The sequence below is a fragment of the Nothoprocta perdicaria genome, unplaced genomic scaffold (genome assembly GCF_003342845.1).
Source record: "Nothoprocta perdicaria isolate Ctin4 unplaced genomic scaffold, notPer1 scaffold_4, whole genome shotgun sequence".
Taxonomy (NCBI): Eukaryota; Metazoa; Chordata; class Aves; order Tinamiformes; family Tinamidae; genus Nothoprocta; species Nothoprocta perdicaria.
The window spans coordinates 10,248,549-10,320,637 of record NW_020455643.1 but is presented as its reverse complement, the minus strand read 5'-3'; the positions used below and the strand labels follow the sequence as shown (position 1 = coordinate 10,320,637).

The window sequence follows — 72,089 nt, the reverse complement described above, 5'->3', positions numbered from 1 at the left end:
CCTAAGAAAAACCATCACAACCATCGTTTGCTGTGGCCAGCAAATATCTAGAGTTACCCTCTCTCAAGCCTACCCTTTCTTACAAACCTCCTCCCATAGCTGTACCACCTGTAGCTCTTCCTCACCTGCCTAGTGCAAAAGTCATCCTTCAGTTACCTTCTCAAAGGGATCTTTCTCTAGGAACAGCTCTTTATATAGTCAGCCCACCATCTGCTTCCCAAGACACACGACCTGGGAGGAACTGATGTTTTAGTAAGTTACTCCTGTGGAAGGCTTTCTCAGAAGCTTCTCTCAAAATGTCCATTGCAAAAGCAGGCTAATCACTCTTCCTCCTAGAGCAGCTGGGACAAGGGCTGGGTCAGTGCCTGGAAGCCCTTTCAGAAATGAGTTGTGGCTAACACAACTACAAATATGAGAAGTCTTTTGTTGTGTCCCACTCAGCTCTCCTGCTTCTACTGCCGGGGCACCTGTTTTAGCGAGCTGGAAGGTTTTAAGCTCCAGGAGTGTCCGTTCAGTACCCTCATTAAGCCCAGATTTCCTTCTGGAATTCTATTAAAAAGGAAAGAGAGAGGAACTTTTCCCACTAATACTTGAAACAAGTAAGGAAAGACCTAAAGGAGAATCATTTGTAACATGACTTCTGTAGTGTGAACTGAATTCCAGGAGAATTGTTCACAACACAGAGGCATTAAATCTATTATGGCTGAGCACAGAAGACAGCTTCTTGACTTCAGATTCTCTACAATGTGCCCTGAGTACTCGTCCAGCTCTCCACAGTTGCCCGGCAGGAAAGATACTGCAAAGACCAATTTTATATGGACTCAAAATTGCTAGGACTGTCTTAAAGTTAAAGAGAAAATCCTCCATCTCTCCACTCAGCCCCTTGCTCTGTTTTCACTGAGTCAATTCAAAGGAAGACTATTCAATGTCTTTCCTCATAAAAACCACACAGACTCTCCAACAATGACAAGTGGCTCTCYATACTAACCACATGCATCCCCACAGCCCCTTCTTTCTAACATATTCTTGGCAAAGCTAAAGGGACACATTGGTTTGTGGTCCTGTAGGGAGTAAATCTCCAATGGATGCTTGAAGCCCACACCAGTCTAGAATTAGAGTGTGGAGTAAATATTGGCTGATTTTCAAATGATTAACCTCAGAGGAGGGCAGAGGTGCAGACATGCAAGAGAAAGATTTTAAGATATCAGTAATACTTTTCAAAGTGTCTTTAAAGGTTCTGCTCCAAGGACATGTACGTGTTGGGTTTACATTTGTGAGGCCGAAGAAGGTACAATTTAGGTTGGACCCTAATGGAAAATGGTTCAGTCTGAACTGAGATCTCTTCTACCTGAACCAGTTTGCCCAACCCTGGAGATGCTACACAAGATATTACCTTTGCTGAGGTTCCCACCTGACATCTTTCAAGGAGGGCAGAAGGGCTCAAAGAACTCCAGCTCCACCTTGGCTTATAAACTTGCCAAACATGTTTCTTGGCAAGGTAGCAGAGTCATTTCCCCAAAGGCATGGCGGTTTTGCTTTGTCTTTTACCAGGTTCTAGCCCTGTGGTGCTAGCAGTTGTCACTGGGAGACAATCCTAAACCAAGAAAGCAAGGCAGAAAAAAAAAGTAAATAAATAAAAAATAACAAAAWTATTGAGACCACAACTGCACACAAAAAGCACAGTTTGTTGAGACAAAAGCCAAGATGGATGAAAAAATGACTCACTTCTTTTCAAAAGTTTTTTTTTTTTGCTTGTTCCAAAGCAAAAACAAATGGTGGAATAAGTCATTTCCATTGTGTTTAGCCACTCTCTGTGGTTTCTACCAGAAGCCACAATTGTCTGTGTTGACTTAGGTATTATTTATAAGGTACAAGATTGAGTTGTGGAAAAGTCAACCAGGGATTTGACAACCTGCAAGAAGGAGCCTGGAATTCTTCTTGGTCTTCATTGTGACTGACACCCATCACCAATGACCTTTTTCTGTCTCTCCCCCTTTCTGTCCTTGGTAGGAGAGTGCTGCTGTTTTCCTCTCTCCCTTCTTACAGGCTGGGAGTATCGCTGCAGGACTATGGTGAACACCAGCAGTGACAGGCACTTTCAACAGTGAAAAGAAAAATCAGGCATTTAGTCTTCTTTCCTCCTTTTCCCTTTCCTTTCCTTCTGGTGTTTTCATTAACCGATTGCTTTGTGCAGAAGTGTGCAAAGGATATGCATAGTAGTGAAGTTCTCCCATCCTGCAGAAGGAGCCACCACAGAAAGGGTGTACAAAACAGCTACTGAATGCCACTGTTGTGCTCATATTATCACATTTTGCCCCGACGTGAGCCTGCTGCCCAAGGATGAAAGGACAGGTATTAGAAGAGGATTCATCACTGCTATTTGACAGAGATGGCCAAAAGTTTCCTCACAGACAGTAACTCCTCAGCTCCACACCACACTTCTYTTTACGAAGCCTACCTACCATGGTGACCTACCACCATTTTTTTCCCCCGAGACACTTAAAAATATCATTTCCATTACGTTCTTTTCAGAGAGAGACACACAACCATCTGGGCTGGAATGAGATGATGATGTCCCCAAAACACAGAACAGATGAAGCAATACGCCAATGCAGTAGGTGCAGAGATGCTCAAACAGGCTGTGAGCACAGCAGCCTTGGACTACAAGGATTGTTGAGGGCAGCACAGATACTTCTGGGCTGATGGCATGCAAATCAGCTCAGGTCTGTAAGCAGTCTGGCCACATTTTCAGGCACTGTTGTGCAGACTCAGTCACTTTGCTTCTGGACCAGAACAACGTGTTGAAATGGCACTGTCCTACCCTGCATTTACCTGCTGGCTCATATCTCCCATTGACAGATCCCTCTATCCTGGCAAAACCACCTGGTTCCCATCTCTCTCTCTCTCTCTCTCTCTCTCCTTTCTTGGCTCAAACATATTTTGAGTAAAACTTTCTAAGCAAAGAAAAATGTTCATTTTAAATCAACTTTTCAAAATACTCAAACTACTTAAAACTTAGTGTTTCATTTCAATCATGAATATCACAGAAGTTTTTTGTATGTTTCCACGTTTATGTAACATGCCATAAACCTCTTTGTTCCATAAATATCTTGCTACTATTTTTTTTTCTCTTAAGATAAAAACAGACATTTGCAACACTTACATCTTAAACCTTTCCAATGGACGGAAATATTCTCTCTTATCCCATTTTGTCTGCTAGCCACTTGAATGTGTTTGTTGCATATTGGGAGCTTATTTTTTACTGAGWATCTGGGCACCTTTCTTTTCATTAGATAGGACAATAAGGTAATCTAGGGAGAGAACAGAGGAATCCTAGTGAATTGCCCATATAAACAAATGTTCTGAAGCTGAATACTTGAACATCACAAACTTGTAAAATTTGTGGGACCTTCTCTGGTTTTCATTTGCATGAAACACTTTATTTCCCCTGTCTCCCCTCCTAACACACTGATTCGTTTAAAATTAGGGCAGAAGTCATACAGAAGCAGCATGATTCACGTACCTCCCTTGGAAAATAAATGGTCATTTGTTCCGAAGTTACATTTCACTCAAGTCAGCTCTTCTAGAACCACAGTCTGATTTGTTCTGGCATATTTTGGTCCATTTCTGATARCATCTTGCTACAGAATGCAGCAGAGTGGTGATGGGAAGATATTTACTGCAGTAGGACCCTGTTATCCATATAAATTCAACCCACTTAGGCTAGTTTAACACACACCACAGCAACTCACATGCAGTTCACCAAGTGTATTACAGCACTGGGACACGCATGGAATCAGACTAGAGCCCCAGACTGTGGCAAATCTTGAAGATCAGCTTATGATCTATACAGTCTCGTCTCCTGTAGAATGGTTCATTCTGGATGACTTAAGCCAAAAATAAGGGCAGAGCAAGCTTGCGTAACCTCACAGTGATCCTTACCCTATATAAGAACTTTGGATAATTTCATTGTCTGACAAATAAAGCAAAGTTAAAAAAAAAAAAAAAGCCTAGATCCGAAGCCAGGGAAATCTGGACCAGGTACACATGGCAACTTCATCTTCCTTGCATCTTGCCATATCCATGCTCATCTTCCCCTAAGAATCCTTGGTAAGACCAAATTTTAAATATGTCCTTCACTATTCTGTTTTTCTAAAGCAAGATGAACTGCCCCAGGCTACCAATCTCTTTGGTTCTTTGGTCATTCATCAGAACACAGCAAACTGCCCATGAATTCCCTGGCTCCCTCATGCCAGCCCTTGATGTTATAAATCTTGGACTCTTCAAAATTGCATATGAAATCTTCATTGGCTCCACCATTGTTAAGCCATGATTAATAATCAAAATAATAAAATGAAAAAGAAAAGTTAATTACACCCATGCTGGTAACTAAAGTGAATAGATCTCTTGCACACAAAACAAATCCCTGTACATTGACTTCCTCTGAGTCACGCCCCAATACACCCAAGCCTCGCCTCACAAAGGTATTTCTCATGTCATCATAGCCTAAAGCAAACACCTACACTCTCCTGGAGACTGCAGAAGAAGAGAGAACCCAACCTCGCAGCTTTGGGATCAAAGGTGCAAACTCCACCATCTTCCCCAGGATGTCCTGCAATTAGTGGATGATAACGTGAAGATGCTGGTTTGGCCTAAGGTTGTTTTCCTCTAGGCAGAAGGTGTGTGATGACTTCTGCTGTAGAAGTAGTCTTCAGACGTTGGGCCAGGTATAACAAAGAGTGAGCCAGCTTCTCTGGCCTGATTCGCTGTGGCTCCTCTGAAGACCACAGTTCAGATGGAATGAAATAAGGCTCTGACACAGTATGTCTAATTTCCAGCTGGGGCTTGCAGGGGTGCTTGGAAAAAAAATTCATGGCTCTGATTCAAAAGAGTATTAAAGAAAGACAGAGAGAAATGGAAAAGAAGACAGATGGAGTGATAAGATAAGAATGAGGATAGGAAGAAAAAGAAGAAAAAAAGACAAAAATGAGAAGCCAAGTGTTGAAAATGCTTTCTAGAAAATATGATCTCTTATTCCTCTGTGGTTTGTTTTTTCAAGTTTGTGTTTGCAAGCTCATCCCTATTTGAGAGCTCCAACCGTGGTGCTACCAAGTGCTCTTGGACTAATACTTTCCCACAGAGTCTATCTGCAGGGGCAAAGCGTTTTACAGCTGAATGTTTTCGTGCAATGACCATCCACAAAGCAACAACACATTCCTTGCATCAGCTCCAGCCCTGGACAGACAATTYAATAAATATTCATTCTCTTGGGTTAAGAAGATGAGGAGGTCACACTATGGTCACACACTGCACTTAGCTTGCTGCAAACCAGTCTAGTTTGAAAGCCTCAGCACATCTCATCCCCCATCGAGTGATCTCAAGTGCCTCCGGGCTGCAGCTACTTCACTGCTCTGTCATGCTGCCTCAGCTCCTGGCTAGCCACCTACCCGCCTGCCTGCTGTGGTTGTCCTCCTGCTTGTGCTGTAGCATTGGTTGGACATCAGTTCCCAAAGCCAACAGCAGAAGCCATGTCCTGGCCCACCACAATTACTCTGTGGTCACCAAATGCAGTCTGCACTTTCTCCATGATGTCTACAGCCAGACTTACCAAGGAGGTCCACATGTGCAAATACTAAGCCTCCACACTTCATATCTTCTACCACTCTGTGACTCTGCTCTTCTTGAGGTCACCAGTCAAGCTGAGAAGAGTCTGGGTGGATCAACACCACCTGCTTTACATAGCTACGCACCCCTCAGCTGGTGCTGGRCTATTTTGGGCAGCTCAAGTATTATTTATGTAGGATAGGTTCTTACCTGAAGCTTTTAAGCCTGAAGCAACAGTTCTATGCTAGCAGGGTTATTAGAATAATCAAGGCCAGAACCAAGAGCTTTAGATATAGAAAGGACATTGAATAGTCAGTCTTCATGGCCATCTGTGAGACTTCCCAGCTTCAGAAATYAGAAACAAAAATTAAAATTGAAGTGAAAAAGTGAATGTAGCAGAAGATTTCTTGCATATGTCCTCTCACAGTTGTATTCAGCAGAGCAAAGGCTGTTGCTGAACTCAATTTTCAGCAATGGTGACGGAGAGACAGATGTGTTCTAGGGATGGCCCTCACCTCCTTCATATCTCAGCACAGAAAGCTTCTGCATCGCTCCATAATAAACTCTGAATTTCCAATGGCTGAAAATCCCAAGAGACAGGGAAAAGATGATTGTGGGAGCAACTACACCCATGCCAGTAACTCGCTGGTGAAGGATTTGCCTATCTATCCATGCCAGCAATGTCTCTACCTTTGCAAATTATATAAAAAAAGAACATAATTAGCAGCATGCTGCACACTGATGTATTTCAAAATCTTTACTGGAATACCAACACCCAGCCAAACAAACAGAGCAGAGCATGCTGTAACGGCTATCTGCCCMATCTACAAATAAGAGTTCTCCTGATTTCAGTATTAGTAACCTGCAGTGAAGCATTCTGCCTACAGTCCTGCTAGGGATACGCCAAGCACACGCACACATCACGACTCCTCTGCAGCAACCAAGCACACAGACACCCATGAAAAGGTGATAGCGATGGCATAGTTGGATAGTCCCGAAATACCAGTTTCCCCATAAATACGCAAATCAATTAAAGGTTACGAAATGCAGTAATTTTCTATGGGTGTAGCTACATGCTTCTGAATTTAATGAGCAACTAAAAGAAGTTAGAAGAGAAAAGGCAGAAACATACTTTGGGTTTCTATTGCTTTGTTCATCCTTAAATCCTACACAACTTCACAAGTCTTTGTTTACAGCTGGTGATCCTTATGGGATGTTCCTGTCAGCAGTCACTGCTGCCGACCATCCCACTGAACCTGATTACTCTTGGGAAGAGGGAGAAGTAGAAGTGCCTAGAAAGTTAGGCACAGATACAATATAGTCCAACCTGTTTTGCAGACAGTAAGACTGAAACATAGTGAAAAGACGACAACTAGGAAAAACGTCAGAAAGAAAAGACCTGCATGTAACTTTAGGTGTGGAAACGGGACTCAGTAACTCCAATTTTACTCTATTTTCTTTCCTTTTATAACTGTTTTGGCACCTTTCCTTTGGCAGAGACAGACAGAGCAACTAAAGCATCCCAAAGGATTTTATCCAGAAGGTTGTCTGCAGTGTGACGAAAAGTAGAAATCTCCRGATACCCTTCTCACAAGGAGCCAGGCCAATTTCCCAGATGAACTGCAGGTTAACTGCAGGTTCATAATGKCCCAGCTTTGTGTCTTAGCTTATGACCTGTTCTCCGTAGTAGTCTGCCTTTAAAACTAAACATTTCTTTGGTGCTTTAGGTGGAGGTATCCACATATATCTATGAACTCCTCAGCTTGCTTGCCCTGTTTATTCTGCTCACTGAAAATTTCTGCTTTTTTTTTTTCTTTGAGATGCAGAACTTTGCCCTCATTTCATTCTCTTTACTTTCTTTGTGGTCATCCTTTGCAGGTTTGCAGGAACCCATTTTTCATGAAGAGGTGATATGGTGAAAGTTCCTCCACCCTGAGTCACTCTGTTGGCTTTGCAAGGTTGGGGGAACAATGGGGACTAGCCCATGCCGAGACAACGACAGGTCTTCTGAATCATTCTGCAATAATTTCTTGGCATTGAACTTGGGAGATGAGATACACCTCCAGACTGATCCACTCCCCAATATAGACGATATTGCCACTTGGGCACATTTACTAATAAGAAAAATAGGAACGTATCTGCCGTTCCTTTAGAGCTGTTTATAGAATTTCTACTTCATCTTCTTAGTTTTCGATGTATAGTCCCATTTTAGCTAGCAATTTGCAGCTTGCAAACCTGCTACGGAGCCTAGGTTTGTCCTGCCTCAATCCTAAATATTCTTACCAGGCTTGAAAACTTGGTCCCAAGTTCAAAAATTGATGTCCATTGGCCTGGCCAGCGATCTGGCATTCCTTCCAGGAGAGGGCAGCAACCCTCCCTCAGTTCAGGGCATGACCCAGAACTGCCAGAAATCATTGCTTTTTAGTCACCAGCAATTTTGATTCTTGAAAGAAGATATTTCCACTTTGCTAAGTTGAAAACAGAAGCATGCTGATATCATTGAACAGCAGATGTGGAGAGCAAGCCCTTCTTTTCTGAAGGAAATATTTTGGTTAATTTGGTCCAAACCTAAGCTGTAAACTAAAGTAAGAAGMAAAAATACGAGATGTTCTTTAAGCAATAAATATATAAGTGGAATTGAACATTGAAAATATTTAGGAACCAAGAAACGTGTGTTTTTCATTAAAGAATAGTGACAGATTTATTGCCTGGTTCCTCAAACACTCAAACAAAAAAAAAAAAAAAAAAAAAAAAAAAAAAAAAATTGCAGCAATAATATGCCCGAATCAAGTGTCTAGCTAATGTAAGCACCAGTAAGATCAGTATGAACAGGATTCCTGTCCCGGAATATTAATTGCTTCTCTTCACAAGACCAGTCCTCACTAACACTGTGCTCCTTCAAACCAGGGCTCAGTCTTGTACCTCAAACTTCTCCCGAGGTCAATTTACTGCTGCTCAGCTGTCCCATTCCTCATTTAATGGGGCAAGGGGAATTCATTTTGCTTCTAATAAGGAGTCATTCCATAACCCTTTCTTAAAATTTGCATTACATAGAAACCTTTAAAAAGAAGGTGTCGTTAGGCCAGAGGAGCTGGCTCTGCAACATGCTTCTTAGGTAATAATATCTTCTGCATTCTGTAACTTCTAAAATATAGGTATGACATAAACCCCACGGAGGCTCGTATCGCAGAGATTCTGCTAACTCCAGCGCATCTCATTGGGTCCAGAGGAAAAAACTTGCAACCAATCACTCCCCCATAGTAAGCAAAGATGCTTCGATGCTATGCTCTGAAGTCATGTCCTGCCTTCAGTGGTAACCCTAGAAAGACTATGTTTTCAGTTTGGCCATGAGATAATTTATAAAAATATCCCGTGCTGTGATCCTAGCACAAAGGGCACACGAGCGCACAGGTGGAACTGTGCCTCTCTTCGGGAGGATGCTACATTAGAAGTTAGTGCGGCTAAGTGTGATATGCCAGCATTTGAATTACTGCAGAGGGGGATCAGCAGTTGGAGAACATTTATCTTCACTTTGGGAGGCATGAGCTCGACCTTCTACTTTGAAACAGCTTCCCTTCTAACAAGGGACAAGTAAGACAGGACTTACAGTTTTTGCACCAGAGTCCTGTATTTTGAGGAAAAAACTTCAAGACTGTGAGATTTTCAGCTATGGTGGTATCACAACCATACAAGGTTGCCTTGAAGTTGGATGGTCTACCTCCCTTCACTGGGTTGCAAGTAGGACTCCTGCACACATGCCAAAGTTACTGCTGCTTAACGAGTTATCCTGCGTTGCCTGGTGTGCAGCAAGTGCCCATGTCCCTTTCTTAGCCTTCAGCAAATGCATCTTAGCTCGTTTTCCTTACCATTTACATGCTGTTTGCTGCAAAGCAGGTGTCCGTGGCTGTGCAATTACCATAGCACAAAGGATAAGTGATAAATCTATTACACTGCTGTAGGCTGAAGAGCACAYGCACCCTTAGCAGCACAAGGAGAGGCAAGCTGGATCTCACAGAGCACATAGGCACAGGCTGCCTAACACGCAAACTGGCCAGCTGACGTCAATCAAATGCCTTCCTGACTGTATGCACTGCTTGAACTGGATCCTTATGTCATGGGCATGGCTGCGAAAGCTGAAAACACCCTRATTTTCAGTGGGCCAGGTAAGTTTTATGAGAAATACGACCCGCAATCCTTTCACTGTGAAGTACAAACCTTGCCTGCTATATAACTTGTAAAGAGCTCCTGGATCTAAAAGTAACTTTTTTTTTTTTGAAATGTTTCTCTTTTCTTCTAGCTTATTTTAGATAAAGGGTTGAACTGTCCAAAAAATTACCCTTGTTTTTCTAGGGAGCTGTGCTTGACACAGCAAGCCAGAATATGGTGTTTTAAATGAAAGCTCTATAAAAGCACGTAGCTTGTAAAACTGCATGGTTTGGGGTAAAAAGGAGTCATTCCTATGGGAAAAACAAAGCTTGAAATGAGCAATGATGACTTTTTACGACTTGGAAAAGGAGAGATCCTGAAAATCCTACAGGCAGTTTGCTAAAGAGCTTCTGAAAATTGTTTGTATGTGGAGAATCTTTTTAAATGAGACGCCTCTGTGTCTCTCTGCAGCTCTCACTAGGTTTTGTGCTTAGTGTCTGAAATTCAGCACTGCAATTCAGACTCATGGGTTATTGTAAACCTCAGCTAAGCCATCCATGCTCTTGGYCAAAGAAATGGATTCCTGCAAAGCATAGACAAGACTATGGAAAAATGGGTGCACAAAGCAGGACAGAAGATTGAGCTGCAATTCCACAGAGGCATTAAAGATAGAAACTCTCTTAGCTCTTAGTTTGTAAAATAATCTAGGAACAAAGAACAATGTGGACTAAATAGTGTCTCCAAATTAGGCTGCCCCTCTCACTTCTCTTTAAAGTCTGACAGACAAACTCCTACTATCAGAGAATAAGAAATATATGAGGACTGGATACCTCTGGGTACTTCTCTGTAGCCTTAGGTACCTAAATAACTGCATTTGTGGCCTTGGATAAAAACGTCAGAGAACAATTTTGCTTCAAGCTCATTCACTTCATGTTTAAGGGGAAATACTTTTGTCAAAAAGAAGAGTGGGGATTTTTTCATTTGTGAAAGTATTTAGAGGAAGATAAGAAAGGTCATAAGCAATCTTCAGAGAGGCACAGATGCCCTGAGAGCGTCTGTGTGGATATAGTGAAAACGCTGTGGGCTTCAGCTAGCTGGGGCTACCAGCGGCCGACCGATGGGACACTCCTAGAGGCAGCTGAAGACCAGAGAATAGTCTCAATAACCCTGGTGAAGAATATCTGACTAACCAGCAGGGTGGGTAGGTGGCCAACAAACCCTAGATGAATAATTTCATGCAAACAAATTCTAAAACTGCCCGTTTGCAACTGGCCCGAGCATACCAAGTGTCACAAGGGATCAGCTGAACCTTACAGAGGGACAAAACACATTTTAGATAGTCTTAGCAATGCATGGAGAGTTCCTCCCAACTAGATCCAGACAGCTGTGAGCTTCACCAAAATTCTGAACCCACATCAAAATATTATAGCTCTTTCTTCTCTTAAGATCAAATCAAAATCACATATACAATGCAGCCCAAGTAGCCAGATTTAGGTGATTAGCCAGATTTAGGTGATTAGCAACTTTTGAAACGTGGACAGATAGGTAGTATATATTTGGAGAAAAAAAATTGCTTATGAAGGTGCAAAGGCAGGGATGAAAATGCAAGAGAAGCAACATCAGGTGCACTCAAAGGACAAGCAGGAGACCAGGCAGACAGTGTGAGGACCCTGCTTGGCAGGAGAATAAAGCTCAGGGACAGTGTGTGATGAAGTGAATGTGTCCGTGTGAGATATAGTGCTTTCTAAAGACACAGTGTGTAAGCAGGAAGGAGGAACTCTTCCCCCAACTCTCTTGTCTTCTGTATCAGATTAAGGGAGGTCTGCGAGACYTCCTTAATCTGCCCTCCAGAACAGTAGTCAGGTAGAAGCAGCTGTGAAGTGCCCAAGGCAATTACTGCTATGACCTCCAATGATTTTTCTTCTCCATCTGTCTTTGAGACTGCATCTCATCATACCATTTTTCCCTCCTTGTCATGTACGTTTTGAACCCYTAAGAGGCAGATTCCTTAAAAACCTACTGCCACGCAGTTAGTAACCTGATTTCTTCTCCAGAATGAAAAGAATTCCCTTAATGCATGTCCAAAAATAAGTCTTCCCAGCCTTGAGGGGAAAATCGTCATTTAGAAAAAAAAAATAGATGTGGAGAAACAGAAGAGAGCTCATTAAAAAATGTGATATGTGTCAGTGGAGCTACAGACAGAGAAGTTACTGCTTGTCCAACAGGACAAAAAGCAAGACAAGGGAATATACAGTGTCCCTAGTGAGAATGTGTGAACACACTTCCATTTGTTGGCAACAGCAGCAGGTTGCCTTCCAGAAGAGAGAGGAAAGGAAATGCATGGACTTACAAGCAAAAACATCTCAACTTGTGGAGCCAGGGTAGCGATGTGCATTAGGAGCATCATGCCTGGCTCTCCACCATGCTGCAGTCTCCCAACATTTTTGAGTGGAAGCTTGGAAGCCTTGGAGACTAGCTGTCCTTGCACCTTCATACAAACACAGAGGCTGACTTCATTCGAACACTGAGGATGACGAGATCCAAATCTACATATGGTAAAAACTTGCTAATCCTTGCAACCACCCACCTGCAGGAAGGCACATTGCCACAGAGGGACAGCCAGAAGAGCACAGTAGCAGCAGACACAAACACCAGGCTTTTCACACAGTTGTGTGCCAAGAATATTGGTGCATTTCCCTGCTGATCAGTCTCCCAGCCCTTTTAATGAGCTTGTACAAAAAACCCACACGGATAAAAAGCAGAGCCAACAAGCATGAATTCTGAGGGTGGCAGGTCTCCTAGGGCCAGCAGGCCTTTTAACACCTCCGAGGGACTGCAAGTGTCTCCATTTGTCTTGTTTTTTTTTTTTTTTTTGACAAGGCTGTTTCTGCAAAGGGTCATCCAGGGAACACAGGGCATGACAGCACAGTGTGAAAGATGAGAGCAAAGCAGAAAGGGGTACACGAAGGTGCCTGGGCAACACGGCCATCCATCAGTCAAGGCAAGCAGCTGCTGGACCCTTGAGCGTTAAGGGAAAGGGACGTGGGGAGCCCGTTTTTTTGCTTCCAGCACATTCCGTGTGCAGACTGTCACGGGCCTGTATTGCCATGTCCCCTCACCAACGCCGAGCTCATCCTGCAGCCTGTTCCTGCAGGATGCAACTTTCACCTCCACGCTGCATCAGGGCACCTGATTTAGGGGACTTAATGCAGATACAAAGGAGAGCCGCTGAGCCTGACTGGCAGGGCCCAAGGATATCAAACCTAGTATGTCCAGGAGGAGAAAATCCTTTCACCCTGCAGAGGCCCTGACCYGTGCTAAAGGCTGGCCAGTTCCCAGAGAGCACAGAGAATCCCACTCTGTCCTGAAGAAATGAGTCCCATCTTGAAACTCATAATATGTAGGCCCATTCAGTACATAAAATGGTGCATATATGTCCCCTGCACTCACATCTTCCATGAGAAGGTTCATAGTCAGTCTGTGCAGACTAAGAGTTCACAAAAACCTCCCTTATCTTTGTGGTAAATCCATTTAGACTTGCGTGACAATTCCTCATGTATACGAGGGCCTGTTTTTTTCACACAAGCATGTAATTCCTCATCTATATTCAGATGCCCACTCATTTTCCCCGTCTCATTCACATAAAAGTACTTGGTTCCCCATTTTTACTCTCAGAGTGGTACTGGGCCCTCAACTCTGCTGTGGCTTCTGCTATGGAAAAGTGTGACCAGAAACTTAGTGAAAAACTGGGGAACCTTATGGAGACCAGATAATGGTGGGATTTTCCCACTTTTATGTTTTTCAAAATGCCAGCTTTTTTTTTCCGGCAAATCTAACAAAGATTTAAATTTCAAATTTCATAAGCCTTTCATTGAGTTAGGCAAGTTTCTAACATCCATGATGGGACTTTTGATTAACTAAAAGAGGGAGAAGAAAAACACAAGCAGACTTTAATGGTGCCGTGATCACATGCAAAGCTGGAAACCCAAGGCCAGGGTCAGCTCAAGGAAAAATCATTCTAGTAGCCAAAAGTTGGTGCAAGTTGAAGAAGTGGCCAAACGCATTCAGAGATGCAACTTTTGCAGTTACTAAGGATAAAGAAAGCATTAGGATGATCCCTGAGCCGTTCTGTGGTAAATATCCCCACGCGTCCTATTTTAAAACTTATTCCAAGCCATGAATGAGTTGGGCACAGTCTGAGGCAGGACCTGGGATACATAAATCCTTAGTCAGAGTCACTGTATACTTTACTGTGGCTTGTACTAGAACCTGTGGCTTCTACTAGAGCCTGTAGCCTCCTTCTTCAGTCCACCTGTTGGAAATGCTTCACTTTTGTCTAAATGCTTAAATGTTCATTAATTAAAAAATTCCCTTAGCTAAACTAAGAGAAATGGATGTTACAGATCAGTGTTTAGAACTGGTAGCTGGAATAGAAAGCTTATGTTCCCTGATTCTCTCTTGGGCTTCAGTATGTAGAATTATGCTTTCTTTGTAGTATGAAATCCTGCAGCACAATTCCAAAATGGATTTTTTCCTCCCAATAGCCCAAATTCTGCAAAAAAACGCATTCTAAAAAGGTGCCACAATACTGACAAGTTGATGGTATCAAAGACACTGGCAAAGCGCTCAAAGGCTCCAAGCCACTCTTACTGGTAACCATGGCACTGCAAATTCTGTTTGCTAAATACTGGTCCTGAAAGGAAAGACAAATACGAGAAGCTCACAGAAAKCTGGATATGGCACTCGTTGCTAGGCCACTGAGCAATAACATGTTATGTGTCTCGTGGGCGTGATAGCATCAGTCAGAATGAGCATGTGACTCAGACCTTTACCATGAAGAGAACACCACATGCCCTACGTACACACAATCCTTGAAGGCAGGTAGAAAAGCATGACCAAAACATGACCAAAGTTCAACCAAGCCTTGTAAACCACAAGGGTAGATATAATTTAGACGTCTCTTTTCATCTGTAGGTGATACTAGAAGAAAAAAAAAAAAAAAAACTTTTAATTTAATTCTGTTCATAAAGACATCAAAAGACTAAACTGCCAAGCAGGTTAATTTTGCAAGTGCTGGCTACTTCCTTGACGAAAGCCAGCCAGACCTTTCTGAGTTCACCCATCGCTACCCAGTCAGCAGCACAATTAAGTTCCTTGTCTCTAAGAACCACCACTCTCAATCCTCCCACGCTGCAGAAAACAGGGTGGTTTTGGACAGAAGTACCAGAAGTGAGCTGAGAATTCAGTCCTAGGGGCATTAGGAGACAACCTTCCACTGATTTTCCACTGAGATTTAAAGAGCTTTYATGCTACTTAATAAAACTCAACAGAGAGGTCAGTGCTCATGAACAATCACTGCAAGTGATGTAGCTAAGCTAACTATCTCAGCTTGCAGAAGATACAACTCTGACCTAGCAAAGCTGTGCTGGTACTGCACCTCCAGCAACTCCAGAGCTGGTTCAGCCTGTACTGCTCCATAAAGACTACTMTTAAGCTGAAACTATTGAACTCTCCCTGGGGACCATGTGCCTTTTGAAAATGTTGACCTTCTGACCTCAAGAGTTTACAGAGACAGGAGAAAGAGAGGGATGGAAACGAAACAGCTAGTCAGGGCTAGAGAGAGGGTGCAGTTGGCAGCCAGTTTTCTGAGTCACCCATATTCTCTCCAGCTCATGGGGTTTGCAGAGCAGGGTAAGGTTCTCTCTGTCCACCTTTCCTGGCTGCCCTATGCAGGTGTTTCTTGCAAGGTTGAATGTTGAAGAGCCTCAAGTGCTTCTGCAAACACTAAGCTGAATGTAGTTAGTCCAAGTCATAATTGACCGATGCCAGTTGGCTCCTGGGATGAGCAGAAACATGCTGGGGTCTGTGTAAAGTAACCCTATGTGTAAAGTAACCCTATGAAATTATATTTCACTGGCTGCCTGTGCTCATGAGTGCAGACTGAGCGCAGCCCATGAAAGGAGCTGCAGCAGGAGCAGGTGAAGTGAAAATGAGGTTCAGACTCCCTGTGATCGTGGCAGGGCCGGTCCAGCAAGGACTTTCCTTAGGAGCAGCTCCTGCAGTGCTGCTCAGAGCAGAGGAGAAAACGCAGGTCAGGAAGCCCATTTCTGCTGGGAGATTCACTTACCTTACAGCTGGCAATCCTTCAAAAGAGGCAAAATCAAGGATCAGCATGTAGATYGGGACAGAAAAAAAAATAACACTCTCTGCTCCCTTCCCTCAGCTCCTTGCAGTGCCTTGTCCAATGAAACTCTGTGCTTTGGAGAAGAGGAAATTTCTTCTCTCAGGTCCCCCTGATTCCCACACACACCAGCCAGTCCTTCTCCCAACACTGCAAATAAGTTCCAAGAGYTAAGTTTTTGGAAAGTCTGGTCTCACAGCATTTTCGACTCAAATTAAGGCACCAACACAACCTGCGCCTCTTTTTGCACCCAAAACTATTAAGCAACAAGCTTTCTACCCCACATCTGTGACAGTTTCAGGGATAGGTCAGCCTAAACCTCTGTTTTGGAAACTTCAGCCTTTTTTTTTTTTTTTTTTTTCCTTCATAACGTATAGTTTAGACTTAAAGGCTTGCATATAGGATCAAAGTGAAATTTGCCCACATTATGTCAGCAGGCGCATTCTCACATTCTATAAAGGCTCCCCAAGCCCTGAGCCTTCAAATGCAGCTGTATCAGGATACAGTCTTCACCCTTTGCATAAAACCGCTATCCAGAGAGACTCAATACTCAGTCATAAAGGAAGGTCCATTACAATCTSCTGAGTTTTCCCGCGGGAGTTTTACCTCCCACTGCAGGACTGCAGGATCCACACCAAATACAGTATGTTTTTCACGAACCACACTAAGCTCTTCTAAAAAAGACCCTCTATATGACGAAAGGCTCTAATTAAGCCCAGGGGAGCAGAGTCAAATTTGCCACTCCACCTTGTTGAAGGCGCACTCTGCTAATCCTCGCGGAAAGTCCCCTCGAGTCCCTTGAAGTCTTTATAACATACACACAAGCGTGCGTGCAGGGGTATAAATAAAAAAATGCATCATGGACCTCACTCACCAAATCTGGCCTTATTTGTAAGTGTTCCCCTTGCCGTAGCCTTTTCCAGCCCTGGCAGGATGGGGAGGAGGAGGATGTCACATGTTGGTGCCCTTGACAGATGTGTGAGTGTGTGAGAAGTGGCATTTTAGAAATAGGAAAGGAGGTGGCACCGCTCTGGGTAGTGGTGAAGGGTCCGACAGRGTCCTTGATGAAGGGTTTCAATGCTAACAAGAAGGAAAGCTACTCAGAATAACAAGACGGCTAAAAGACAGGAAAAAATGTAGGACCCTTCCGAGAGAGATGGAGAGTGCTAGTAACACCAAACGTATCAGCATGCAAAACCAGCCTCCATGAAAACTTGCTCAGCTTAGAGATGATCAGAGCTAGCTGAAACATTTCAAAAAAGACGTAAAAGAAATATGGGATTTGGACAAAATTCATGATAAGGCTGTCACACAATTGCCCTCCATGGAATGGTTTTCTCATGAAAGCAGCTCAGAGCTTGGAGCTTACAAGGGAAATTTGACCTTTTTTTTTCATTTCAGGTTTATCAGACTGAAACAAACAAACAAACAAAAAAAACAAACAAACAAAAAAAAAAAATCAGGTCTAAGGTCTTTTTCCCCAGAACTCTGAAACAGAAATTGAGATTTGTTTCCTTGCTCTACTTTTTCTTGTGCCTAGAATTACTTAGGGAAAAAAAAAAAATTCCTAAATAGTTTTACTGAAGTTGCTATCCTCTTTCACTCATTTCATCCTCATTCATCACCTTGTGTTGTTAGCTCCGGTTGAGAATGTGCGTGTCTGGGGTAAACTCACCATGAAGAGCTGTGAGCATGACTGGCCCATCCTGGGGGTTTGGGGCACTGCTTTAACACAGCCATGAGCAGGACTGTGCATAGTTTAGCATCTGGGAAAACCTGAATTTGGAATGTTGGATCAAATAAATGGTTCCAAGAGTTTTATTAGTTGCTTCTCTGCAACTATTTCTTCTTTAATCAGAAATAACTGTGGTCTCTGAGCATGGTGAAARAAAACTAATACAAAAGCGTGTCTTTTTGCATTCACATGCATGCACACCCATGCGCATATAGAGCATCATACAGAACTGCACCGAGGTAGGATGCAAGCCTCACTTTACCATGCATAAGCAGTGCCAGAAGGCCAGGGAGAAAGAAAAGCACTACACACTTTGCTGAGAGCTGGGAACCTGTATTTCAAGTCATTTCTGTTTGCAGAACTAAGYTGAACCCTACAGCCCAGGTGGGCGGCTGAGCAGCCCCTGCTCTCCCCTCCAGGGACTCCATCTGGAAAGCCTCACGTGTYCCCTCTACGACTTGAGTGCAGTGCAAAACACGGCTGTCCTGTAAGAGGAAACACTTCAGGAGCAGAGAGGGACAGAGCAAGTGCCCATTAGATAATACCCTGACCTGCAAGACACCAGGAAGAGCAGCTCTGCTAAGCCACGATGAGCCAAGGGACAGGGAGATGCTGCTGGGGAAGCTGCCACTCAGTCACGGCCAAGCTGGGATGGGTATTTCAACCTCCAATGCCCAGGGGCACAAAAAGTGCCCAGTGCCTCACTGTTGTTTTAGCAGCATTCAGGCAGCCCTGGATGCACCGGCTTGGAGCAAGTTTGGACAAAAGCTCCCAGYGCAAGGGATGCCCTATTTTCCACCTAACCGCGCGGCTGCCATACCAGAACTGGGCAGAACTGGAAAATTATATTAATGCCGCATGTGAGAAGGTTGGAGTTTACCTTTTGTTCTTATTTAATGAGAAGGCTGGAGAGGAGGGGGTTAAGGGAGGGGTGAGATTATGACAGATGAAGGGAACTTGCTTGGCTAACTCTCCATAGCCTGTAGCTATTGCAGTGTTTATGAAAGGGAAGGTGCACCGTAGCAAGTTAACCTGCCTGAAATTGGAAGGTTTCAGATGAAAGGGAAACCCTGTAGAAGAAAACTGAACTGTGCTGGAAAGGAACAGTGTGGCAGAGAAAGGAAAGCTTTGAAAGAGAGCTTCTAARTGCTTCGTTTTGACCTGAAAAAAAGTACGAAAGAAAGAAAACTTTGCCAGGCCTGCACCATCGCCCAAGGCCATGAACCAAAGAGTCAACAAGGATCAAACGCCCTCTCCACTGCTGGGCAGAAGTCCTCAGGCCTGTGCTCTAAAACCAGGCAGTTGTGCTGCCTGGGACAGTGCACGGGCCCCATCCTCACTTGGGCCCATTTCTATCACAGCTAGCTGCATTTAGAGATTATTTGCACAGAAAGGTGGGGCTCTTGGCAGCCCATTACAGGCTTCTTTTTCAAGAGGAAAGCCTTCAAGATGATGCTGTTATTAATGACATTTCCTGCTTCCTGACTTAGAAAGAAAAAACTCAACATTTGACAGTTATTTTTTTTTAAATTTACCAAATAAGCTAAGCCCTATCCTGACGCACTATTTTAGGTTAAAAAAAAATCTAGATTTTTTAGAAGTACATACGGTATAACCCTGCAAGTCTTGATTTCTTTTTAGCACAAGACAAAGAAACACCTTTGGTTTTTTTTTTTCAGAAAAAAAATCTTTGATATAASATAGATAAATTTAATTAAGATCTTGCCCACAGGCAACCCACAGCCCTGGCATATCAACTGGTATCTACCAGCATGAGGCACTCCCAGTATCCTGCGCTCCAGTGGAAGCAGCAAGCTCTGTGCAAGCAGGGATGGGATTCATTATTTGCTTAACTGTTTCCTCTAGAAAGACAGCTCCAAAGCAACATGAAACCAAGAGGGATTCATTTTCCAATTTGGATGAAAAATCAAAACCTTTGCCATTCTTTTCTCCTCTCCTCCCACCAAAAAGTAATGTTTCCACCAGACTGGCTGAGTGACTGGGCTTTCCACTGCTTTCATTTCTTAATTGCAATTTTCCTAATTTTGATCTCAAGCTATCAGTAAATACYAGGCAGCGGTTTGCAAGCTTCAAACAAGAATGATGCGACTTTTCCAAGAGTTTTTCCCTTTCGTCCCTCCCTTCCCACGCCAGCCCTGGTTCACGGGGGGAGCGCCTGGCAGGCTGGAGGTTCTCACAGCCCTCGCCTGTCTAGACCAGGGCTACGTCTGATTCTCTATCACCCCAAGGCTATGATTTCCAGTAAGGAAAATATTAAATTCAAAACATTCTGCCCATGTTGGCTCCTTCCAAAAAGTCAAAGCGAGTTAGAGGCCGAATTCCCACGTCTGGCTTCAGAAACGCTCCTTTTAGCCTCCTGTCTGCTTTGGGGCTTCCAGGCCCGGTCACTTCGGTCAGCACTACGCTCACCCAGCGCATTTGGGACAGGGAACGGCTATTCCCATGGAGTCWGGGTTTTCCTAGGGCACCACAAAAAGAGACAAGGCCCAGAGTGGCATTCCTGGGAGCTGGGGAGAATTCATCCTGTTCGCATTTACTCCAAAAACGCCTCGTGTGACTCACACCTCTGTCCTCCGACCTTTCCCYGCAGGGACCTTAGGTTCAGGCTTGCCGGCTGCTGACTGGGCCCGGCTTTGGTTGGCGTTAATCTGAGCTGTGGCAAGCCGGGGTCAGCGCCTGTGCGCGGTGAAGGGAGGAGGAACAGGGCCGGTCACCCAGGCTGCTGCCTGGTGTCACGAGTGATTTATGGCCCGCTTCAAACGCGGCCATTGATCTGCTCTGCTTTCCCCAGCGTGCTTGTCAGCATATAATAAAGCCAATGGGAATTCCTGTGTGTTGAGTCAAAGAACTTAAGTACGCTCAGGTTTGATTTTTTTTTTTTTGAAAAAAAAAAAACACACCTGAAGTCTCCCTCTTTGGGAAGCGGCTCAAGATTTACAGTGCTGTAGAAATTTGCAAGGGTAAGAACAAGAAATACAACCCCAACCAGCCCTTCAGGCAGCCGGCCAATTAATCTTTCCTTTGCTGTCTGTTGCTTGTTCCTCTTTCTGCCTTCAGCAGTTTTCCAAGATCTAAGGGAGGCAGCAGCGGTAACTTCCTCCCGCCTGGCCCGCAGTGAACCCCCGGGAGCCGTCCCAGAGCTGAACTCCAGCGATTCCCTGGGCCGTGTCCCCGGCAGCTCCGTTCTGGAAACCACCTGCTACTCTGCAGGTCAACGCGCTCCTGCTTGGGCAAGGATCTGTACTGGCTCTGCAGCTATAGCCAAGGATCCACAGGGCTCCAAAACAGCTTGAGCTCAACCTGCCTTGGACCCCATCTCCTCTAGAGCTTTTTAGGCCCATTTAAGGATGGTTCAGTCATCATCCAAGACTGCTGCAAGGAGAGGAGGCACAGCAGTGAGCCAGGCTGCACGAAGCCTGTCTGTGCCATGGCCCCTGCAGGGTGCTGCATGCCACGGGGCAGCACAGAGCACCAATTTTCTCCCCCATCACTCCCAAAAGATCACCTCAAACCTTTGCCAGCACATGCATTTACATCCATGCAGCATCAGCTGCAGAACACAGTCTGACAGAAAAAGTTTCATGCTCAAAATATGGCTCCTGAGAAATCATTGCCCATGAGGACATTATTATGGTCCWGCCCTTGCAAGGTTTGGCCTTGTAGTTGTAACACTAGTGACTTCTCATTGACACTACGGAGCAAAAGAAAGGATTGATTTCCTGCTTATGTTGGGCCTTTTATTCAAAACAGTGAGAGGGTAAAACTGTTGAGCAGTACAGACCTTGGGAGAAGGCATCTTGTTTTCCTGCTACAACTTCATGACAAAAATAAAAGACAGAACAAGTAGAGGAAAAATACTCACATTTTCTCATGCAGCATTTTTAAACAAGAGAYTTTACATCCCATATCAGACATATAACTCAATAAAAGATTTCAGTGAACCAAAATCCCACTTGTCAAGATGTGTCTTCCTAAGCATAGAATTTTGAAATCCAAAACTATCTTTGTCCTCTAATCAGAAAATTTTGACTTATAAAGCTAGTAAGTCCTTCATAAGCAATTTGCATTCGACAAAGTATTCACTTTMTCTGCAAAAAAAATTCCCATTAACAATTACTAGACAACAGAATAAATTAGACCACAGAGCAGAGCTGCTCCATCGATCTTATTAAAACTCCTAGCCTAGGAACATAACATACTTTCTTTTGGAGCAGCTGCAAACGCCCAGATATTCTAGATAGGCTGCACTGAAGCATTCACATTGAGTATCTCAAAAAAAAAAAAAAAAAAAAAAATCTCTGAATTCCTGATATGTGGCTATTTAGAAGATGTTGGCTCTAGTTCAATGGATTTTAAGTTTCAGCTACTGTACATGTCATAACAGTCAAACTGCATGAAGAGAGACACAAGGAGAGTGGCAGGTTCCTAAAAGACATTAACGTCATGTCTTGTTGAGAAAAGAAGGAAAACGCTTACCTGTGGGACTTTCCACAATTCTTATCACCTTTCAAACCCTCCAAGAGAAACACATTCTCCAGCCTCGCTTTTATCGAGAGTGAACTTCCCAGCACCCTGACACAGTGGGAGTAACAAAAAAAAAATCTTTCTTGAACAAAACAGTGTGGTAACCACCATTAAAATGTTGATCTTGAAGCCCCCACCTACATGCGGACAGGCTGGGAAAGTCACTGTGGTCAGTCGGCAGTGATGCCGGATTCTCCAGCTCARTGCATTAAACAGCTCTCGTTTCACCCAGCTGGACACTATTTCCAATAAAGAGCATCTTCACTATTGAGTCTTTCCATCCCATTGGAAAACGGGCCACTTTAGGATAAAAACTATACGCTGGGGCAGGAAAGGGGATTATTTTGCTTTCTGCACTTGAGGTTTTACTTGCTTTCTCACTCACAACACGGTCAAGGAGGCCAGTGAGAACAAGGTTGCTGCTTCAAAAAAGGCAGAGACATTGCATACCCCAGCGCCTGGAGTGTGCACATCTCCAGTGCTGATCATAACCACAAAATCCTCCTTTCTGGGGCGTTTATTGTGCCATTGACTGGTCTCAGGATAATAAAATCAGACAGCCTGTCCTATCAGCAACACAGATGTTGCCACATCTCTCTAGCAGAGGGAAGCTTTTCACCAGCAGGCCTTGCCTGGCTCAATCACACTGTAGCAACCAGCTGGAGCCTGCATGTAAACAGCACACACGTCCCAAAGCAGCTGGGCAGTTGCTGTAAATGCTGGCGTTTGCAGTCCAGCACTTCGAGCCTTGCTCAAATAGAAACGTTTTCTGCAGTGCAATCACTTCAGTAGGGAATTCTTAAGCTTCATGATCAAGCCCAGGAGTGGCTTTTCTGAGAGGCGAGGGACCTGCACAGATTAAAATAGCTGCAGGAGAAGACTCCGCTAGTATTCTGTTGCATCTCTGAGTTCAGCATCAACATCTCCCCAGCTGGATGGGAATCATTCAAGAATTAAATGGTAGCTCCAAAAAAAAAAAAAGAGGATAAATTTATGGCAATCTGGAGACAATGCTTTATGCTATCTGAAAATCTAATTTTAAATATCTTATAAAATTTGGTAGAAATCCCTACAGACCACTGCCAAGAGAGATGCTCCATCCCAGAGCTTTAGAGAAAGATAGAGGGAAATCTGAGCCTGTGGTTCTCCCAAATCGCCCAGTACAGCCTCAACTAGAGAGCAGCTGAATCCGAGGCAAACTCAGAGTGTCAAACAAACTCACCKCTTCAAAGGGAGAATTTTTCTTCCACCTCCCAGAACCAGGCATGAATAGATAGTTAATTTGAGGAGGGCAATTTGATTAAATTCAAAATTGCCTGAGGAGAGAAACATCCATTAGTAAACACAAGCTAATGGGAATATGCTTGATTCCCCCTGGGCTTTCTGGTAATATCAATCAGGAGCATGTACTCCAGTGTACTCATCCGAGCCACAGCCAACAAGTTTGGATTTAACATATGACACTGAAAATTCACTCTTCAACCTTTATATAGCAAATAAGCCCCAGATGCCCAGGTCTTCACAACACAGGCAGTGGGATGGATTGCATCAGTAAATCACCTTCCAGTACCTGCTTATGGCCCCCAGATGCTAGGGTAGGAGTTGCCAGGCAAATGAAATCAGTGATAAATTGCCTCCAACAGTTGTGAGTATTAAGGTATCCATGGAAGGTAGCAGAAGACTCCCATCATCAGGCTACAGTTATCTTATCCAGCTGATGGAAACCTACATAAATCTCACACTCTAGAGTTACAGCACCAGTGACTCCATTTCTTCACATATGTGTGTTTTTACTTCATTATTCCTGTTCAAGCCGTATGTGTAGTTGCAGAAGGAGCACACAGGCTGAAATGCAGAAACAGTCAGTGTAGGCACAGACCCACGTCTGCTCTGTACTCGGTGATGCTGCAAAGTGCTCGGTACAAATATGCACAAGCTTTCTTACACTGGAGCTGTGCCTGCACGTCCACCTGGTCATTCACTGCTCTGCAGTGTTTCCTAGGCATAGGCAGTGCATGTTATCACAGTCTGACACCAAGCATGTGCAGAGGCACTTAAACTAGAAGCATATGAAGCCATGTCTGTTGGGTTGATCATCTGTTGAGATGATCAACCAGATAAGGGGAAAACCCAACTACTCCAGTTGCAAGGATGCCTTTCAGAGCATTTGTCAGTATTGGCATAACATTATATCTGCTGGTTCGTGGGTGAGCACGAGCAAGGTCAGAGGTTATTAATCGCTACTGAAATTCATTTAGCAGTAAATAGGTAACATTTTGAGTAACTTCAGCTGTTTTACCCAAGCATGTGGAGGACACTTTTGTAGCCATGGTATATATTATTATTGCACTGCCCTTTTGTGCTTGAGCTAAGGACAGCTCACCCCAAAAAAATGTAAAATATTTGCTTATCAGGCAGATTTTAACAACAGTCTTTGTGCTCTCCCTGTGCTGTAACAAAGTGTGTTTAAACCATTGACAACACTGAGTTCCTTGAAGTTGTTAATGGGTTAAAGCTGGGACATCTGGTGAAACACTAGCCTCAGCTGTTCCTCAAGTGACATCTTCTTGGGTCAAATTTATCTCTTCTTGCCAGTCCATCTGCTCACAGCTTGTCAATGGTAAACACTTGAGAGCCACAGAGCAAGAGCAGAGGCAGGCAGCAGTGAAGGACAGCAGCGTGGAGTCTAACTGGATAACGATCCAAGAACAAAAATAGTCCCCATCCTTCCCCGCCCCCATCATCTTCCTCCGGCTACGCTCCCGGGTCAGGGTCAGGCCAGGGAAGCAGCGTGCCACCCTACGGATGCAGCTCTGGCCATGCCAACTGAGGGCTAAGGAGAAGGGACTTGCTCCCTAAGGCAACAAGGAGAACGCTACCACACACAACTCAACACACTGCTGTATTTGCTCCTGTTTCAGATGCCCAGCGGGGTGGTTATGACAGAGAAAGGCACAGCCAGGAGACCTTTGTGTCTCCACGAGCTCTCACTGCCAGGAGTTGCTGTCCCTTTGCTGTGCTCCACAAGAGCAGTACAAATGCTGACTGGTGGGACACTCCCAGAAACGTGTGGTTCCCGCTCCCATGGATGTGTCCACGCACACTAAGCATCACTGCTTCTCCAWTCCCCTAAGAGTTTAAGCAATGCAAGGAATGCAGGTGCCAAAACATATTACTGAAAACTTAGGGAAAGGGCAGGGGCATTTCAGTTTACCCAGAAAGTTTCCAAGCTCTCTAGCACATTCTCTGGTCCTTTCTCCAGGCTACTCAACAAATGTGTTTTATTGCCTAAAATCTGTGGGAATGACACATGTTCCAAAACTCACCCAAGAAAAGAGGTAGTCCAAGGATTCTTGGAGGAAAGCTGAACAGGGAATCACCTCACAATAAGGATTGTCAGGGAAAAGAGGGTTAAGTTGCTCTTGGACTTAGGTGACCACCAAGACTCCCTAAACATGCATTAACCTGAGGATTTTTTTATCTAGTAAATAAATATTTTAAGCCAAAAGTTTTCAGACAGACACACAGCAGTGGCCACAGTTTCTCCCAAGCTGCAAGGATACATTCCTGATTATACGCGCTCCGCTGTTGCATCTTGCTGCCATGGTGGTGATGTCCTGTGATTAACGAGCAGCAGTTCCAAACCGGCCCTTTCCTTAGCAGYGAGGAATTTCTATCTAGAGTTATTTGTGCCCTCTCACAACAGCGCCATAACACTGCACTGTGCTATTGCAGGGCACCTGCTCACGTCCAGATGCTGCCCGAGGCAACACATCATCACGACCCCAGAGAAGCAACGAGGCTTCTCAGCATGCTACAAATACCCTTGAAGCAAAAAAGCTCTCGCACCCGGCCAGTACGATGCAATTGCTCTAACGAGCCACACGACCGTAAGAAAAGCATTTGCTTTCTCCTTTCTAGACTTCTCCATATCCCCAATTAACTGCATTAACATCATAACTAACCCCTTGTCCCTGGCGCGTGCTGGCAACTGGCAGAGCCCACGTTTCAAGACATTCTTGCTGCATTACTGTGCAGCGGATCAGCAGACAGACATTTTAGCGTGCGTCAGACCCCGCATTTCTCCATCCTCGAAACTGATCCTGCCACAGTGTGCTCTCTGCAGAGCCAGGACGTGAACCCGAGCGCGCAGCTGCATTTTTAGGTGTCATATGTTAATACAGTGTCCTGCTGGGCATTTTGTTCAGGGGAGCAGAGCTCCACGCTGACCTTTGGCTCCAGCGGCACGCTTTAAAATTAAAACCCTGCTTCTTGAGTCACCCAGCACTCACTGCTCTCCATTCATACAGTAGCATGATTTTAAGAACTCATCGTATTCTTGTATGCCAGTGTTCGTGGCACTCTGTACGTGCCAGCAGAGGTGCAGTACATATTCTAGTATTTCAGACAACAGTATTTTTAACTCAAGAACTCCAYGATAGTTGCATTAGTCAGGAAAAGAACTCCATACTGTCCATCTGATGTGCTGATATCCCACCTCTGAGCTTGAATTCACAGCTTGGATTCACAGAGCAAGAAATGACATTACAGTCAGCAGCAGAACCAAGTCCAAAGGTGCCCTGTAGGGTCCAGGCCCATGAAAGGATGGAGCAAAAGTAGTCAGAAAGCAGGACTAGCACGAGAATCCGGCTTCAAGAAATGAGWCTTCCTTATGCTTTTAATTGTGCTACCCTCTAGTGGCCGATCCCATCCCCTTGAAGTGCAGATCGTTGCTTTTGGTAAAGAAGTGTTGGGCTGCAAACCTCTGAGACCAGCAACCAGCTTGGCGCTGCACAAAAATGRCTTTTCTCCTTTGAAAGGATGGCAAGACCTGGAGAGTTCAAACACTAGCCCAGGCAGAGCACGGTGTACCAGCCAGTCTCCACTTTGGCCTTAGGAAGGGTAGGCAACCCTGCTCAATCTGATAGGTCTCGACAGGAGCAGGGTGAAGCTAGTTCGGTATCAAGTGCCTGCAGTGCAAAAACCACCACCCARTTTGGTCTCTGGGCAGGATCTCCAAGAGAACATGCTTCCTTCCTCCTTTCCACCCATTTCCCCTCCTCTGGCACACCAGGCACTCCTGCAGCTTAGATGTTGGGGCAGAAGCCCTATGCACACGTGGAACAGAAACTCTTTGCACATCAATAAAAATGGGTTAGAATTCAAGGAACGTCCTTGCAATTACACAGATAATTGCTACATTTCAGAACCAAACATTACTTAATCGTGCCCAATTATCCTGTGGCAGGCCCTGCAATGGCAGCAACTAATTGCTTAACTGAAGACTTTCTTCTTTCCACCCTGTGTCAACATGTACATGTGCAATTAGGCCAGTGGTGCAGGGAGGAGAGTAGATACCTCTTACAAGAAGGGGGTTAAGCAGCAGCCACAGTGATATTTCTACACTCAAAGGACAGGTGTCTTGCCTTAATGCTACAGGATGCAAAGCAGAGCTGGAAAGGCCCAGGAAGAAACAAGAATTTATGTTTTTGCTTCCTGTCTYTGAACAAGGGACTCAAATGGCTGCATAATGTGCCTAGTGTCATAAATACCTATATGCTCCTTATTCAGACTCAGCTGCAGTTCAACAGTCTTTAAGTGGTTTATCAATCTGGAGAGTATTTACAAAATATTAATTGCCTAACAAGCTAAGAAAAGACATTGCTTTGGTTACTTTCAAACTTGAAGAAAATGCACTGTGCCTTTCTCTCAAATGAAAGAAAAGTAAAAGGCAAATAGCAGTAGTTTCCACATAATTTGGTATTTCATCCTTACATCACAGTCCTTTATACTGACCCATACAGCCTCATAAGTAAAAACTCTTTCACTCTACCTTGACGCAAAAATATTCCTTATCCTCTAAACCACCATCCCTTCTACCTGCCTTTCTTAGCTTCTCTGCTACCTGAGGAGAAACACATGACTCCAAATTAAGGGGTTGCCCTTATAAACACCTCAGATCCTGATTTTCACTCTTTCCTGTTATGTTTTTTTCTTTTTTTTTTTCCCTCCTTCTGATCACAGTGTCTCACAGAGCCATTCCAGGTCATGTCCCCTGCGCAGCTGGTACTTGGGAAGCCAGGCTGTGCCTGTTCAGCGCCACTTATCCCTTCCAGACTCGTATTTCCCTGGCCTGAATTCACAAAACCTTTTTATTGACCAACTACCAACTCAGCTCTCCACCTTTGAAATCCTTCTTCACTGATTTTATTGCTACTTTTTCTACAGTTTGGCAATAGTTTCCACAATACTAGCAAATAAAATTGGGTTGACTACCAGGCTCAGAGCTTTCCCTGGGGACCTTTAGCTTTATGGAAAATTGTCTCTTTTCATCTTGTTTTTTTTTGTATCTAGACAATTTCAAGTCATGGCTTTAGTTTACTCTCATCATTCTAGTTTATTAATGGCCCTATAAAGATGTAAGACAAAAGCTTCGAGACCTCCAAATTATACCTTTCAAGTATTTTTTACCTCTCCATTTGCTACATTACCAACTCACATGGACTAAAGAACATTATTTCCTTTCCAGAATGCCAAGCTAGTGTGTTCYCAGGGTTTTCTCCCCATCACTTAAGTCCTATCCTTGAGCCTCGGACTTATATTTCAACTACAAGCCTAAGAAAGAGAAAGCAGTTAGTGGCATGACAGGTTTTGTGAAGTTGGTCACTTACAAGATGCATAATTCAGGGAGGGAATAGTTAACATCCCTTAAGACTGACAGCAGTTTTAGATCAGACATTTAAGTTTGCTAGTAATGCACCTTTTCCATTTTCACACGCGTGCACACAGGCTAATTGTTTCACAGTAGCAACCTCACCTGCAATTAGACACGGTTTAAGGCTTTGATCTTCGTAACTCTCCAGAGGACAGCAAGATTCCCACATAAAAGCCTTTTATTATTCTATACCACATGTGGGAGTGACCCTGTATTCCCAAAATTATTAAAAAGGACAGTTCTTACCTGATCTCAGAGATTAACATTGAGGCTGGGACTGGGGACTACATCTCCCTTAGGAGCATGGCTGGCACAGCTGATAAGAAGAGGCAACTGCAGCCCCTCCCTGATAGCCTCATCTGCTGCCCTGCCTGAGCAGGGGCCAGCAGGTCCACCTGGGGATGGACTTCTTAGGAACAGACCTTGTCTTGCTGATTCAGCTTCCCAAGGTTATTTTTCTTTGTTTCTGTTGGTTATTACAGTTAAAAAATCAGCACACGTTGTCCCTTTTTAGGAAGCTTTACACAGGCAGGAGACCATGGCTAGGCTCCGTGGAAGAGCTGCCTTCTCCTCTCTGAGAGCCATGCCAAGGCAGGAGGGAGCACGCGGCTCCTGGAGAGCCACTTGCTGGATTCTGATCTTCAGAGCAGGGGCTGGAACAGAACAGGTAGCTCAGAGGCCCAAGTCATAGTTCTGGTCCCAAAGAAAATAAAATATCAAGGCCTGGAGGCTCGTAATTAACTCTATTAGAGTGATAATGAAGGCCTGCCCAGCAGGAAAAAAAAAGAAAAAACARAAACGCCTCCAATGTGAGAAGGTACTGGACTGTAACGTGAATATTTTTACCCACTGTTAGTGGTTAGAAGGCAGTGAGAGTGAGGGCGGATGGAAAAAAAGGGGAGAAGAAAATATCCTGAGCTCAAGCACCTTCTGCTTTAGTGCCAATATGAAGGAAACAGAAACAATAGCACAGCAGATACTTTCTTTGTGAAATGCCTTTACTCCTTCCTGGGCTGCTTTCGAACCGTCTGAAGAGTTTAGACTCTATATTCTTTACAGTTCATTAATGCACAGCAAAATGTGCCATTACCACTTCCTTTTTCTTTTTTTATTATTATTAGATTTGGCTTTAAAATTAGTCTTCCTCAGCATTTCTTGCAAAAGAGCTGATGGGATGGTTCTTTAGGAGAGTTAGCTTTGCTTTTACATCTCCTTGCAAGTTTGGGCTCCAGCGACACGCCACTTTTTGCTCTTCCAAAGTAGTGCTTCTGCATACTGGTCTGAGGGTACTGGAGACATGCTTGGGTCTTGAGGCCACCAGAGTCCCATCTGGCAGCTTCTGATACCTTCTAGAAAATTGCCTCTTACTACAGCCAGCTGATGGAGCAGATTTGACACRGGGAAAATAAAGCATCTCTGTTGAATTTCTCTTACACAGCTTCCTGCTCAAGACATGAGCAAGAATCTTTTGCATAGTTTTGCATTGCTTGGATTCCCATAGGTCTAATAACCACATCTCACAGTGGCAGGCACTTCTGTGTCCCTTGAGTGCCTCTTCATCACTCTCTGGCTGTGAAAGATCTTGACGCGAACTAGGGAGAAGCCTCCCTATAAAAGGAGAGCTCTGAGTGTGAAACAACAGAACCCTCTTATCTGACAGGCTGTAGGAAGTAGGACATACTCATATCACTCAGACTGTGTGGGTTTGGGGTTTCAGAGGCAACCCTGACAAAGATGCCTTATTTAGAGCTGCTTTAGAATCATAGAATCACTAAGGTTGGAAGGGACCTTCAGAGATCATCTAGTCCAACCCCTCTGCACATGCAGGGTCACCTACAGCATGTGTCCAGGATTCCATCCAAGTCGGTTTGAAGATCTCCAGAGAAGGAGATTCCACAACCTCTCTTGGCAACCTGTTCCCGGGCTCTGTCACCCTCACTGATAAGAAATTTTTCCTTAAGTTCCTGTGGAACTTTTGGTGCTTCAGCTTGTGGCCTTTTCCTCTAGTGTTATCGCTTGCCACCACAGAAAAAAGGCTGGCCTCATCCTCCTCACTCTCTCCCTTAAGGTATTTATATACACTGATCAGGTCCCCTCTCAGCCTTCTCTTCTTCAGGCTGAGCAGGCTTTAAATGATTAAATCTGCTTAATTTGCCTACTGCCATTAGAAGGAAGAAAAGCTGCCTTTCTCCATCTGAGTCTACAGCTGGCAGGTGTYGTCCTGTGCCTTCCAGCAGGATCAGCACAGTCTTTTTGCCATTTGCAGTTGTGCACCACTCCCATCCATGCTGACAGAGAACTTTTTAGAAGACAGGGTGACATTTAGTTCTTTGGGATGCAGACTGTCAGCTTCCCTGGTAGCAGTGCCTCCCACCAGCTGTCCAGCCACACAGTGCTGCTGTGTTTTAAGCATGTTGCAAATGAATGCTGCTGAATTCAGAACCTTTTCACCAGCTAAGCATCCAGTGTGATCCCTCAGATGTTTCTTTGGTCTTCTTTGATTGTAAACCCTACTATATTAGCTCATAATGCAGGAAATATTGTGTACCACGAAGTCTCCCTGAGGTATCGTTTGTCTCACTTGTAAAACTCAGTGGCAAATAATGCGTTTACAAAATAATCAGCTAAAGGTTTCCTGTGTTTTCTGGTTTCTTCACTTTCAGGCAACACAAGCTTCACCCTTTCAAACTTTCCTCTGCAAAGCTGAGAGGTAGAAATTCACTTTGATATTAGTGAATACTGAAGTGGCAGAGAAGTGCAAGTGATCGTATGGTCCTGGCTTAATACATAGCTGTTCTCCAGCTGAACCACAGGCTCACCACTTTCCCACAGCTAGCCCACTCTGACTGCAGCATGATGGTTTGGTTCATCCAAGGCTCTCTGTGCTGCGCCGGGGGAATCAAGAGCTTGTATGCCTACAGTTATGACTGTCCTTACCCTGAGCATCTGGTCTGCTACAGGAAATAAAAGTCAAGTAACATGAATTTCCCAATTAAAGTCACTGAACGGTAACACTGGAACTCCAAGTTCAGCTTTATTTTCAGCCTTGACTGCAAAACCCTTTGGCTGGAACTTTTCCTGTGGGGGTGGCTCAGCAAAGGGAGTCTCTTTCCCCACGAAAACCTGGAAGTGCAGTGGAAATACTGAGGAGACACGTGGACATGGGTTCGTCTGCTTTGCTTGTGCTGTTACCAGATCTCATAGAGGGCAGCCCCTGCTGCCAGCTGCTTCTYGGGCTCTCTGCTTTCGCTGTGCTGGCCCCTTCCTTTTGCACCGACTGGAACAAGACGGTCTCAGCAGGGTCTGTGCTGTGCTGGTACCTGCGGGCAGAATTCAGCAATAGGTGCCCTGAGCCCAGAATGGCTCTGCCCTGACCCTCGTGCCAGGAACCTGTCAAGCAGCTGCACTGTCTAAACCATACCCTGCTTAACAGAGCCCAGTGCCTTCCTTTTTTCCCTCCTACTTCTCCCCCTCTGGGAKCTCATATTTCTCACCTCCCACTGTAGCACTTATTGGAAAGTATATCCTTCACCTCTGGTCTCAGCGTCCCCTTCCCCAGACTGGAAAGCCACAGATGATGGGGGAGGAGGGTGGCAGCTTGTTCTCAGTTCATCAATCTATCAAACGTGTCACAAACCTCAGCAGAGTCAAGCTGGCTCTGACCCTCATTTTATTTTCGAGCACAGAGGATGTTTGTCTTTGATCGGATATGCTGGATCCCATGGATTTCGTTTCATCACTAATCATGGACATGGGTTGAAATCCTGTTCATGAAATTAACAGCTCAACTTCCACTGACCTTGCTGGCAAGGTGGGACATTGGTTATTCTGAGATAAATAATAATGTAAGTTAATGCAAGGAGGCCACAAAAAGGGACAATCAAGGAGAGCATATTGATATCACCCTAAACATTGCTCCTGGTCTTTGGATTCACATATTTACTTTCTTGTAATATTAGTGCTTCAGTATGTGAAGTAGATGATTAGGGACTCCCACAAAGCCAGTCAAGCTAAACCTCAGAACCTTCTTAATAAGTCCCAAGATGTCTTAGAACAACGATTAGACCTTTTAGCTTAACTCACAGCTCTGTTAGCAATAGATAATCTATCTCATCCGGCTTCAGAGAAGACTTCACAGTCTCCCGTGGAAATCTTTCCAGTACCTGCTCTATCCTGCTGAACACTGACAGTCTCAGGAGGTTTGGAGTACCTGGGCTCCTGCCAGGCCCCCTCGGAGCAGCACCAGCACAGAAATCCAAGTGACAGTTGGTGATACAGCTTTTTACCTTCAGTGTCATCTGAACAACTCTTGGTCTAGCCTGCTTGGGCATGGAGGGAGTGCAAGCTAGACCAAGAGTTGCTCAGTGCCCTGCACAGAACAAGTCGGTGAGCTCTCAGCCCAGCTCTTGAGTAGAGTCATCTCTGAATAAAGCCTAAGTAACAGACATAACATCACAAGAGAGAGACAGAAGGGAAAAAGAAAAAAAAAAAAAAGAAAAAAGAAAAAGAGGTAGATGGGTAGGAGGAAGAACACAGCAGATGGAACAGCGAGGAAAGATCATGCTCAGGGCTTACTGTTAGTGCATAACATGTATCAGCATTTCATAACTAGTAGTCTGTGCTGTAGAGCAGCAGCTCTAAAGGCCCTCTCCATCCAACAAACCTTGCCACAGCAGAGCTGGGATGGAGCTTTTAGAGAAGAATCACTGCAGCACTAGTCAAAATTCTTGTATTCAACAGGCATTGCCTCCTGTCCTCACAAAGGTGAGGACTCAGCGTTGTAATGGCCAGAAACACTCTCCTGCAGCCATATCATGGCACCTCGCTGGCCTCCGGAGCCCAATTCCTGAAATTAAATACTAGGGCAGAGGTTTTCAATTTCCAAAACAGCCAACATGCTGGAGAGTGGCCAGAGGCTGTGGGTACACACAGCAAGGGTGGGGTGGGGGGAGAAACTTTCTGCCTACAGGGAGAGCAGGATGCGTGACAGCAGGTCTACAGCACTCAGCTGGAGCAAAATCACCCAGAGATCATCAGCCTGATAGCAGGACTTAGTGCAGGGAGGGCCAGGCTCAGTGAGTCACCATACTGCTGCTGCCAATCRCCGGTGTTGCTGATGGCTTTGATATGCCAATGAATGCAGATCCGGGTCTGGCAGGGAGATCGCCAGGTTAGTTATGCAGCCAGGCGCCCTTGAATCCTGGCAGCTGTTGATCATGTCTGTGCCCCTCACCCTTCGCAGCGCCTGAGCCCCTGGAAAGGGCAGAGAACAAACTAATGAGATCTGCCAACCTTTGCCACTTGTTACTTGCATGGGCTATACCCTGCATGTGGCATGGTCCTCTCCAAGAAGGGGATGAGGAAGCAGGTTTTCCTTCCTCACAAGCTCCTCTTCTGGGATCCATACAAGGAGATGAAATATGCCCAACCTTGGGGTTGCAACAGCTGATCCTTGCTCGCTGAGCCATGGTCAAGCAYGAAGGACATATCTCCAGCTAATTTCCAAGGCAAATCCAGACCAAGATTCTGAAAGAATTAGAAAAAAAGAAAACAAAATAAACAAACATACATAAACAGTCACTTCCTTCTTCAAGAGCACCAAGCCCTAGTAGGAAAGATGCTCCAGGGCTCTACTGTCTTCACACCTGTCAACTGCTTAATATAACAAAAGAATGAGTTCAGATACTTGCTCATCACTTCAGACCACGCCTTCTTAGCCTCCTCCTCACTCTGGAAGGTACCTCCACACTTTCTGACACAATGGTATTTTACCCTTTTTTATGGGGGTCTAAATAGCACTGGGATGGGCTCCCAGTCAGACTCAGTCTGTTAATCAGGGATCAYATTGCACCAGAGGGCGTGGAGAGGCCCTTGACACCAAAATGTTTTGACAATCAAACAAACATCCCCAAGCAACTCTAGGCAGTGAACACAGCTGATGCAGGGTAGCCAAAGCAGSTTTGAACTGTCCACACAGCCACATAACACAGAGCTCCGTAAATCCTTTCGGAGAAGCCAAGTGAACTCTTGGTTTACTGCAGCACACGAAGGCAGCTGCCCTATCTGCACACTGAGCATGACCTATGCTGGCTAGTCTGACCTTAGCTGCAAGCTAGCTGTGCAAGCTGAAGTCCTAGCACAGGCCAGTGCTGCTTCCTGCATGGTCTTAAGAAATCATACTGACCTAAAGGAGCAGAGCCATCATCCTCCGTGTCCTTCAACACAGTCAGCACTGCTCTGCGAAGGGTAAAACGGACTCATGCTGCTCAAAGGTATCTGCAAACAAAAGACTACACAGATTAGCTACAACAGCCAGTAAGCAACAGGTAGAATTTAGATTCTTTCGCTAGCAGCACTACAACTGTTTAAGAACAGAGGTAGCGAGTTCCTCTACTTTGCAATCAGGGTCTCTGCCCCACCGTTGCAGACAAAGCACAAATGCATGACCTACCTCTTGCTAGAGCTAACAGCTTCCGTTCGCTCCAGGTGGAAGTGGTTACTGGATGCAGTGAGGTGGTACTTGGGCTGCAAAGGCTTTAGATGTTGCAACTGGGTGCACGGGGGCTGCAGCTGGACTAAATTAAGTTCGAGTGGGCTAACCAGAGGGATTTTTGCAGGGTTTCTCCAGCACGATGTTAACCACAAATCATGAAGTAGCTAGAGAACTAAAGAAAACATTCACATCTGAAATGCCTTCTCACTGAGCAGGTCCAAAAAATAAAAAGTCCCATGAGGTCAAAACAGAAATGAAAAGTAATCGTTGGGGTCTGAGGTTCTGTAACATGCTGAGTATTGAAATGACTCATCCAGCCACATTTGAGCTACTAGATTGCGTGTTTGTTCAGTCCCAGTCTTTGGGTGTTTTTTAGCAACTGGCTCTATGAATTAARCTGTTACACTAGAAAACAACTGGCAGTAATGGAGGTGGAGTAATTTCATTAGATAACTATGACACACCAATGTGAGAAGGCCTGTGATCCAAGTTTTGGGTTAAATTTGGAGACTAAAGTTCACTTCAGTCCTTATTTTATCCAAATGGCTTATTCAGCTCAAGCACATATTTTGCATCCCTGTTTCCCCTACTGCACGATGGAATACGACTCCACGCACTCGGGTTGTCATAACTCAGATCCTGTCTTGCATTTCTCTAATGCCTTGCATTCTGAAGGGTCTTGGCGTGCTTCACAAGCTGCTGCATACGTAGCCAGAATCGGACATGTGGCCGCATCTAGGGGGAAAGATGGCAATAACCACATGAGCTGCCCAAGGAGGAATAAAATTCTGTCCCGGAAGAGATACCTTTGCATAATATGTCATTAATGTCAATCTATGAGCATCCTTGCTAGCGAGCAAGCTGCTAGCTACAAGTTTAGCTGCATCTGAAGGACTCAAAATACTACTGCTGGGATGAGAACCTAGAGTTCCTGTCAATCTATTTCTGCTTAACCTGGTAGACTGGCAGCAGTTGTTTTCATTGCTTAGGTACCCTGTAGACCAATAATAGATAAGTATCAAAGTAGATCACAATTTTCCATGCCCTCTAGGGAGGGCAATGCTCAAAGGATGCTTTCAAGAAAGGATCCAACACCAGCTGGAAGAGAAGTGGTATTGCTAAACCTGTCACCTTCCCTGTCCCTTTCCCATCAGCTGCTGGCCACTACTCCTCACTGTCTCACATTTCTGTTTCCCGCATCTGATACCAGATTCCAGGTAACTTCAGTAACACCTATCTGGAACCAGTCCCCACAACTTACCCTCTTTGTCCCCTTTCCCTCTCCCAAGACCTGGGTGCCAAGAGCATGTCCTCTGGCAGGCTGAGAGAGAGGCTCCACCATGAGTCCTACTGAGATACCAGCCAGCTAGCTGTATTCTACCACTTGGGACGGTGCCAACCAAAAGGCCGGTGACACTCAGCAGATAGGAGATGGCCAAGAGCACCTGCTCCCAATACCATTACTATCTCCTTCCACAACCTGGTCTCAAGTCTACTTGTGTTTCTAGTTTTGATGAATGAACAAACTGCCCATTCTCAACAGAGGCGAAAGAAAGGAAAATACCCTTTACTCAGTGCCAGCCTTTCCAAATACCAATCTTGAGCAAAAGAGCAGGAGGTGGACTCCCTTTCTCCTGCACCCCAAGCATGTGCAGAGGAAAGAGCAGTTCTTGCAGCCACGGGCACTGCCCAGGACAATGCCAAGCAGCCACAGAGGGCCTGGTTTACAGCTGCTCGTCCAGTTGTTCTGGGGTTCATCTACCTCAGCCCGAATCACAGCTGCTGCCAGGAGTGAACACCCTGCTTATGCAGGGGAACACTGCCTTTAGCTGCACCCAGCTCTTGGCTTTCAGGAAACCACAGCCCCGTTTTGCTGTTGTAGCTGTAACACGGGTGAGTATCTCCAAGCAGGCTCACAACTGGTATACTACAGCTGCTTTTTAGAAAGCATTTATGTTTTGATGGAATAACTATAGAAATACAGAATCACAGAACAGCTCAAGCTGGACAGGACCTCTTAAGATCATCTAGTCCAACCCTCCTGCTCAAGAGGGTCACCTATAGCATATATGGCTTCTGAATATTTCCAAGGAAGGAGACTCTCTGTGCAACYTGTGCCTGTTCTCTGTCACCCTCACAATAAAGGAGTTTTTCCTCATGTTGAGATGGATCTTCCTGTGTTCCAGTTTGTGACTGTAGCCTCTCTCTGTAGCTCTTGAGGCCCAGTGGAGGGTGGGCAACTGAAACAAAAATGAAGAACAGCTGATCCAATTCTGCATCCACCTGTGAGTTTTGATTTAGTCTGTTCATACCAGTATCATACAAGACGTCATGAAAACACAGCARCTGTGTTGTGCTAGTGAGCACCAGTCAAAGGCAAGGACTCACTTTGTTAGTCAGTGGATGTTTAACAGCTCTTCCTGTTCCAGTCCAACCTTAAAACATAGTTATGGTCATCACAGGCCCAGACTTTTGCCCTTAARCCAGGGTGGGATTTGAGCTGACCTGGGAATGACAGATCTAATAAAGTTCATGGACCAGTCTATCCCTGTAGGATGCTGTAGCTAAACAGGGCTGGTTTATTTTCCCCTGAGGGCGCATTTCCAGTAAATCCTGTGTCTAAATATTAAGCCTGAAGTCAACAGAGAAAGAAAGAGAAAGTCAGATTCCTTCCCAACTCCACCTTCGTTTCCCACTGTGTGCTGTTATAGATGCTTCCTGCGCTTCAGCAGCATTTTCCCATCTGCAACATCTAAAACATTCCCTCTCCTCTTACAGCTAGGGTCCTGGGGCTCCAAAACAGCGAGGCTCTTGCCTGATGTCTCAAAGGTGGTCACCTTTGTGGTTTGTGCATTTCTTTGCCAAGAGACGCTGAGGCAGATGGTCAGGGGTGTCTCACTCCTTCAGCTCTGGGATCTTCTGCCCAACTACAAGCAAAACCTGCACCGATGCAGGGCCAGACGTCTACACCAGCACTTGACACTGTCATTTCTTCCATTGCCTGGGACCTGTTGTTTTCAAAGGAGCAAAGGGCCAAGGGATATATTTGTTGATGGCTGTATGTTGGTTACTACTAGGACTGGCAGTTTTAAGGATTTTCCATGTATCGCCTGTCCCTCCAGGTTGCAGCGCACCGACCCAGACACAACACTGACAGCTGCAGGGTAAATAAATAAAAACAGAGTATTTTGATCTTGGAAGGGGAGGTGGTTGGGAAGAGAAGGGGGGGCTGGGAGTGCCAGACAGACAGAGCAGGATGGCCACAGCTGTGGAAGGAACAGATGCGGCACAGGGAGCGGGGAATAAAGTTCTGCAAATGTAAGCAATGCTGGAAAGTCTTGGAGAATGGCATGCATATTTGGGACAGGTGGGAAGTGTTTATGTAGAAATAAGAAGGACAACGGCTGAAAGAACACTGGTCACATTACCTGTGACCCAAACTGACCGATCACAAATCCCACGGGCCAAAACATCTCCGACCACCATTTCTCTGGCTCATAAGAGCCCATTTAACACAGGCAGGCCCTACCTGGTGCTCTGCACAGCTTGTAGGAGTTTTGTCCCTCTCAAAARGGACTCTAAACCAGTCCTTATAACTATCTTGGTTATAACACATCTCAATGTAGCACTGCAGTCTGGTTCTCGGGCCCATGAGTACGGAGCAGCACGGAGACSAGGCTCATTCTGGAGCCAGCAAATCTGCCAGCATCAGCTCTGGCACAGCTGGAGCACAGCTGGCAACACATTAACACAGCCTCCGTGCTGGCTGTGCAGGTCTGTCAGTGCAGGACCCCACTGAGGGGGGTTCCCAAGATTGATCAGTGCTGTAGAGACACACATTTAAATATATATTTATATATGCACATATATGTATATATTTATTTTTAGCCTAGCAGAAGCTAATTCTCCACTGTGGAGAGTGTGGCATTTACACTGTTAAATGACTACAGAGTTGTATGCACTGTGTTTAAATTCCCTGAAGCTGCCTTGCTGCTGTGAGGAGCTTTGCCAGGCTCCTACARGGCAGGTAGCCTGTGGCTAGCTGGCTCTCCAAGCCTCTGAGCCGCTGGCCCCACGAGCCAGCCTTTTGCTACAAAGCTGTTGGGGCACGTTTGTGCTCTCTTTGCCAATGGTGGTTAAAGAGGAGAAATTGCATGGCTTGTTCTAGGAGACCTCTGCTGTGCTCGAGTGAACTGCATTTACTCCTTTGGAGAAAGGACTAATCAAAACCAACAACATTAACAAAACCCCTTTTTCCTCCTGTCTCATTTCAAGCTTTCCGTAAATCATTAAGGGTTAGATTTTTTAAGGACCCTGGGGCATCTGCATCCACATTTTAAATTAATAGAGCGTTAGGAACCTGTCTCCCTAAGGCGCTATTGAAACTCCAGTGCAATGAGCTTTGCTGAGCCCAACAGGGGTGCACCGTGCAGCTCTGGCTTGCTGCAGGATGAATGCCTTCCTCACTCCAGCATCACCCAGCAGTGGTGAGGAGACTTCCCAAACCATTTTGTGCGTCAGTGTCATGGGGAGAAACAGAAACCAGGGTCTCCACCTTCTAAGCCTCAGGTCTGTCTCCCAATTCTGGTCTCCTGGCTGACCTGTGCTTCATGGGGCCCTCTGGAGAACAAATCCTTCTTAGCTGCAACTGTGTCACCAAAAGATGCTCAAAGGCAGCTTGCAAGAAAGTTTGAGCATTTCTAATCTAGTTAAAAGGAAGGCTTATGAACACAAAGTCATGCTGAGAGACATTCTCTGAATTTATTCACACCCTATTCCCTAGATAAAAATAGCTTTATATGTTAAGTTTAGGACCCTAGAAAGCCCAAAGGATAGCAGAGGATTATCACAAAAGGGCAGCAAGGCAGTCAAAAAGAGCCCAGAGGACATCTTGTACAATTTCCATGAAGAAAATAATTAATTCAAACTTTATACAGACTTCTATGGGAGCATCCACTCTAGAGATGTTCAAAGAGTCCTTTGCTGCTTTGGTCTCACTTTAAATCAAGTGTCCTAAAAAAAACACTTCGGCTATGCATTTCATTTCAGTTATACATGGTGTTTAAATGCCAAGGGATCAGAGAAAATATGGTTATTAAAGGGCTGCAAGACTTTAATAAGGCACACAGTCATTAGAAAGTTGTTGAGTCATGAAAATATTCTCAATAATTTGAAATTAATGTTTAGTGCACACTGTACCATAAAATGCTTAGATGTTGTGGCCATGGATACTAAGCAAAAACCTTAAGGCCATGACTACACGAGCAAGTTACCGCAAGGTGAGCTAGGGTATAATTTTGGAGCACACCACTCCAAAGCACTGTAAGGCAACTTCCCGTTTGCCAGCTGCCATTCCCAGAGCAGCAGAGGCAGCTAGTTCCTTGCTGAACATGGCACAAGTCTTCCTTGGAGCACTGCTAGCTGCAGGCATGCCTGTCTCCCAGTGACTTTGCACTCCAGTGTAGATGCAAGGATGGCTCAGCTGTGTGTAGCAGCTGATGCAATTAAAAAAACCCCACAGAATTATATAATCAAAGAGCTCAATGCAAAGGACCAAAAACTTCATGTGGAGATTCTGCTTCATCATATCAGTAAATACATTACCAATAAATTGTTGCAACTAAACATCAGGGCTCTTGCTCCCCATACCATCATCTGTATTGAAGATGTGGGGAAGGATGTTTAACTACCAAAAATTCTCTCTCTCCTCATTTTGGGAAAAACAAAACAAAAATACAAGAATTGGAATGTAGTCAGCTTCTGCTGTTTGTTCTGCCCCTTCTTTCCCATTGCTGGATCTTGCTGCACCCTGCCAACAAAAGTCATTGAATTCTGCTTATAACTTGAGTGAAACCAAAATTTCTGGATGTAATTATTGTGGACTTTTCCTGGTGCAATGTAGAATATTGGTATAGCAGGGTTCCTTCCCCTGATCAGGCATTCGTCCCAAAGCTTGCCCTCAGCCTGTCCAACACTAAGGAAAAAATAAAAAATCAGTCTTTGTAGGGCCAGTAGTTAGGGACACCCTAAAAGCTGAAGATGTTTCTTTTAGACTGACTAATAATCACTGCAAAATGTTCTCTTTTCTCTGCTCCCACTAGTGGAATGAAAGACGAGCCATAAGTATTTTTACTCTCCTTTTGGAAACTGCTTACATCCACTATTTAAAAAAAGAGATTGGAGCTGGCACCAAGAGAGCCCTCTTACTGCACAGGATACAGAAAGCTGGAAGACTTACCCAAGTCCTTCAGACTGGCCTCACTCCTGAAACCCAGACCATCTTCACAGTCCTTCCTTCTGTCCAGGCAGGTATGATAAACCTTGAAGAGGAAGCAAGAGATTAGAGAAGAAACAAGAGCTCTCATAATTCAGCAATTAACATTCACTGTCTCCACAAAAGCCAGGATTTCATCAGGTGAAGAGCAGCTTCCCAGGATGACTTTGGAAGTCCCCTTTGAGGGGAGATGATGATTGGGAGGAGGAGGGAAAGTGGCCTTTTCCATACCAACTACTTTTCTTCTCATGTGTCTTAAGTCCCACTTCTCAGCATGGGGAGCAGAAGTAGTCATTACTATGGGTTTCCTTTTGCTCCAAGGGGAGGTAGGGGACAGGACACACATCTCATTCTGGTATATTGCAGTCAGTAAAAATTATGACTGCCTCACTAGTAAAGCACAACCCACATCTCTACTTTTGCCTACCTCTACAATGAAGTGTCATTCTGATGGAGTGGGAAATACTCCATATATCCACCAACCTGTAGCTGTCTGTTTTAGGTACTTGCTGTATCAGTGTCTCAGGAGTTAAACTACCTGGAAGAAGGGGATTTTAGCAGAAGATCTGGAGCTGCAAATATTATCAGCAGTATTAATCTGTCACATCTTTCCGGGACTGTACATACCATGCTCCATCACTCTGGCATGTCATGGCCTGCATTGTTACAAGATGTACTGAAGTTGTAGCCAGCCATAGCTTGGCATCTCGGTGAACCTTCTGATCCAAAGAAAAACAGGAAGAAAAAAAAACTAAAAAAGCAAACAAAAACAACCCACAAACTTCTAAGCAAGTGCTAAAATATAATTCAAACAAAAATACTTTGAAAGAGCTCCAAATTAAGGGAGAGATAGACTCTTGAATACATACCCCTTATGGGATGCAAAATGATCCAGAACCCCAAAGCCTACAGCTTTTCTTTGTCGTGGCTCTCTCTTACTGAAAGACTTACAAAAAAATACAAAAAAAAAAAAAATTTCCTTGTTCCCATTTTCCTCATCCTGGTCAAAACATGGCCAGCAGCCAGGCAGTCTTGAAAATGTCCAATATTATCAGAGACTGGAAACTCAGCAGACTTGATCTGGATGAGTCCTTGGGCTCAGTGCTAGTGGGGTGCCCTGAGCCCTGCCATGGAGCTCATACAGACGTACAGACACCAGGATACAGGGAGGGCTCTTGGCCCTATTGTTGCTCTTGAGTTGCTGGAGAGGAGCTAGGGAGAGGAAAAAAGTTCTGGATAGGTCAAAAAAAGCCTCACAGGAATGGATGATCTCACTTGTCAACACACACACGCCCAGATGTACAAATGCATATAATCAACTGGAAAATACTGTGTGGTATAAAAGTTACTTTGGCTCAATCTCATCACAGTTGGGATAGTCAAGGCTGGTGTAGCCATGACAAAGGGCACTCTGCAAACACTTCCTACTAAAAGCCTTTCTAGTTAGCTATCAAGTATGGCACTTTATTATGCATTTATATTTTTTGGTAGGTGCATGTATTTTTCACATATACAGAAATCTGGATATGATCCAACTAAATGTATATGTAAACCCTACATAGTCATTAATATAATATATAAGCTCTCTCTGCACAGCATTTTATACAGATTTTTTAAAATCCCTTTAAATTGCCCCRTGCATGTATGAGGAGCAGGAGGTGGGGGAATGTCCCATTCACATTGCAGAAAGATGTCAMTCCAAAATAAACAAACAAACTAATTGAGGGCATCCTCTCCATCTGCTTGTGCCCCTGTGCACAGCACGTATGGGGGAACTGAGGGGAGTTAGTCTAGAAGCCAGCGCTATGGAGTTTTCATGCAGTTTGTCACAAAACAGCCATACAAAGTTCCTTCTGCATAAATTTTTCCTCATTTTCTGGGCTGTGCCACCTAACGGACACACACAAAAAAAGAAAGCACTCCTAACTTAGACTCCTTCCAGCATGCCAAAGTAATGAAGCCATTTCCATGCATTGCTCCAATGATGTATTGCACGATCTAAGGGCTCTTGCTCTGTTTTGTTTCCAAAGAGAATTTTGAACTGGGCTTCATTACTGTAAATAAAATGCATGGCTTCAAACACAAGCTTTCCTGTGAAAATCCTGTTAAGTATTGCATTCCTTCGCCTGCGGATAAGGTTGGATCTCTGGACACTGCTGGCAGTCCCTTTTTCTTCCACATGGGCATCCTGAGCTGGCYGGGGCATGCTCAATACTCAGGAGCTACAGACAGCAAAAGCAACCCTTTGCTTTTCCAAAAGCTCTAACATCAACTTTAAAACTATGCAAGAGCCATGTCTTAATAAAACCAGTCAATGAATGACAGGGAGAGAAMGGAGTTGTGCTGCTTCTTGTGCTGGTCCCTCCAGAAGCCAGCATAAAGTTGTAGCATTAAATGGAAATAGTTAACTACCTCCACTGCCTCCCTAGAATAGGAGCTGGTATGTTGTTTGCCTTAGCCTCTGAAGAAGCAGGCTAGTGTTTCCCAACAGGAAGGCCTGTCTGGATTCCAGACAAAGAGGGCTCAGGAACAGCAGCCCTCAAATAACCTACCCAGTAGGTCATCCCAACACTCAGATATTCATGAAAATTTGCCACCACAGTTGCAAATTTGCAGTCAGCTTCCCCACAAAACAGTAACAGAATCCTCAAGCAGAGATACGAATGAGAGAAGCCAAAACTAGTTATTTTTTAAGCAACAAGAATGGCCCAAACCTTACTGGCCTTATATGACTTTTAATTTCTAGTTCCAAAATTTAAGCCACTGAATAACTTGTCTGTTTTTTTATTTTTTTTTCTTTTTTTTTTTTTTACTAAGACTCGAGGTCATTCCTTTCTGTGTCCAAGCTGCTCTTCCAACATCTTTTTAAATTGCCTGCTTGTTTCCAGCAAGGGGACTCGGAGTGACAGGAAAACTGTAAGAAAAATTGTCTTCTTGCATATAAATCTTACTTTGAAAGGAGACGGTATTTTTGGAATTCAAGGCCTCATGTTTTTGTTTTTCCCATGATATTGTTTGTTCTGCCGCTTACAGGAACCCTGTGTCTCAAGAAGGAAAAAGCTTGTTCAACTCTAACCTGAAACAAGAGTCACAAGATAGAAATCTCCTTTTCCTAAACATATTTTCTAGAAGAAAGAACCATTTCCTTTTAGTTTAGTCTGTTCAGGACTTACTTTATTTGCCTACAGATATACCTGGACCCAGGATTCCTGGAAGGGAATTTTCCCTTCCAGGGAGCTTTACCCTCCAAAACATATATATATATATATATATATATATTTTTTTTTTTACTAAAACACTTTTTTTTTTTTTTTTTTTTTAAACTACATCTACACTTCCCTATCTGTGCAGTGGTTCCCCTACCTATAAATCACAACTAATGGCACATTGCACAGATAAAGATGTTTTGAAGTTCAGCTACAAGTTTTAAGAAGCCTGACTAAAAGCGTTATTTATTGCTGCTAACTCCCAACAACAACAACAATATACATCAACTTGCAAGAACGAGCCAGGAGTATAAAAGAAAGCAAAGCTCTGCCCTGAAGGCACATGCTTTAAACCATTCTGATGGACAGAAGGGGCATAGCACAGAGCTGAAGGAAGGAAGGAAGCTCAGAAAAGGGCTTGCTTAGCATCACYGGTGGTGCAGAGATCTCAGAACCACACGTCCTCAGGCACTAAAGCAAGGTCCTCCCCACTGACATCTCCCAAGGCCATCCCTTAGCCTGTGCTTGGCTGCTCTGACCCACCACAAGAATGATGAACACTTAGTTCTGTGCCATGGGTTCTGGGAGCAGGACAGACACCATGGCACAGAGCTAGAGAGCAAGCTTAAAAAATCCCTGACTGCCACTTAAAGAGCATGCTCTGGCTGAAGCCCAGTGCTGCAGGCTTTCCTCATTTTGGGACTCAAAATGCCTAGAAAAAGGTGACATGAAAAGATTGGAAAGATTTCTGTGCAACTGAGAGTTTCTACCAGTAAAGCCCAACAGATCATGGCTCAGTTCTGTAACCAGACACTTGCACTGGTTGTTCATGCACCTTTTCCAGAAATCCCTCAGCCACATCAGTAAACTCATTACAAAGCAAAGAGGGATGTATCAAAAATAAACTCAAATAATTGTTTAACACCTGGCTATTCCTGCTTCATCCTCCAAAATAGTGGAAAACATGGAAGTCAAAGGTAAGGTCAGAACCAAGCAACTTTCTCACTTCATAACCTTACAGGGCCAAATTCAACACAAGAACAGAGAGAGAGAGAGATCCAGGCTGCATTACAGTACAGGCATCTCCATCTCACCCAAATGCTCTAGGTTCCTGCTGTATTTTTTTAAGAAAAAATAGACATTTTTAGGGGGTAACTAGTAAGGCACATCTAGGCTGTCAGGTTAAAGGGGAATGACTCAGCCCCTAAACACACCTTTTGCTCTCTGTCTAGACAGCTCATRCATTGGTGCTGCCATGTCCACCTTTGGTCAGATGAATCCCCCTCTGAGAGGGGCATATCTACCAGCAAGTCCCACCAGCATCAGTCTTGATAAGCAGGACAACGTGCTGCTAGCAGGAAGGGGATCTAGACCCCCATGGGGATTTATCGGTCTTGCTCCTTAGCAAAGCTGAAGTCCAGGTGACTTGCRGAGTTATGCATGAAGTCTGGGCTGCTCCAGGAAAGCAGCTCCTAAACCCCAAGCTTTTCTCTGCCACCTTCTTGTTTCAGCAGCTCTGTTGCTCCCCTCCTCAGGCTGTACAGAAGGAGCAAGGAGCCTTCGAGACTGGTGCACAGGCACTGAGGAAGCTCCCAATTAACCCACCTGGTGGCTGGGCTTTTCCAAGCAGCCTCCAGTGCCTGGATGCATCCCRGCACGCCACCCTCCCCGCTGCCGTGGTCTCCAGGACAACCTCCATGTGTGTGTACACAACAGGACAGTCAGGTAAGTACTTGCATGCCACCGAGAATCACAATTTCCTTTTATTCCTGGCGTCTGGCTCTGAAAGATGAATGAAGCTGATATGAAAAATGACACCACCCTGCTATAATGTGACTAATTTTGCAGAGTCATTCTGAAGAGCTGATTACATATCTGTATACATATGCACGTACACACCTCGCTGTCCCTTTTCCCAATATCACTCAGTTCTACCAGCACTGCTCACCTTAAAAGGCTTGGGAGGAAGCCCCAAAGGTGTATGTRGYGCATTACAAGACTCCATAACACTTCTTAGGTGTTTTTATTTTATTTTCGCTATTCAAAGTCTAATCTTCTGAATCAAAGGGCCTTATTTATGTTTGCCCTTTAGGAGTAATCTGAGCTGGCTAGGGACTGTACACTATTGAGTGAATAGTTTTCATAGTAATATTTAATGCCTCAGTGCAGTCAAAAATTTGATATCTAGTCCCGCTCCCATTTGCAGTCAATTTCTTGACCAGACAGTACAAGAGGGATGTGGAACTACTGGAGACAGTGCAGTGCAGGGCTGTAAGGATGATCACGGGCCTGGAACATCTGCCCTATGAGGAAAGGCTGAGAGAGCCTGGCCTGTTCAGCCTGAAAAAGAGAAGGTTGAGAGGGGATCTGATCAGTGTATRTAAGTATCTTAAGGGAGAGAGTGAGGAGGATAAGGCCAGCCTTTTTTCTGTGGTGGCTAGCAATAAGACTAGAGGAGAAGGCCACAAACKGAAGCACCAAAAACTCCATGGGAACTTAAGGAAAAAATTCTTGACAGTGAGGGTGACAGAGCCCTGGAACAGGTTGCCAAGAGAGGTTGTGGAATCTCTCTCTCTAGAAATATTCAAAACCCACTTGCATGTAATCCTGTAGCACATGCTCTAGGTGATCCTGCATGTGCAGAAGGGTTGCACTAGATGATCTCTGAAGGTCCCTTCCAACCTTAATGATTCTACAATTCTATGATGACAAGTCCAGTAATAAAACTCTGGAGACATCTCTAGCGAGAAGGGTCTGAAAGATCCTGCAGACATTTCCTGTCCCAAATGCCACAAAGGACTGTGAAGGATTTGATTAACGAGATACACTGCCTCCCAGTACAGGCGCTCACATAAAGAATTGCATGGCCTATGAATCAGTTCAAGTCCATGCCCTGGCACTCCTGCCCAATGAGCTGTAGGTTTCCAGTCCTCCAGCCCTTGGGAAGCACTGTTAAACAACACTTTTTTTTCCCCTCCTCTTTTTTTGCCTTTACCACCTCTACCAAGGTTCAGATATTCGAACTTTCTTTGATAAAGGCCTATGATAACTAAGACCGCAAACTTAATCCAAGGACTTTTCCACTGTTAGGCACCTTCCCACATGCACAAAAGAGAGGACAGCTCTGGAAGCCAAGGGACCGTGAATCCACTGCCAAGTAGATAGACAGGATTTGTGTGCAAATAACTGTATGTGCGTGTGTGAGGGAAAGAGACAAAGATGAACTAATCCTCTCCCCCTTGAGGCTATGTCTTTACTCTTTCAGACTAGCATGTGTCTCCTTTGTTTTCAATAATAGAAGCAATTATATCTGCAGTGTCCAACCGTAAATCCATCACACAATTAAGGGGATGATGCAAAGAACTATGGGAACATTTAAGGATGGATTGCAGACAGAGATTCAAAAAAAAAAAAAAAAACAACTCCACTTTTTCCATTGCTTGACTCTTGACTTGGACAAGTCTGCAGGAACTTATTGTGCCACCACAAGATGTAAGCACCACAGACTGATTTTCCAGTGGGACTCACTAGTGTACAGTGGTGGAAGACAAAAAGCCTTTAGAGAGGGATTTATGTTTTGGATTTTTTTTTTTTTTTTTGGACTTTTTTTTTTTTTTATCATTAGGCAAAAGGTTGTGGTCTTTTCTAGATCATGTGCAAATAAGCTCTTATAAAACCACATGCCTGGATAAAGCTCATCTTATGCAACTTGGATGAAGCATTTTTCCCATTGTAACTATTAATCAAGAAATCTATCATTATATTTTACAGGGAAGCCTACAATATGCAACACTTGTTTAAAAATACAGATGATCCAGTGTATTTCCAAGTCCTCCTACCCCATACCACCTATACTTAAAAACAAAGAAAAAGAATTCTACAAAGAGGAGTCTCATTCTTTGCTCATAGGATTGTCAGAGATATTCATGATCGCAGGCAGTAAAACAGGGTGCGCCCAGGCTTACCTGACAGAGTTTTGTCTGAGTGTAAGTAGTTCCAGTTCAATGCTAGAGAGGTGGTGCTGGTGAAAATGAGGGTCCGAGTGAGGCTTAAGCACAGGGTCTGGCATCCCCAGCACCAATATTGATGGCTTCTCTCCTGGTTCAGATCTAGGGCATCAGTACATGAGTAAGAAGAGTGAGCTTGACAGCCAGCTGCTGGGCTGGTGCACAGCTGGCCTGAGCTGCCCAGGCTCAATGAGTGAATCTGGTCTTTTCGGAGCACCGTGCTTCTCCCCATGGGAATGAGGCTGCCCTTGGGTGTTTGGTTGTAAGAAAGATAGGAGAGGTTGATTTGGGTGCAGCCTCAGACTTGTGCTTCACCAGCACAGCAGAGCTAGAGATCAAGAACTTACTTAAATCTGACCAGATCTATGATGGCTCTTGGTTGGCAGGTGGGCCTGACATGGAGAGCAGGGACTACAAGTCATTTGCACCTTTCTTCCCAGTGGTTCTTCCCCCATTTGAACAGATAGTTCTTTTGGGGGTAATTTGGGGGTAAGGAATGCAATTCCTTACACCACAGTCACCTGGGATAATATTTATCATTGATAGCCTTCCGCAGGGCAAGCTCAGGCAAGAAAGATCAAAACTTTGCTTCAGGGCCTTCATTGACTTATAATGGCAGAAATGCCAACAACAAAAAATATCAAGTGCAAAGTGGAATATGAGTGTACAGGGGTTGATTCACTAGCCATAAGGTTTGGGCCATAAGGTTTTTTTTGTATGTTTGTTTTGTACTTTGGGTATACTTGGGTCACATTCTCCATAAAGTAAGAGCTAGCTATTTTCTTTTAATCAAAACTGAATTTCTTAGAAAATCACCTTTTTTTTTTTCCCAAAACCATTACAAAATTCATGATAAAATTATAACAAATGACTACATAGTAAACGCCACTTCCACTTTTGCATACAGCATTGCACAAATGTTTAGTTGCTTGAAACTATAAAAGTTTCTTTCACTATCCACATTTGGGTCATTAAACAAACCAAATACCTTCACACTTTGAGTATCACCCAATATTATTTGAAACCTTTTGGCTGGCCTGGGTTTGTTTCTTCGCTGGCATGAACTGGACAAGTACTCCGCCCTTCCTTTTAAATAGATTTAAGCTGTATCACTTAAATTACTTGGAAGCTGGGCACAGAAACCATAAGTAAAGGATTAAGTGTAACAAAATACTTGTGAGGTTAAAAACTGGACAAGCTGGCCTTTTAAAGCTATGTGATGGGCCATTTGTCTGTAGTAAACCAACTTTCCAAAACGAAACTACTTAATTACATGCATCTGCATTCAAGGTGATGCATGAGGATTTCCGTTGGTACTGGAAGATGCTCTAATGGAAATGACTCCATGAGGATTTAAGAAACCACTCAATCGGATGGAGTGGACAAGTGGAGTACAGACTAGGATTTAATGACAGAGAGGCGTGAAAAGCCAACAATCCAGCCTAGCATTCCCTGGATTTCATCTCTGGCACAGGCAGGGTTTGCATGTTCCCCGCTTGTGGCTTCTATTTTAGAACGTATTCATTGCTGAGATGCTTCAGCACAGCTGTGCTGGTTCATTAACTGCCCAGCATGTCACTCAGCCCAAGCAAATGGCTTTGGGGTAGTGCTTTCCAAAGACCTGAGGGACGGGTAGACCTTTGCGAGGAAGGGAAGGTGTTGGTGTAGGAGATATTTGAGAATCTCTGGAGATAGATTAGAAAAACAAGCCCAGAGAGAAAGAATCCAGCAGGAGCGAGGCAGTTGCCCACAGCACAAGGCGGGCTGGTCATATGGAGAGCACTTCTCATCCTTCAAAATCCACCAAGGCATTAGTGATCACCAAAACAAGAACTCCCTTGTCTTAGAGCAAACAGTTATTAACTCTAATCCGGAGCCTCTGCTTCTGCAGGTTTTTCCAGAGGTGCAGAAGACCCTTATCTGGAGACCAGGAGAAAGAAAAATGGATCCACTACATCCCCACCCACTCCTGCATCCTCTGCGTCTCCTGCAGGCAAGAGCCACATGCAAAATTAGAGCATGATTAAGGCTCGCTCTTGAATATTTTTGTTAAGAAGGTGTCGTGCCCATTCCAGGAGCTGCGTCAGAGATGGGCTGAACRGTGCAGCTGCTAGTTGGGCCCTGTTTCCAAAGGAACAGGGTCCATGTTGTGCCACGAGTGACTCATGCAGAGATCATTCCTGTCAGGAGGAGAGGGCCCAACCTTCCCTAGGGTGGGCCTGGAGAACGTGGAGCGCAGAGGACTGAAGCAGGTGCTATGAGCAGGGAGAGTCAGGGCTTCCCAGGCCTTGCCCATCAATTTGGGATGGTGCTTCAGCTCTCCATTTTGTTCAAGTGAGAGGGGAATGTACCCAGGGAAGGGGCACGGGCCATTGGGAACATGCCGTCCCCAGCACCGTCATCCCGCTGTCAGGATGCATCCATCACAGTGACAGTCCCTGGCCATCCACATCCTCAGAGGAGCTGCTCSCAGCTCCCACAGCCCTGGCATGCCGGCTGCTTTCCACTCCCCTCTCCAGGCCCTGCTGCAACCACCGCACTGCCTGGCCATGCGGCTGAAATCTACCTCCTCCTGCCTACCTCAGTGAATAATCCTTCACAGYCCTTCATAATTTCTTTATCCTCGGCACAGGTAACATCCAGAGAGTGACTGGAGGCCCACATGGAGTAAGGGTATGGAAACATCTGGCTTTAAATGGAAGAGATTAATAAGTCTTCGTGATGTCACGAGCAGTAGTAACCTTAACTTGATACCTAAGGGTGTAGTCATAAGTTCAAAGCATTTCCAAAAACATCTAAAATCAGTGTTTTCTTCTAAAAATCTGATTCAGGCTCACACAGMTAAGCAAGGATGGAGCCCAGCAACCCTATTGCTCTCAGTCTACTCCCCTGTTCCAGCATAGCATTATTCACCTTTAAACATGACTACATACATCATTTTTGTGGCAACATTTACAACATCTACATTTCCAGGAAGAATGTCCATTTGAGAAAATAAGAACTCTATCATGCTATTTTCCAATTTATCCTGATCTTTTTTTTTCACTGGGTTGCTCTTTGATCTGTACTGTTATAATTCCTCCCAAAATTATTTCCAAATGGATTTCCCTAAGTAGGCAGTTGCCTCTTAGGCGCACACTCACACGTCTGCAGCATGTAAGGTGCTTACATCTGCTTTCCCAAGCAATCTTTGCCATTGGAGTTGCCCATTAGAAAGTCAGCTTGGCCCCAAAACTAAAGAGATTGACAAAAACACATTTTTTCTGCTCTTCCTGCAAAACTCTTGAACTCCTGAGAGTTGAACACATGAAAGCAATCTGAGGTTAGCGTGTAATACACAAACCACATAAAAGAGATAATTTAGGATTAGACATATGTTACCAGAAACAGGTTGAAACTAATACAGCTTTTGCATTCGGGTCATAAAAGACAGCACTTACATAGTTCTGTGAGGCATCCCTACTTGGGGTGCCTTATTGAGGAAATAACTAACACTGCTCTGATGTCAGTGAGAGCCAAAATGATCCTTCACCCATCTCCAGCATGTGAGGGATGTCCACATCTGCAGAGCAGACTCCTGAAACTCGACAGGCACACCAGGAGAAAGATGAGCTAAAGCTCTCCTTTTCTTTTCCTGTTGCAAACCTACTTCCAAGGTCACGTCAACAAGCTGATGGGAACATTGCCTACCATTCTATCAGCCTTGGAGAAGGTCTTGGTCTCTAGGCGGAACAGTCAAGAGCAACTTCCTTCACTGAAGCCTGGGCCCTGTCTCCTGGAAAGCTTCTGGAAAGACTCCTTTGGTCATATTATAAATTGAAACGCTGCCATAATGTGCCTTAAAAATCAATGCCAATGTTCTAGTTAGAGCACTAGTGGATATTATATGGACTTCCCAACACAGGATACTCACATGGAGGGACAAGCACAGAAATCACTTTCCAAACAGTATTAAGGGATCCATGTTGTACTGCATATTAGAATTGCTCTTAATACTGGAAGTAGTCATAAACCATATAATACTAAAAACTTATCTGTTGCTTTGTGTAGGATTCATCCAAATTGCCAGTACTTTTGAGGTCCTGAAATTAAATCTCCTGCTGTAAGCCAGAAACAACAAATTCAATACATTTCTAACATGATGAACATCTGAAAATAGAGATGTATTGCTCCTTTAAAAAGCAGGCTGGCAAAGGAACTAGGTTTACTTTGAAAATTAGTTTGGTATGAAAGAGCTACACAGCAAAATGCTAAATCCCTCTAGAGAAGAGAATGAAATAAACTCAGATATTTCTTCTCAACACCTTGTCAGCAAAATTCTGTTTCTTGGGCAAGATTTTTTCCCCTCACCCCAAATTACTGTGTGTGTTTGCCAATGATGCTTTCCTAAGAACCACCACCTAAGCAACACAGTAGCTTTCTCACTGTGCCTCTTCCAACACTTCCGAGTTCCCTCCTGCAACCTTGGGGGCTGCAGTGATACCGATAAAAATTATTGGGAGAAAATATGGTAATGAAGTCTATGCCTATACATATACATGTTCCTGACCCAAACTTCCAGCCACTGTTYCACCTAGAGTCTGAGAAATTAGATTTGAGACATTTCTATGGATGTATTTTTGTCTCAGACAGATCCAGTAAGCAGCACCAAAAAATAYAGGGATCTAAGAACTCAAAGTTACCCTGAAAAAGCTTCCACTGTGACCAACGGGCTGGCTTCCTTCCTCTTCCTAATGACCTACTAGGCACATAGCAGGCTGCAACTTTGTGGTCCACATTTAGCACATCCAGCCTTCTAAGGAAAACCCTGAACAACAGTGATGGCAATCAAAGCATGCAAACACTGRAAATGTTTAAAACCTGCCCAAGACTGGAGGGCCACCAAAAACTGATTCTGCATCCTATTTTTCTCTTTTTATTCATCACCCTGGAAAAGTTAGAAGAATAGCAAAGATATCACACACTGAACTTAATTAAGACAGTGATTCACGCTTTGCTCTCTGAACACAAACAGAGCAGCTTGGTATGGAAGGTTTACTGGCAAAAGTGTTTGGGAGGAGAGAAAAATACCCATAAAACCAGAACTCTTGCGGGTGTCATGGAAAGAGCAATAAATCCCATTATCCCAGAAAACAAGCACAGTCTTATCCTTCCAGTTTTATCATTCCAGGGTTGTTCCAGAGAATTTACAACTGATCCAAACCAAATTTCAAACAAAGTACATCTTTARAGAAGAGATGGCTCAAAAGATACTGTCAATGATATTTCAACAACTGATCCACAGACCTACTAAATGTAGTCATGACAAAATCTTTAGCATCTATAAACTTAGGAGAAGTAAAACAATCAGTTCAGAGTCACAATAGTAAATGCTTTAAGCATGAGTGAATGCCAACAGTAAATGCAGATTAAGTAGGCAGCTCCATCTCTTTAYTCACAGCAATCATACAGTGCCTTAAGTTGCTAAAGAGCGTTTCCTTATCCCACTTGAAAGCTCCTAGATCTGTGCTTTAAGATAGATTTCAAAACAATACTGAAGGATAGATAATTTGGTGTGTAATCCAGTTTTTGCAATCCAGGAGCAAATAGTTTTAAATGATACTGTTTCAGCGACGACATCAATAGCAGGCACAGTTGGTAGAAATGGCAAAAATCCAGTTCACAGCTGAACTTCCCCAAAACTTTGGTTCAACATGGGCAGAACTGCCAAAAGGAGGTCATGATTTGGACTAATTTCTTTGAAGAGAGGATGGAAACAATACAGCAGGAAAATACTTGTACACATTAGTGACAAAAATAAGTTGTAGGAGTGAAATTCAACCTTCTCTGGAGAGCCAGCACAGTACTCACCACTGATTTTGTATGGAGCTTTCCCAGCACAACCCAACTTTGATGTCAAAAAGGTTGCCCCTTGAACAGCGATAGACGATCTCTGCATTTACAGAAAAAAAATCACAGAAAAAAAATGTTATATTTGGAATATTTGGAATTTTTAGAATTTAAAGACCAAAARGAAGGGGCGGGGAAGGGAGCGAGACAGCCCTCAGAAGTCCCCAGTGGGCAGGGTTTCAAAAACACAGGTTTCCCCAAGCAATCAAATAAGCAAGTTTGTGCTGGTTTCTCTAAAAGGCCAGGAGCCCTGCACAGGTGTCAGTGTGAAGGAGATGGTCCAGGACCATAACTCTGCCAGCATGGCCAGGGCTAGTGTTTTCATCTCCCCAGTATGGTTCAGCTGTGTGCAGACATCTATGGGAAAGCAGATGACAAGACCATCAAGCTCATGGAGATTTGAGGAATATACCATGTTTCTGGCTCCCTTCCTCCCTTCTAATTCAGCTGCTGAAAGAAAAGAACATTTGCCTAGTAAGAGCCATGAGCACACAACAAATAGCCTTTATAACTGAATCACTGCCTTGCTGTGGATCAGACAGGCAGACATTTCCCCTTGTCCCTCAGCCACCTCTCTCCCACCAGCCGCTGACAAATAACATTTCAGTACAAGTGGAAAGATGGCAGCAGCCCAGAGGTCAAAGGCTTTAATTCCCACTTTCAGTTGTCAAGCTCCAGGGATCTGTTTCCCACGCATGTAAATGACGGAGGACCTTTCTGTGTTGAGTTGAGGATCAAGGACCAGAATGTGCAGGAAGCTGATTCTGAAGCCACTGAAGCAAGGAAGATGCATGACAAACAAAGTGGTGGCATGGAAAGCTGCTCCAGTGAGCTAAAAGGAGAAACGGAAATAATCATTGACAGTGGTTAAAAAGAAAAAAAAAAGGTTGTCCAGTAGAAACATGGCAAACTAAAAGTACAGTCAACTCTGTACAGCAGAGCAGAGTCTGTGTCTTACAAAGAGGTCTCTGAAGAAAAATAGCAATGTGAAAATGAGAAAAGGGCTTGAAATAAAACATTTTGGACTGAAGCTCCAAAAAAGGCTTTGTTTCCTATCATCCTGGTGACAACGCCTTTCGGCGGAAGGAGGCAAAGTGCTGTCTCTTGAGGGAACTCAGAATTTACTCAGAGAAACCCGGTAGAGAATGAAGGGGAAAGCCAGAGGCTTGGTTTGATTTGAAAATTTTAAAATGGTCCTAGCCCCAGAGAAACAAATCAGAAAGTAGTGTGTCTAACATGGAAAGAAGTAAAATCCAAATCTTAGCCATCATTCAAACTTGAGGTTTGATCATATTCAAAGGATATTGTGATTCAATCCTAAATTCAATGAACAATGAGAAGCCCATTTCTATTTTAAGGCTGGGGAAGATTGCAGGCAGCAGCTCTGTCATCAACAGACTTCCTTCTCCTGGGGCACGTACGGTATAGGCAAGCAGCAAAGCAGACATCCTTACGGCATCCTGGCCAACACACTTCTAATGCTGCTYGGGAAAGAGCTTCTCCATAGTCATGAAGGCAGGAGAATTGCCAGGGCACAGGCTGCCCAGTAGCTGGAACTGCAACTATGAACTTTCCTGGAGGGAATCAGGGGGTAGGACCTGGCTCTTCTCCCTGCACTCTCTGGTCTGTTCCAGAAGTATCGGTGAATCCTTCTGACAGACRGTGACTTTAGAGCTTTCAGAAGAGGACCTTGACTCTAGCCAGCCATTTGCAACCTCTTCACCTGTCCCCTGCCAAAGCTTGTGTTGATATGAGAATTGGAAACATGGAGGAAGTTCAAAAAATTAACATGCAGTCTCTAAATTTATTATCATTGGTTAAAACAAATTCTCATATACAAATATTCCACAAATATATTCTGTTCTTATCCAGCCCCAAGGTGAAGGTAGTTTAGGATCCAGATCACATAGCAGAAATTGCTCCTCAAGGATTTCTTGTATTTAGATCAGAAAAAAAAACATATAGGAAGCTCAGATTTATACATTAACAAAGCCAGAGAGGACAGCTGTGGTCAGCTAGGTTTGACTTCTGACAGGATGCAGGCAACATTCCTGCTGTCAATGAATACCTGTATGAACTGCATGCAACTAATGGAAAAAGCATCCAGCTCCAGCTTGCCAACGTTGCAAGCTTGACTTTTGTCTCAAGATCGCCTCCACTATTAAAAGTTGACAACTTATATTTGGTATAACTTGATCCTATTTCTTTTTATTCTTGTTCTATTATTGCCCAAAAAGGTTTTTGTCCTCAAGTTTCTGTTCCTTATATAGCTACTTGAAAACAGGACTTGAGTATTCTTTAACACGCTTTTCGGTAAACTAAGGAGATGGGCTCCACTCTAAGGCATGTTTTTTTTTAATCCTTCAGTCATTTTTGTGGCTCTTCTCTGAAACCTCTCCAATTCTTAAACATCTTTCTTTAATTGCGGGTGCCACAGCTGGACAGACCATTCCAGAAGCAGCCGCATCCATGCCAAACACAGCAGTAAAGTGATCCCTGGGTATATAAACAGGGAATATCAAGTAGGAGTTAAAAAGRATCATTCTAGCCCCTTTGGCCACTGCAATGGAGTGAGGGATTATATTCAGGTAATTATCCATTCAAAGCCTCAGTCTTTTTCCAGATTCCTGATCCCTAGTATCATCTATCTTATCTGGTACATAAATCGTACAGTTTAATTTCCTTCACCTGTGGCAACCTGAAAAGACAAATCATTTGCTATTCACATTCACATCTAGACTATACCAAATCCAGTTTTTCTGTYATCTGCTAACTTTAGTAATAATCATGTTTCTTTCCAATTACCGCTAGACTATTAAGCAGCTCAGAGCCATGGCTGGCAGAATCCTGCCGGAAACAAAGTTATTTTGTACTTACTAACTATAAATCACACTTTGAATTTTGTACCTTAAGCAGTTGGAATCTGTGTAGCACTTCAAATTTGATACTGTACTATCCTGAGTTTATGAATAGGTACACCAGCAAGTTAAAAGTTTACAGGAAGTTCTTAGTATAGATTATCATATAGAGATTATATATTATTAGTATAATAATCCAAATTTCTATTTTTCTTCTTCAAAAAAGAAAAAACCTTAGGTTTACCTCAGTTACTTTCCATAAATTCATAATAAATGTCTTYTCATTTGTTATGCTGCTTTAATATGTTGCTTTATACCACAACTATTCATTGTGTGATTCCAATGTATTTCCAGAGATTCATATTAATACTAACATTAGCTATTAATGATCACAGTAATCCTTTTACAATATTGATCTAAATTTAGATATTTTCAGGTCTCTAGAACTTCTCTGCTGTTGTGGTGCTTATTAGAAATCAAAATGGAAGACTTAAGGACTCGTCAGTTTTATAACTCCAGGATTTACAGTTACGAAATCCCATTTATTTACATATTTAACTTTAGGATCTGATCTTCAACCTACTCCCAAGTAGCAATGGTGGCAGTATTATTTCACTATCCAGAGGGCGTGTTTATCCTCTATTTATTAACAAGATACAACAGAATGTTTTTGTGCCAGCATTGCCAACTATACCACAACTAACAATCCTATTGAGCTGCTACGGATTCTCTAGACTAAACTCTGTTATTTACTCAGGTTATCTGATTTACTGGTGGCAGTGCTTTAAGTAGAMTTTCCTTGGGGCACCACAACTCAACTCCAGCTGGTCATTCACGGGCACTGGATCAAAGGCAGTTTTTATGCTTATGAAAGTGAAGAACTTGAACATCCTGAAAAGATCTGATGCAAAGCATTTTTTTTAGGCCACAACCCTCTCAAATTTTCCCATATTTCCTTACTCTCCAAAAAGCTGTAGGTTACCTTTTGCCTTACCGGTATCAGGTTTGCTTCATGCTGTTTTGGCCGCYGCGTTCTTGACAAACTCAGACCTTCAGATTACAAGCAGCTGGCTGCAAAGGGAGATGCAGTTTTAGAGTTGCTAAATTTGCTATGTTACTGAAGGTCATTTTTTCCCCATCTGTAGGAGAGCACATCCAACTGGCTGCTGTATTAGTATAAACAGATGCTATCAGCACCAGCAACAAATTATCTTCTGAGGCTTCACAATTTCTAGAAAGTGGCAGGTTGTGGCAAGTCCATCTACATTTAGGATGAATAAGGAGAGAACAAGAGGATCTACTAATGTTGGAAAGTTAGTAGTTCAGCAGAAGTGGAACAGTAAATTGCTGTACATGGATACTATGAGAGAAATGGTTATCTGGGCACCAGGTGTGGACACAAGGAGGTTTCGCAGGAGGTTTCTAAAAAGAAAAAAAATATATTTTGCGCTGAACTGGTAAACGCCCAAAGAAAGCATGTGCATATGCATATAAACTCTCCTCTGGGAGATGCTGCCATTTGCATGACACACTTTCTTGCACCCAAGCTTGAAGCTTGCTTCTTGCTGCAGCTAGAGGGGAGAAGCCATCACTTGCTGCCTCTTTTCTGTCATCCCAGACATCCCAGTCCCCAAGCCAGAATGCCATCTTTGCCAGAAGGCCTAAGCAAATTCAGGRATCCTTTTATGGCTTATCTGCATGAGTGGGACAGGATACATTCCTATCCACCTTCAAGGAAGTGTTTAGCCTAAATTATTCTACCTATGTACCTGCTCATACACTGTGATGGACAGAGGACTAGCTGCCTACACAATCTTTCTGTATTCTTAACAGGAATGCAACAGGAAGACTGAAGCTTCCCACGGGTCCTGAAGGACAATTTGGCCCCTTTACTTATGGCCTGGAAGCCTTAACTGATCCAGAGATTTTTTTTTCCCTTTTTACCTACCACAGGAGCCCATAGCTATGAACAGTGTAAGGAAATACTATGCCATGTTATTAGATAAGAAACTGAGGTCTCATTTGACAGATGGCTCTGTGTCTGAGCAGGCTCTGCTCCCAGACACTCCAGCTGAGAACAAGGGATCGCACCTCTCTGTTCCTCATCCACCGTGAGCACTTCAGAGGGCAAAGTGGGGACTCAAAAGCACATTAGAATCCAGTGTTTTCTCTCTTACCAATTTGAAAAGCCACTCTTCTCAGCTCTAGTGGTTACCCAATCAAATATAACATCCCGAAAGCCATGAAAGAACTTTTTAACAAGTCCCGTGCTCCTAAAATATTCTAGACAGATATTTTAAAACTAGACTGTTTTTGTTACCATGGTGAAATATGCTATCTCAGCATTCCTATGTCAGAACAGAAATACAAACCTTCCACGCATCTCCACATGGGTATCTGTTCCTGCCTCTGGATCAAGATGTCCTGCATTTTACCTCTCTTCCCACATGGGCTGGCAACAAGCTTATCCCATTAACCTGCGACTTCAGTCATGGTGCTCAATAGATGCCAAGAAATCATCTTCAGATATTGATTGTTAACTGATGTTTCACTCATGACAGCCCTACATAATCTGGCTTTGACTTTCATTTCCCCTACTCCAAAATAGAAACCTGATCTTACCAATCTATAAAGGTTTCATTAGAGGTAAGTGTGTAAGTCATATGCAAGTCATAAAAGAAATTTCTCCAATTTTTCTGTAATATCACACATCTCTATTTTAGAGAAGTACTAAAGACTAGATCATTGGTGACCTTTACAGGCTAYATCAAGGTAAAAGGCAAAACTTTCAAGTTAAAAAGGGGCCATTTCCATGGTATTTCCCCTGTGTGATCCTGTGATTTCTGTCAATTCACGTACTTTCTGTTCACATGACTTATGAATTTCGCAATAATGTAATGATGATCACAAATAAGCTTTCTGAATCCGTTTTTATATCACTGAACACAGAGGATATAACACACAGGACAGTTCGGCAACTCAGTTTGAGACACTATCATCCCTTAAGCCCCTAAAGTTTTCAGTTGCTAACTCAAGATCCATTCCCTTTACCTGGCAGGCAGTGTTGAACCTATTACAGCAGTTCTTGGTTGGGTGTTCACTGAAGGTCATGTATGGGATGGCTGTGGAACAAGGCTTCCAGTGGGACAGGACTAAAGCTGCTTTCAGACGATCCCCAAGAATTCACAGGCCTTTTCCATCGCTCCTAGTAAATGAACAAAAAAAAGAAAAAAAGGCATTTGTTCAATAAAATGACTCAAAACTCAAGTGGTCCCCAATTGTTTTAAGCATTATTCTTTCATTTACCAGGGCTGTAATTCATGTAAAACTGAAAGCAGTAGGTAGAAAACAAATTATTTTATGACTAGCCATAGCAATTGTTTTGATGTCTCCTCCACAAAGTGATGAATTGTAGAAGATACGAAACAAATTCAGGCAGATGACTTCATGATTTAACGAAGTCCAACACCAGAAGCCAGAAAACCCTATTTCCTGTCTCATCTACATGCCTCAGGACTGTTAGCAATTCTGGGGTGCAGCACCACATCTTGCCAGGAAAATACAGTATTCTCCTAATTCCCTCTCAAGCAGTAGTCAGGTTCATTGATTTCCAATTCATTTCAAAATAGGAAGAGGTTTTTTTTCTTCTTCCTCCTTTATAATATCTGTTCATATTTTAGGTAAATCCTGGTTTGCAATTAGCTTTCAAGGAATGAGTGTATGGATTTTACCATAGGCAAATCACTGCATCTCTCAATATTCTAAACAATGCTGAAAAAAGCAAAAAAATCAGGAGGAGGAGGAAGTCCAAATATTATCTCAGGAAAACTGGGCTAGCAGAGAAAAAGAACAAAAGTTTCCACAGCCCAAAAATCTCACATCTGGATGCTCTTAACTGTGTCAGTGTGGTCAGACACCCACTTGTATCTAGGTGTTGTGCAACTCCGGCATGCAACTCAAACTGATACCATGAATCTAAAAAAAGAGGCCTAACATGCTGCCATCACACTCTTTCTTATAAATCTTTAGTCCTAAAGAATTCCTTCCAGCTCCAGGGTATTAAATAATTTGTTTTTAGACCAAAGCTGTCTTCTCCAAACCAAGTCCTGGATCCTGGCTGAGTTAGCTGGAGTTAGATCAGCATAAAACTAAAATAGCACAATGGAAACTTGGGTCTACTGTTAAATCATGCTTCTATTTTTATCTGGCAAAGCACTAAAACATGTGCTCAAGATCTGCAGAACGTAAGCATATGCTTAAAGTTAGTCCCACATTTACAAGAATTGCTAAATCAGGGCTTATAAATCAACTAATATTCTGAACCAAGATGAAATTTTGTGACTTGTAAAAGGAAAATATATAACACTGATCTTCACATATGAAGAGAGATCTACAGAAGAACCTGAAAATCAGTCAGGAAAAGCTGAAGACTTTAAGTCAAGCTGAATGCTCACATAGGCCTTGATAAAGGAAAAGAACATCTCGGACAGAAACGTGAGAAGGCATGGCACAAGCGAGAAAATAAAACTGGAAGTTTGTCAAGTTCAACCTTAGTAGCGAAGGAATACAAAAATAAGGGTCCATGGCAGGTTACCTGCAGCACTGGCCAAAAATAAATACAAATATGCGACACACACTGTGCTCATAATGGTCCTTTCTGATTACAGCCTTGTGATTTCTGGCCATGATCAATTCAGATACTTGATGACACCTTCAAGCTCACATAGTTCATTGGGTTTAGTAGTTGATGATGGACAGATCATATGGGATTTTGACTGACACCATTTTAAATTCAATTTCGCCATTCACAATATCCAGTGTCACTTCTGCATTACACCCATTAATATATAAATAAATAAACTCCTTTCATCTTATATTACTGGCTATTTAGTTCCTTGAGTACCACCAGGTTCCTGTGTCACAAAGAACAGGGAATGATCATTTGTCTTTTAGCTTCTCCATATTGCTTTTATCAAATGCTCCTTCAATTTTCAAGGGTGAAGATGATTACTTTATTTAGATATTCTAATAAAAGAAACAAATAAACAAAAAAGCTGACATTCCAGACCTTCCAGACCATTATTTAGTTCCAGTTTAACTGACCTTCCAGACCACTAACCTTTGGGATTAGAGAGAAATAGCTTGGGAGGGGGTRAGGAAGGGTGTCATGAACCAAGACCTTTCCCTTTCTTGTCACTCTTTTTTACCAGGTAAGACTGCTTAATACAGATCCCTACTCCTAGGATTTCCATAAGGACACATCCATTCAAGCACCTCAATTATCATAAGACTTCTACTATGAAAATTGGTTATATCTGTCTTTTACTTTTGTATCATTCATTGGGAATGGATGAGACAAAATTCTTTCTTATGTCATAACTTTTTTTGGAGTCTTTGGTGAGATCATTTCAAAATCCATTCAAAAACACAACTGCAGTATATTAAGTATCTCATGTTTCCCTAGGCTCCATCCTTCAAAGAACTCCAGGTTCTGTGATGCACGCCTTTAATTTAGAAAGGCTGTGTTAACACATCCGCCATATATCATATTTATGTATGCAGCCACAGTTATAATTTCCTCTCAAATTTTCCTGGTACAGAAGCCAGAATTCAGTAGCCTGTAGTTTTTTTTAAATCCCTGCAGGAACCTTTTCCAAGACTGGTGTCACATTATTTACCTCCTCCGTGATTGAGGCTGACTGAATCCAAATGCTTCAGACCAGAGTAATTTAGAACACTTGAGTGAATATTATTTGTCCTAGAGCTTTGTGATTGTTTCATTCATCTGTTTTTAAAATTCTTCTATTAACAGTTCAATTAGAGATCGCTCCTTGGACTCAAAGCTGAGGGAGGACTTCTTATTTGCTACCCAGCAAGCACCCAGTAGTGGGTGGCCTTCTTGACCTCGATTGCTCATTTTGCACTGTGACCATTTGCTGACTCCACCTATCTTAAGGCAGACTTTAACTATTTTTAGGTTTAGGAGAGCTTTTACTATTAGTTTTGACCTTTCAGAGTCACTCAAGCTATTTCAGTTTAAGCTATTGTTTTACATTTTACGTGTTAGAATTCATACTCCTTTCCATTTTCTTTCTTCTGGGGTTCTTAATTTGGGAAGTGGCCCACAGAGAGCCATGCCCTCTTGTAAATAGCAAGGATGCTACTTACTCTCTTAACTCCATTGCTTCCTCCATTAATGGMTCTTTAAACCAACTTTTAGAGATAAATATTGCCATGGTGTTTTTTAATGTTATCTTGACAAAAATAGTGAATTTGACCATGCAATTGTTACTCTTGTAGAGTAACTCCTCAGTGTGATAGTTATACTTGAAATCTGGTTCTCAGTCAAGGKTTTCTTTTCTTTTTATTGATTCATCACTTTCTCCAGCAATCAGTTTAAGAATTTTGACCTACTTTTTGTGTCCTACTGAGCACAAATATACTCCAGATCCAACTATTCTTGCATTCTATTTTTGCATTGTCTCTAATATTTCTTAGCATTGTCACTGCTACGGTCAACTGTTTGAAACAGTAATCTTATTGCAATATCTTTTTTTTTTCTGATTTGGCATGGCAAATTGCAATCTATAAAGAGTGGGTGGCAAATGATGATGCAGATAACTGATTTATCTTATTGGACTCTTATTTCTAACATACTGTGAGTCACTCCTCCAGCGGCAAAATCTGTTCTTGTCATTTCTACATAATAATTATCTCAATAATRAGGCTTCATATTATTTAGTTCCCTTCTGTAAGATTTCTGGGAGGCCAACACATTACAATTCACTTATCTTTGCTCTATATAAACTTAATATTTATAGAAAAGTATATAAATACTTCTGTTCTTGGTCTGTTTCTCTGTCKGTATATGTCTCATTTAACTGTGGATTTGTTTAGCCTGCTCTACGTTATTTATGTCAGTGTCTTTCACACTGTTCCCTGTTTCACACAGTCTGAAACATGACAGTATAACTTCTATATAAAATATAACTTAGTGTCTCAATTCCTGCAACAACAGCAAAAAGTTCTCTCAACCAAACACAACCATTATAATTTCAGCATGCAGATAACAGAAGACACCTCAAAGTAGCACAAAAACAGGTGAATATCTTTACATCCATTTAGAAAATGAATCTTGTGCTTTCCGGAGAGAAAAGTCTAGTGTTTGTGCTTCTTATCACCACAGGCATCTGCCATGTGCTTAAGAAAGTTTACTTCTATTTAAAAGTCAGTGTTTTAGGGAAGATATGATAGATTTCACATTTATTTTCTAATAAATGTGAATCCTGGGCTTAATTTGCAGACAAYGCACAGCAGAGAATATATGGGGGAATGTGGCACAAAGGCAGTACCTTCACCCTTTGGACGTGTGAAATATAAAACCCACAAGTTTTGCATTTAATCCTCTTCTCACCCATCAGCCCCCTGCCAAAGATCAGAAAACCTTCTCCTTAAATAAATAAATAAAAGATTTCAGAACACGATCAACTCTTCCCTTCAGCCCTCAATGCCGGCAGTTTTCTCTCTATACAAAAAGCTTCTCCCCCTTTCTCCAGCTTGGCAACAAAACCCAAGCTCAGTGAATATTTGATGTGTGTGTGGTTACTGGAGCATTCTGGCTTCCGTCCACCAAAAGCCTTACACAACGGTGTATTAACCGCTTCTCAATGTAGCATTTTGAGTCTGTCCAAAAGGGATGTGTGTTCGCCAGTTTAGCCAACGCTATTATTGTCTTGTCGGCTTAGTTCCTGTCTTTGGTTCAAGAGCAGGGTCTTCTTGCACAGTGTTTTACCATGGTTGTGCTCCCAGCGACGGCCAGSGCAGATGAGCCTGCCTCAAAGCTCTATTCTTTCCTCTCACTTTTGAGGTCTGTAGCTCAGGTGGGTGGGGAATGCCTACAGTTTATCTCCTTCAAAGATATATACTCAGATAAGCAATCATATCCCAGATTAACACAATATAATATAAAGCAGCTGAGCTCTTTAATTTTGAGGGAGAAGAGACCTTCATCTTCCTTCATCAGCTTTGAAATTTTGGCCTTGAAATCCACTCAGTTAAAAAAATGATAGTATAACAGTGATGTCTGGCAGAGCACTTAGCTTCTCACTTTGCGAATCTCCCTTGTTCGTCAGCTAAATGAAGGCTGTCATGGACAGAACATCATTGTTATCAAAACCAACACAAAGTCTCCTTAGCAAAGAGATGGGTACAGATCTCTTTCCTCTTCTCCTACAAAGAACACAATGTTACAACACCGCACATAAAGAGCAATATCAGTGCTAAACTGGGTAAAGATTGTCACTTAGATGAAAGAGCTGTGTGAGACTTGAGGGTCCTGCCAAAGCCACTCACCTACACCTCTCCATGAGCCCTGATGGCTCATGGAGAGCAGAGGAGCTTCCAGAGCATGAATCACTCCAACCCAGGGCAGGTTTCTAGGACTGGTAAGATAGATGGCAAGGGCTGTTTATCACTCTGCACTGACTGGAGAGAGCGCCTAGATGACAATCTTAGACTTTAATTCTAAATTTTAGATAGTTTTAGAAGTCAGGTGAGACAATTCCCAGCCTCAAGGTTTGCAGACTTTTCAGATGAGCTGCAGATCCTGACAGACTTAGCAAGGCAGAAAACAAGAAGATAAAGTGCTGATGTGGAAGAACTAATCTCATTTTTTCTCTGCCTGAAAGCAGAAGGAGCTTCCATTTCAGAAGGCAAACCCTAGCCTTTGCTCTTTATGAAGCRGAGGGGAAGAAAGGGGGCACTGCTGTTTTACTTTGCAGGAGCCCATAGTGCTTTCTACACCATCWCATGAGATAACTACCAGAGAGAAGGTACTCAGGTATTAAAGCCCAGTGAGTAAGGTCCGAAGGACTCAGGGAGCGACTACTGACCACAGAACGGACAACACTAAGCCTTTCAACAGATAAGCACCGCCTTGATCGCAAGCAGTGAGTCCTTACCCAGCAATGCCTGCTCCCCCAGTACATACCCAAATGGGCAGAGGTGGCAGGAACTGGAGGTGAGGGATATCGGGAAAGGGCTCAGAAATGACTGAAGAGTAAGGGACGGAGAACTCCTTGAAAATAGTGAAGGAATTTCCCGTTGCAAAGATGTTGAGGAGAAAGCAACAGCTTCCCTAAGGCATCGACAGGATCACAACATCACAAATCATACTTGAGACCGGATAGATACCGCAGAAGTATCAAAAGCTATAAATCTGAATCAACAGGATATCAGCTACTCTGAATACAGCTCTACAGTCACGTTGCATCTCTCTTCCAAAGGCACAGACAGAAAAACAGTCATTCTATCAATAGTTAATGCAGTTACCAGTCAACTTTCTTTTCAATTCCAGATCCCTCTCCTCCCTTGAACAAGTTGGTGAGGTTTTTTTTTCCCCTTCAGAGCAGAACTATCATCAATGGAAAGTTTTGAGAATTAGCTGAAAACAACTAAAGAGCCTAATTGACTGAAGAAGGGAAATGGCAACTTCCATCATCTCAAAAAGCTGCACCTTTCTCCTACTCATCTCAAAGCTGAAAAAAGGAATTAAAAACATAGCCTGGGGCAGCCAAGAGAGATTTACAAGAAGCAGACATTAGTTCTTGCTCTAAAGGCTGGGTGTGTGCATGTGAGCCAGAAGGAGCAAACATAGAGAAAGGGAGCAGAAACAGAGCCTTTGCACCGAGGAGGAGGAGGAGGAAGAGAGAGAGAGAGAAGAAAAAAAAAAACTTTAAACCTTTCCTAATAAAACAAAGATCATCCTGGCAACGTGAAACGCTACCCTACTTTGTTTATTTATCGACACAAAGAAAGAAGCAAGTTGGCACCTCAGAGGGTATTAAATGCTGGTTTTTTGCTGACTGAATGACCTCAGCTGAAATATTTTCCATGACAAGAGCCCAGAAGACGCTGGCACAGAGTCAGACAATAAGATTTTCAGAGTGTATTTACATTCTATCCATGGCCCCAGGCTGTTCCAAACCCATAGGCAGGTGCTGCCTTTATCTGTTCTTTGCTCACCTGGCTCCCTAGCAAAATGTTCTGAGGCCTGCGGCTCACCTTCRTTAACTATTTGCTGACTAGTTCTCAGAAAGCTGGGGAGCTTCAGAGACATCTGGGAGCCTGGCAGATGGAGATGGTGATGCTGGTCATCCCTCAAAGCTGACCAGTGAGGGCCATGTGTGGAGTTTTTCATCAGGGAGACCAAACCAGGTGGTGATGCAATGGCAGAAGACAAGTAAAAGCTAGACAAGTTAATGCTGGGGGAGAAAAGAAATGCTTTTTAAAATAGGTGAGGAGAAGGACATCCCTGGAAGAAGTACCTATGTTCTCTATCATTTAGGATCTTTAAGTTGAGTCTGGACAGCTCTTTAGAAACAAACTTTCAGGATCCTACAAAAAAACAGACTACAGGGTAACAGTTACCTCTTCTAACCTTGAAATCAATGCAGATAGATGCACAGCAAACCACATCCCTACACCAGGGGGCAAAAGGGATGGAGTCTGGCTAAGCCACAAAGAACCACTGAATCACATCTCCCACTTCCACAGGACAAGCTCCCTGTATCACAGCCATTGCAGATGTATGTGCTCCCCATAGAACCACTCCTGACCTGGTCTTCTGCAAATCCATCTGCTCCATCCTTGTGGTGGAAACAGCCTTCTCTTTGCTCAGTTTAATTTGGCTTCTAGTGCACAACTCCTCTCTCTTGAGTAACAAGCCTCCAGGAGATGCTGCAAGGGGATACGCCCTTAATACCGCGCAACCAGGAAGAATGATAATTGCACTTTTAACAGCACCATGCACAAGGCAGCCACCAAAGCAGAGGAAACATGAATTAAAGCAGAATAAAAAGGAGGGGCTTTACCATCTGCCTAATAAGGTGCTATTCATGCTTTTGGAAAGCTTCCTTGCAGAGAGATAGCAAGAGACATAATGGGGAGTCAGAAACGACTGTGTCTGGAAAAGCACGGACCTCCCTGCCATCTTGCAGCTGGACTCAGCTGCTATCTTCCTAGGCTCAGTTCACTTGCCTTACCTACCTTTTACGTCACGTGTCCCACTTGAATGCATTTCTTACCCAGTTCACCTCACCCATGCTCATGCAAGCAGCTCAAGCTCACTCACATATCCAGCCTTCACATCCATTCCCTCCAGACCCACCATCCTTACCTAACTGAAGACATTCTCTTCTCTTCTCTCTGTTTCCTTTTGCCCTTGTCCTTCTGAAATGTTCTTATACCAAAATTCTTCCAGGCTGTAGGCAAAGCCTACACTCAAGATCCCAAAACACTGAATAATTTTAAGCATCTTCCCTAGACTAAATTAACCACTACTCACTTGTACAATATGGCACTGTCTTTTTCAATCCTATCAATTGGTTATGACAATTTATAAGGATCTTCAGCCTCTGCCATTCCTAAAGCTGTTTCTACATACAATCCATAGCAGAGCTGCACAGGACATGTGCTGGAACGAATACCTCTAGGAGCCTTTCCTACCTGGCAGAACAACAAAAATTCCATCTTCCTGTTTACCAGAAAGATCACATTTCCTAAGGTTCTTCAGTGCACAACAGCATGGGAATAGTGGGAAGCACGGAGGACCGTTGAGCCATGGAGTCGTTCAGCCCCATCAAGATCACAGCAATTTGGATATCCAGGATATCCAGGAAGCTGAGGCCCTGTGAAAGCTCAGGAACAAAATCATCTTTGGAACATGGAACTGGGTGAAGGGGATGGAGAGATGAGCAAACTAAGTATGTCCCCAGTTTCTAGGTGTCTGTTCCTAAATGAGACTGGATGCCCACATGTGCTAGATAAGACCACTACACAAGTAGCTGTGCAGCAAACACCTTCTCAAGGGTGTCGCCTCTAACAAGGCCCCTTCCCCTAGCTCTATATTCCTAACACAGTGTCATTAAAAAACATCTTTATAAAATTACAAACAAGTCATCTGTCATCCTTCCTGAGATGAAATAACAGCTATGAAAAAGTCCTCTTAGCTGAAATAGCGAGAACCAAACTGGAAGAAAACATGGCACTAGCCAGGTACCGCACATGGTGTCTGCGGTCTCCCAGCCCCAGCAGGAACTCTGAGTAATGCCTGCACGCAGTGTAGCTCCGACTGTGCAACCCAAGGACACCTTCTAAACAATGCCTCACTGTGATAATCCTGGGAGGATTTTCAGCTCTGTCCTGTATAGCATTTTAATTGCTCACAACGTTTCAGGAGCTCAATCATTTACAGAAGGTATTTTCATCCCACTAATTGTAGGTTTCCCAGAAGACTCAGTACAGTATTTCACATCCTCAGTGCTATTAAATGTTTTAGGAAAGCATCCAGACTTCTAGAAGTTTATTTTTTTATGTGGACTGGTTCTGAGGAAGAAGGAGGCGAATCAGCAAACATAAAATCTTCTGTCTTAAACAGAAAAGCCTGTCAACTTACAGGGAAAAAGGAAGTTTAAAATGTCAATATTTAAGATAATCTTGTAGCAGCCTTCGTCTAAGTCATCAGCAGAGCTGCCATTTCTAATGTTAATAGCACGCAGCTCTACTTCTGCACCTGGAAAAGTCATTTCCTTTATTGGTAGCTAAAGGTTATGTCTATATTACTAACGCTATTCACCATAGTGATTGCCAGCCTTCCAGGTCAAGTAGTGCAGAACATCTCATGCCGATGACAGAGCCTGGGGCTAGCTTGGCTCTGGAGCAGGCTGACCGTGCCCACACTGCATAGCCCTCAGCCTTGGGGCTATACCAGATAATAGTTACTTGTGGGAGTGCTTTAAGTCAACAGGCCTAAAATAATACAAGAGTTGTGCTGCAGTCCATGAGGGCAGCATTTTTACAGCTCGAGACTGAAGGGCAGTGTTGCATGCCCTGCATGATAGAGGCTACCTGCAAGTTGGGGGCTGCCTCTGGGGATGCAAGACCTGAGGTAGCATGGAAGGACTGAAAGGAGAGGGAAAAACTGGGAAGCTGAAACATCTGACAGTGCAGACGTATCTAGAGCAGGCAAAGCATTAGAGACTTGAGAACCTGCAGCCTCTGGGGCATTAGAGCTGTGTAGTTTGAAGGTAGGGAAAAACGGAGAGTTCCAAGTGCATCTGTAGAGCATATCTGAAAAGTGATAATTGTTCGCAACTGCACTTTCCTGGAGTGGTGGTAACATCATCCACTCCCTCCATGCCAAGGAAATTTAGACACAGTCCAAGGAAAAAAATAATGCAATTCCAGTGGAAAAAATGCTGAGATCTGCCAAATCCCTTGTAGCTCACAGCACCGGAAGGAAGATGGAGATGTAGGGGGTCTGTAGCCCAAAGGAAAACTTCTCTCTATCCCCTTCCTGTTAGGTAGAAAGCACTCTAAAGCAGAGGTTGCATTCAGCCTCACTTGCTACAATACAATCCTCTAGTGGAAGAAAAGGGCCAGGCTCACAAGTGCTGTGTCACAGATTAAGACACTGTTCTGCATCAGCTGAGTCAGGGGAATCTTTKGTACATGTGGTTCTTAGTTGCATCAGGGGTAAGTCTGGCACCTTGGCTTACACCAGGGGCTGAAAGCTGATCAGAGATAACATTTTAGGTTGCTGTACCTTGACTTTGACCCTGAGTTCTCAGGAGAATCTCTCCATGTTTATGATCTCTGGGATGTTGTGCTATGCAGATCCAAGGATTCGAGTCTGGCTTATTCTTGCTTTTATTTTGGCAAACAGTAATCTGCATAAAAAAGTGATTACAATTGGCATTATCCAGCTAATATCTTGTTAACTATTTCTGCGAAAATATCCGGTAAAAATGGCCTGTACAGGACAAAAGACCTTTGCCGTGATAAAAGTCTATGCTAATGTGAATTGGCTAGTCAGGACAGGAGAACACACAGCATCACTACCACGAACGAAGGGGCTTCCTTCATCAGCTCCTCTTGTAGATCATTGGACATATTCTCCTATGAAATTTAAAGGTGATAATATTGATTATGAATTTATTAAAGATCCACCCACCAAAAATATACMAAAGGACAAGGCACTCCCTAGGGAACTGCAATGATACTAGGGTTTTGAGTTGGTTCACACTCAAAAGGAAGATACAGCTTGAGAAGACAGGACAACAGATCCAGCTACCTCAAGCAGTGATCCATAGGTCACTACCCTATCTCCATGGATGGAAATTTCATCCAGAGAGAATTCACAGGCACTATCAGCAGCCCTACCAGAGCCCCGGGACCCTAGTAATCTTACCTGGCATCTCTGATAGGGAGAACCAAAAAGATATCCCCCAAATGGAACATTTACAATCCCCACAGGGGTACAAAGCACAGAGCAAGTAGCATGACTCAGTTACTGCCTGGAACATATAATGAGGATATTAAAGTAGATCGTCATTTTATAGGTTACTTTATTTTTAATTGGGAAGAAGGAAAAAAAAA

At 43.6% G+C, this 72,089-nt stretch overlaps 2 long non-coding RNA genes across 2 annotated transcripts; both read right to left on the bottom strand.

The window, feature by feature from the left end:
- Positions 1 to 34,288: 34,288 nt before the first annotated feature.
- LOC112952470 lies at positions 34,289 to 42,131 on the bottom strand. Its single transcript, XR_003250385.1, has 4 exons — positions 42,121 to 42,131; positions 41,658 to 41,739; positions 35,111 to 35,202; positions 34,289 to 34,452 (listed from the first exon to the last, which is right to left on the bottom strand). It is a non-coding gene; the product is annotated as an uncharacterized LOC112952470 (long non-coding RNA).
- An 86-nt stretch (positions 42,132 to 42,217) lies between these two features.
- Positions 42,218 to 42,659, bottom strand: LOC112952471. The gene is made up of 3 exons (XR_003250386.1): positions 42,563 to 42,659; positions 42,321 to 42,412; positions 42,218 to 42,231 (listed from the first exon to the last, which is right to left on the bottom strand). It is a non-coding gene; the product is annotated as an uncharacterized LOC112952471 (long non-coding RNA).
- Positions 42,660 to 72,089: the final 29,430 nt, after the last annotated feature.